At 36.4% G+C, this 72089-nt stretch overlaps 3 pseudogenes; 2 read left to right on the top strand and 1 right to left on the bottom strand.

Annotated features, from left to right (window-relative positions):
- Positions 1–28114: 28114 nt before the first annotated feature.
- LOC149214378 (uncharacterized) lies at positions 28115–29532 on the top strand (annotated as a pseudogene).
- Positions 29533–44101: 14569 nt separating this feature from the next.
- Positions 44102–44716, top strand: LOC149214377 (glucuronoxylan 4-O-methyltransferase 1 pseudogene; annotated as a pseudogene).
- An 18669-nt stretch (positions 44717–63385) lies between these two features.
- Positions 63386–64331, bottom strand: LOC149214376 (arabinogalactan O-methyltransferase 1 pseudogene; annotated as a pseudogene).
- Positions 64332–72089: the final 7758 nt, after the last annotated feature.

The following is a 72089-nucleotide window of genomic DNA, read 5'->3' as shown; positions in this document are numbered from 1 at the left end:
CCAAATATGGGATGCTGTTATCAAGATCATGGGGAGCCAAGCTCCAAGGCTCCCTGCAACTAGACATGTCATATGCAACTATCTCTGTCTTTGGGCAACCAAAAAGACTTTATAGGGAAACACTCATGAAGTATATGGTCAGCAGTGAAGAAAAGCCTCAAAATTTTCCAATATATGCTGTTCATTCGGACATAGACTCCTTCATCCTCTTCAATGACAGCGCAGACCTCTCTAACAATGACATTAGGACCGAAACACTCATACAAGAACAAAACATTGATCAAACAAGTAGCACCTGCCAAACATCAATCAGCCCAACAATACGCATTATCCCTCCTCTAGTTGTCAAAGACTGTCAAAAAAGTGATGAAATTGCCCTAGAAAATAAATGGGAAAAGAAACCTCAACTCGTGCTCACACTGCCATCCCATGAACAGAACTTCAAATCTCCTGTCCAGCAAGACATCCTGTGGGTTCTAGAATTTGATGGCTCAGTTAACAAGTTAGGGGCAGGAGCTGGAGTGTGGATACATAACAAAGAGAAAGATTATGCAGAAGGCAGGGCTTACAGATTGAATTTTAGATGCACTAACAACATGGCGGAATATGAAGCCCTATTGCTGGGCCTAAAACTAGCAAAATCACTGCAAGCTCCTAAACTCTCCATCATGGGAGACTCTGATCTAGTAATTCAACAAGTAAAAGGGAATTTTGTCACCAATGACAAAAGATTGAGGTCCTACAGGTCTGCTGTAATTGAAATATTAGAGACCTTCTCTGAGTTTGTTATCACAAAAATTTCAAGGGGCCACAATCTCCATGCACACAGCTTAGCAACATTTGCCAGCACCTTCAAATTCCCACTAGAACCCAATAACTGTTTCACAGCCGAGGTCAAATACAGACCCTCTATTCCAAACAATGTCAAAGAATGGCAAGTATTTGAGGATGACATGCAAATAAACAATTTTTTAACCTTGCAACAAGAGTTCATAGGATTAAATATTGATATTGATGGAGCAAGTCAATCACAAATGCCTGAGTCAGCAAGTCAATCACAAATACTTGATGGAGCAAGTCCATCACAAATACAGTTTCAACAGTCTGCTCACCCAATATCACCTAGAACAGCAAAACAATTACTGAGTCCAACCATTTTCAACAATGAAAACATTCAGCAAATTCACCAAATTGACTGTGAAGAGATGAGCAACGCTGAAGCTGAAATCATACAACTCAAAGACAATTTCCTTCCAGTAGGCCTTACCCCACTAGAGGATATTTTTGACTCAAATGACATCCCTAGGAAGCCAAAGATGCAGCCATTAGATGCAACAATTGAAGAATGCAACATTGGTACTATTCACAAGCCTAAAATAATAAAGCTATCTGCCTCTTTGCCCCCTGATCAAAAGCCCAAATACATTGATCTCTTTAAAGAATTTCAAGATGTTTTTGCTTGGGGTTATGAGGATTTAAAGTCTTATGATACTTCTGTCATCCAGCATACCATTCCCCTCAAGCCTAATCAAAAACCATTCAAACAGAAATTGAGAAGGATCAATCCTGTGCTCCTTCCTTCCATTGAAAAAGAATTACATAAAATGTTCAAAGCTGGTATCATAGCACCAATCAGGTTCTCTGAATGGATTTCAAATTTGGTCCCTACAAGAAAGAAAACTGGTGAGATTAGACTTTGTGTAGACTTAAGGAATTTGAATCAAGTATCACTCAAAGATAACTACCCTTTACCCAAAATGGATCACATTCTTCAAAGAGTAGTAGGGGCTTCAAGGATATCATTGCTTGATGGATTCTCAGGCTTCAATCAAATCCTAGTACACCCTGATGATCAAGACAAAACTGCATTTACTACCCCATGGGGAACTTTCAAGTATGTGAAAATGCCCTTTGGATTGAAAAATGCAGGGGCAACGTTTCAAAGAGCAATGGACATTGCTTTTGCAAAAGAGATTCATGACTTCTTGGTCATTTACTTAGATGATCTAACACCCTTTTCAAAATCTGACCAAGAACACTTGAAACATTTGAGACAGATTTTTATAACGTGCAGGAAATATGGTATTTCCTTAAACCCCAAGAAGTCATTATTTGGCTTGGAAGAAGGGAAACTTTTAGGACACATTATTTCAAAAGATGGCATAAGAATTGATCCAGATAGGATACAAGCTATCCTACAAATGCCTCATCCAAGGAATGTCAAGGAGTTGCAAGGATTCTTAGGGAAAATCAACTTTTTAAGAAGGTTTATCCCGAATTTAGCAGAATTAATCAGATTACTAAACAATATGCTAAAGAAAGATTCAAAGGTCAAATGGACTGTTGAAGCAAAACAAGCCTTTGAAAGTATAAAATTGGCCTTGACTCAAACCCCAGTGTTAACCAATCCTCAGTTTGACAGAGACTTTATCATTTTCTCCTTTGCCTCCCAACATACTATTGCTGCTGTTTTATTACAGAAAGATGACCAAGGGAATGAGAAGCCTATTGCATTTTTCAGCAGAGCTCTTAGAGATGCCCCTCTAAAGTATCAAATTATGGAAAAACAAGCCTATGCTTTGATCAAAGCTATTAAAGACTTTAGGATTTACATCCTTTACTCCCATGTTGTGGCTTATGTACCAAGTCCTATTGTCAAAGACATTCTCACCCAAGAAAACTTAGAGGGTAGGAGAGGAAAATGGATTGCCAACATACTAGAATTTGACATTGAAATAAAACCCACAAAGCTGATAAAAGGGCAAGGTTTGGCCAAATTAATGACAGAAGCAAATTTCCAAGCCTTAGATATCAACCAACTGGACAGTGAAACAGAGCTGGCGACTCCAAAGATCAATGTAGCCTTTGAACAATCTCCTTGGTACTCTGACATCTGTTATGTGTTACAAAACCTGTGTGCTCCCCCAGGACTGTCCAGAACTAAGTGTAGGTTCCTAAAAATGAAAACATCTAGATTTTGTGTGATGGATGGAAATCTACTTTGGAAAAACCATGAAGGTATTTTGCTGCACTGTCTAATAGAGAATGAAACTAACAATATCATGCAAGATTTCCATGCTGGAGACTGTGGTGGACATTTGTACTGGAAGTCCACTGTGGACAAGATATTGAGGGCTGGTTATTACTGGCCCACTATGTTCTCTGATGTTAAGAAATTTACAACCTCATGCCACAAATGCCAACTATTTGAAGGCAAAAGACAGTTGCTGCCACTTCCTTTGAAGCCCATTGCAACAGAGAGACCTTTTCAACAATGGGGCTTGGATTTCATTGGGGAAATTCATCCCTCATCTTCAGGGCAACACAGATGGATTTTAACAGCAACAGACTACTTCACCAAGTGGATTGAAGCTGCCCCATGCAGACAAGCAAATGATTCAATAATTATTCAGTTTTTGGAAAACAATATACTGGCTAGATTTGGCTGTCCGGACAAGATAATAACAGACAATGCTGCTGCCTTCAGATCCAAGAAAATGGTGAATTTCTGCCATAAATTTCACATTATTTTGGGCCATTCTACTGCTTACTATCCTCAAGGAAATGGCCTTGCTGAATCATCAAACAAAAGTTTAATAAACATCATAAAGAAAGTGCTGGAAGAAAACAAAAAGAACTGGCATAAGAAACTAGTAAATGCTTTATGGGCAGATAGACTAACAACTAAAAGATCAATTGGGACCAGCCCATATGAGTTAGTCTATGGATTAGAAGCCAGATTTCCTTCATCACTAGGAGTGCCGGTTATGAAGCTTCTGCAAGAGAGCCAAGCAGAGCCAAATGATATGCAAAGGAGGATCAATCAGATAATCTGTTTACAGCAAACTAGAGAACAAGTTTTCAGCAGAGTGCAGATACTACAAGAGAAACTGAAAAAGGCCTTTGATAGAAGAACCAAAGCAGAAGATTTCAATGTGGGGGACAAAGTCTTAAAGTGGGATGCAAGAAGAGAAGAGAAAGGAAAACATGGAAAGTTTGATTCTTTATGGAGAGGACCATTTGCAGTCCAAGCAGTACAAGGCAACAACACTTACTTCCTTAAAGGTCTGACTGAAACTGACTTGGATGAAGGTCCTGTCAATGGCAGGATGCTGAAGCACTACTTTGACTATTCACCATGAGTAGAATCCAAGGATTCATTGTATATAGGCAGATGTACATATTGTTTTCTGTTTTAGATTGTAAAATACAGTTTTCTAAGTGATTCACCAACCAGCAAGAGGCAAACAGAATCAGAGGTCTTCCAAGAAAGAGGCACACTATTTTGACACATTTTGGCAGCAAATTTCAAAGATTGAGATGGGCAGTCAAAGAACAAGGCAATCTGACCTGCTGTTCTTGGTCTTTCAAAAGAAAAACCATCCCCATGTGGAGCCACTGTTGGACACCTATACCAATAGGTTTCATATTTCATGATTGGCCAAGGAAAGTCCAAATATGCTCTACTTTGGTATCACAAAGATCCCATATTTCCTAGAGAACAAGAGGTGTGTAAAGTGTTTCAAATGTTGATGACCTTATTCCAACTTGGATGGATGATTCAACAGTTTAACCTGGATCATGCCATGTTTCAATTTTGAGTTATAGAATAGAGAAAGAAGTCTGTCCAAACTGCTTAATCTTGGCAGGCAAGTAGTTTAGGTAGAGAAGTAAAGGTTCCCAACAGCTTAATCTGGGACCTTGGAAGAGATAAGGCTAGAAGTAGATAGAAAAGAATAAAGAAAAAGCCAAAGAAAAGAAAAGGCAAGTAAGGGTTTGCAAGTCCAAATGCACCCTCTAAGGAGAAACAAAAATGCTAGGAAAATAGCTGGGTAAGCAGTTGTGGTTGCAGAAAGGGCATTTTTTCACCATTGCACATATGTCAAGAGGTGTTTTGCCAAGGCAAAGATCTATCAATGGACAAAGTGGTTAATTCCATCAAATTACAGCAAGGAGCATGACTAACCTCCCTCTCCCCTTTCATTCCATTACTAACACTCCCTTTCTTTTAGCTGAGATTTATGGAGAGAGATCATGGTGTTATGGTGGTTCTAGTTCATTCAGAATGCCACATTTCTTGTCTAAAATCTTTTCATTTTGATCTACTCTCAAAACTAAATCAATTGCAGATAAACTCAGTAAAATCCCCTTCATTTGCTCCCCTCATTCATATTAACCTCTAATTTTACTATATAGCTCCCTTATCTTACCCTTCCCCTAATAATACTAACACTATGGTGTATAAAGCCCCAAATCTTATAAATACTCCCTCCCTTGGCATTATAGCCATATGTTCTTAAAAAGAAACCAAAATGACCTCTGATCACTTTGGTGAACCTATCACATCCCATTCCCCCTTGCTACAAGCCAACTTGCTCCTCAAACCACCATTTGCATTGAAAAAACCCTTGTAAACCCTCTTTTACCCTTAAAAATCCTTTGCAAAAATTACCCAAAGTCTAAAAGGCCCGCCTCTGGCACATTTCCAAAAGGTTAGCGCGCAGTTTGTTTTAATGGAAAACATTGAAAAACCATTAAAAAACCCACAACCCAAAGTTTCCGCCCGCGCATATAACCCGAGCATGTTGTTGCTCCGCCCACCGTCGGATCAAGTCCCCAGGATCCGACGATCCACGATGATATCGGAGGGGCTCCCATGGTGGTCCTTTACCGCCCGAGAAAGTGACGTTGCGTCACGTCACGGGCAGGCCACGCGTCAAACGATAAGGGCTCTCGGAGCCAGGCCTGACACTTTCAGCGCCGTACCCAAACCGCCCCGAGAGACCGTAGCGGTTAGCCTTAACCATAACCGCTACGGTCCGGACCGCCAGCTGCCCTCCTATGTCATATCGCCACGTCATCTCTGCTCATCCTTTTGCCGTTGATTGGTCCACCTCCCCGCTGACATGGCTGCCACCGCACCATCCCCCATGGACCAACAGTGTACTGACACGTCACCCGATGACGTCAGCTGACGTCACTTGACCTTGACCCACCAATGACGTCATGCTGACGTCATCACTAAAAAGCGCCAAAATCATAAAAAAGCCCATATTAAGCCAAAAAACGTCTATTTTTCCATTGTTTGCGCATTTCTCTACTGTTTTCTCTGCATGAGCGTTTACGTCCTAAAACTCTGCCAACCTGCTCAATTGACCAAGGCGACCTCCACAGCATCAACCGTGCACGCCTATGCGACATCTGTTCGTCAATTAACAGGTATTTACCGTTTGCTGCCCTCCATACACCTATTTTTGAAATTAAAGCTACTCAGAGGGCTAAGGAGACCTTAAAAATTATATTTTCACCGGCCATTTCCCTCTGCACGTCCACATTTGCAACTGTGAAGTCCAAAAACACCAGCCGAGCCTTAATACCTGTAATTTCGCTCAAAAACAACATTCATTGCGTATTCCCGGCAAATTTCTTGCTAAACTCAATTCACCCGCTAAAAGAGGACATAGTGAGACCATAGAGAAGCCCTTCTCCTGAAACAAACAGTATTTCAACTGCTGTTGTGTAAATTCCTCCTCTATCTGAGATACAAACTGTTTTTACAAAAAAGCACTTCTGTTCTGTGCTGGTGCTTTTAAGCCATTTTATTTGAGTTATTAAGCTTAAAAAGCCATGGACACTCCTATTGCTCTGAATATCAAGCCCCTCAATGCTCCTCACCAGGAATTAGCATGGAAAGCCCTGGGAGACATGGATTATCAAATGCTGGACTGGTTCCTTATGGGCTCCAAATACAATATCCAGATGATGAATGAGTTGAAAGCCCAGCACCTGAGTGGGGCAGACATCTTGGGAATTTGGGACTCAAACTTGCCCATCTACAACCTCCCCCAGGTAAATCCTATGCCAGAGTTGGTCTACAGCTGCCAGGAATGCTATGACCCAAACCAAAGAGCTGTCATCAGCCCCACAGGCTCAGTCCTGTTCCATATCACCCCAGAGAGTATAAATGAGATGCTGCACTTCCATACTGCCAAGCAATTGACCCCCCTCTATATGCAGAATTTGATAAACAAAGGGAGCAAGCTGTCAGGTGACCAAATCATTAAGATTAATCAGCTGTTTGTAAGACCAGGCTCTGACACCATCAGAACTCCTCCTATTGGATATCAGTACTTGAATGAATTGGGCAGGATGTTAGTAGATTTGATCAGCTATGCCCTAGGATTCAGGGGGATGGAGGATGTGGATGATAGCATAATGGCAATGCTGTCTATATTCTCTCCTGGTAAACCCCCAGCTGTACATTATGACTATGCTACATACATTGCAGAGAAAATCCATGAGCAGTTTATGAACTTGAAGAGGGAAAGACTATTCAGGTATACCTCATATATATACCACCTATTCTTGTTCTATCAGCCAGCCACCTTCTCTTTTCCTTTGAAGCCACTCAATGCCCAGGGAAGTCCAAGGTCAGTTGTGTTCTGGACCTCTGTTTTTCACTGTTCATCTGTGTCACCTTACACATACAATGAGTTCATTGATTTATTCATTTATCCAGCCATGACAGTATTGCATGGTACTCCTCCTCCTAGACTAACTGATGACATGAGGAGAATTCTCCATTTGAATAAGTCCTACAGCATTGGTAATTGGTACTTCTACCAAAACCACACAGTCATCAGGATATATGGCTGTGAGTTGAACCCTTTTAGGTTGCCAAGGTATGTCCCCATGAGGCTTTTTGCCTTGGAATATTTCAGACAGTTTGGGAACTCAGACTACCTCCATTTTCAGAGCAAGAACAAGAAGTCACAGTTAAAAGTAAGGAGCCAGCTGGGTCCTTTCCTATATAACAGAAAAGAGGAGGGGTGGAAAGAGGCAGACAGTATCCTGGAGGGCCTCAAACTGCAAACCAGCTTTGAATGGATACCCTATGACCCCAATCATTTTGTCTCCCTCAGGAGGATAAAATATAAATTGGGTAGCTATGCACACAAGAGACAACCTGAGATTGAAAAGTATGCCAATGCATCAAGTTGGGAAGAGGGTACCCTAGAGGAGGAAATTACTAATGAAGAGCTACTTGAGAGAGAGGCTAGAAATATGCAAAAGGAAGCTGACTTGGAAACTTGTGGACAGGTGCCCCTCTCCTACAAAAAGCAGCTTGGAGCAGCTACTACATCATCAACAGCACAACAGCAAACTGCCGAGAAAGCACCACAGACAGCCAGCAAAGATAAAGGGAAGCAGGTGGAGCAGCCACCTCCATTGACAGAAGAACAAGTGGATACATTGCTACAGCAGCAAGAAGAGATGGAGCAGCAGGAACAAGGGCAGCAACAAGAAGAGGTACAATATAGTGAACAACAGCCCTTGCAGCAAGAAAAAGTGATTGATGCTCCAAGCTCCACTGAGCAACAGGCTCAGACAATAGTGCCTCCTAGGGCAGATACTACTGTTGATACCTCGATCCTCCAAACCCCACAAAAGGAAGACTTAACCAGGAAAAGAGATAGAGAGACTCCCCTGACTTCATCCATCAATCGGGGAGAGAAAAGACAAAGACTAAATGACTTTCCAGAGGATGACATAGCAGTGAGGCAAGCAATGGGCATGGGCCCACCCAGTGGAGAAGTTTCAGCCAGTTCATTCCAGCATGAACATGATAGAGCTATAGGAGGAGAGGTCAGCTCCTCCAGCCAGCACAGAGAAGGACAGTCAAGCATCAAACAGCAATTTATTGACATTAAGAGGAGGAGTGATCCTATTAAAGTACAGCTGTACAATCATTTGCTGAACCTGGCTCCTACCAATCAGCAAAGACTCATGTCTTCCTTTGATGTAAGTGAAGGCAAGATGATCATGAGTCACTTCATGCCCACAACTCTGCATCCTCAATCTACCTCGGATTACCTAAGAACCAACATGGAGGTTCTGGCTAAAGACATACACCCTATGGATAAAATCGAACTGCATAAACAAACTGGTGAAATGGTGTATGCCTCCTTGGCAGATGAAACATTGGAGAACTACAAGTTGAAGAGCAGCCTTGATAACACAGCCTCTCAGCTGGAATTGGAGAGAGCATCATCACAAGCCAAGGACAACAGGATCAAGTCCTTGGAAGATGTAATTATAGAAATAGGACATGATCCTAAAGATGTTAAAGGTATCCAAGAACTCTTGAAGCTAAGGGATGCAGACATGGCGGCCTTAAGAAAGAAAATCAAGCTCCCAGCTACCATCCATCCGCAAACAGACGAGGTTGCCCAGCAAAGGCAGGAAAAGGATGCCACAGATATAATGATATCCCTGTACAAAGAGCTAGTTCGGACTCAAGATAAACTTGGAGAATCAGAAGCTGCAAAGGCAGCACTACAAACAGCATTAAAGCAAAAAGAAGAGGGCCAACCCTCCCAGCCTCCTCCTGTGATAATCAACCTTGAGGAAGTCCCTCCAACAACTACTCCTCCTCCTCAGCAGACAGGAACTACAGCACCATCTACAGCAACAACTACGCCAACAACAGAGCAGACTCCTACTCTGGATATGCAGAAGCTGCAAGCTGAGATCCAAGTTCTTGAATCCCAAATGAAAGAGCTTGATGAAGTCAAAAGGTCTTTGACTAAGGTGAATGAAAAATTTGACAAAAGCAAGCAGAATGAGGCAGCAAAGGAAAGAGAGGTAAAAGCTCTAAAAAAGAGAATAGCTGAACTAGAAAAAGAGCTTGCACTAGAAAAAGTAACAGCAGAACTAAAAGCAGTCCTCTGGGGTAACATTGGTCGGTCCATCACCAATCAGTGGCAGTACATTGAGACTATGGATGAGCAAATAGTACTCATTACCAAGGCAAACAGGGAAATACAGAGAGCTAGAGCAAGCCTTGGCCACATGCCAGATGCTGCCAGCAGAATGATCAATATTTTGAATAACAAAACTAGCTCTCAACTGGCTACCATGGGAATTACTAACAGGACTGAAACAATTTCAGTAGCTAAAAGAGTCCTGACACTGAGAAACCTAGTTGGAACGCTGGAGAGGAGAACACAGGATATGCAGACCGAGATCAACAAATTCCTGGACAGATTTGTGGCATTACAAAACAGAGGCCTCCCCAGCATATTAAGCAGTGTAGGAAGGCTGCTTACCCTGGAAAATTACATCAAAAGGGTCGATGCCCATGCTGCAGCACAAATAGCAAAACAGCCCAGTACCTCAGCAGAAACAGGGCCAGCATCAGGGCAGAATTTGTATGATAGGGTGGATAACCTGTTTTTTATTATGAATGAAATTGATCACCTGTTTGATACACCACCAAATTTCTTTAAGTATACAGAAGCAGATGAAACTTTGGAGGCAATCATAAGACACCAATTGCCCACACAGGAAGTATGGAGGAATTTGACACAGGTAATCTTATCAGGCCAGAACCTGTAGTGTTAGTTTTCTCCAGTTTATGAACAGTCATGCACAGGCAGAATTTTGGTGGATGAATCCACAAGGAAAAGACAGATGCTGAGCCGACTCAGCAGGGCTATTTACTCTCCACAGCAGCAATCACCATCACAAGGTAGCAGACCCAAAATACAGCGCACAAGCCATAAAGTCGGGCTCTCCAGCATTTAATCAAAGTATCTCAACCGACTCAGCAGCTCTCAAAGGCTAAAATATCTTCTGACAGAACATCAAGACGCCTTTATTTTGTATTCAATGCTGTAATAAATTTCTGATAATAATATCTCAAAAGTTGGTGAGAACATTAAGTCTGAGATAACTTAGAACTCAGATATTTTTGTAAAATCGTATGTATATATTCGCCCCTCACTGAAGCTTAAGGTTTGGTGATTTTCCTTTTGGAAATCTCACTTGCTGTAAAATTCTCAGAGAAATAATACAAAGGGAGAATGGAATTTCCAAAGCTTGGTGTACCTTGATGCGTTGTGATGAATGGTGAATGTTGCAGGATTCCAGAGTGTTTCATAAAACAATAAGTCTTTCTTAAATCTCTGTATTACATGTTTTCGAGTCTTTTGTTCTCTTTTGTTGTTTAAATGTTTTACACTTAATAGCAAAGTAGAAGAATAGTTCCAGGATTTAATCACTGATTACCCTGAACTCAATCTAAGCTATTATCCATGTTTTCTTCAGATACAGTAAAAGAAGTGTAATTCTTAGTTGCTGCACTTTAAAAACTATATCTTTTACAGTGATAGATATTCCCAGGGATTCAGGTTTGCCCCTGAGACATCTATCCATTTCTCATAACTAGTTTGGTGGAAATACTTAAACACTCTGGTGAAAATTCTGAAATGCTTTCACTGCTTGTTTTACCTGTTCCTGTTATAAATCAAAAATTTGTTCTATGAAATATCCAAATGGCCCTGTAAGTTTCACCAATTCACCTCAAGGTTTCTAGACACCTAGTGCTATAGACTCCATTGCCCAATGATCTTTGACTCTTTGAATACTACATCACAAGACCTGAAAGAAACTCTTCAACCAAAACACAAACAAAACCTGTGCATCATACCTAGCCTAAAACCCTATCATAAACAGATACAAATCATAAAGAGAGAGCCCTCTCTGATCACAGTTTGGCTAGAAACAGTGATCAAAAGATTGGTTAGTGGTTACCCCGACCGTATTCCCTTGGGAGTCATAGGGAACAACCTGGGTGATAACAGAAGCCATTGAAATTGAGAGGAGGCCCAATAACCTTAATAGAGACGAGGGTTGGAAAATCAGCAGTTGTTGGATTCCAGCCCTTTCCTCTTAGTCCCTTCCCTTTCTTGTCTCTTTTTCCTCTTTTCCGTTTTTCTCCCCCTGAGGTTTGCTTATTTTTTTTTGTTTTTTTTTTACAAGAACAAAAGAAATGAAAAATAATTAATATTGGAATACATTAATTTATTTAATCAAATTACATTTATAACTACTACCTATGAAATAAAAAATAGACAACTATAATCTATGAAATAATAAAATAAAAAATAATTAAAATACATTCAAATTTAATTCATAATTAATCAATTTTTTTTTAATTTTAATTTTCTTAATTTCATTTATACCAAGATAATTTATTTATAACTAAATAATATATCTATTTAACATTATTTGACTTCAATAATTTAATATTATTTCTATTACATTTAATTCATTTGACTTAATTATTGTTTTATTTAAATAGTAGTTGTTGTTGTTTTTTTTTTACTTATAAGGGTCATGTTGGTTATTTATCTATAATTATAATATATATAATTATAAATAAACTTATGACATAAACAAATCTCATTTATACCAAGATTATTAATTTATAACTAAATAATATATCTATTTAATATTATTCGACTTAAATAATTTAATATTATTTCTATTTCGTTTAGTTCATTTGACTTAATTATTATTTTATTTGAATAATAATTTTTTTTTTACTTATAATGGTCATGTTGATGATTTATAATTATATACTATATTTGATTTATTATTTTATCATTAATTAATAATAAATAATAATAATTTGTCCCATTTTCCTATCGAGTAAAAAATAGCCGTTTTTTAGTTGTTTCCATATAGCTGTTAAAAGTTAGCCGTTTTTTAGCTGTTGCATGGTCCCGACTCCCTATTTAACTTGGAGCTATGATCTGATTGTTCATCTTCTCTTAATGATGAATCACACTAGTTGGTTCGAAACGTGTCGACCTAATTTTACTAATGTGATTTCTTCTGAAAATGTCTTCGAATAATAAATTATGTTTTTATTTCTTCAATTAACTCATTAAAATTTCCTATTATCATTAGATCATCAACATATAAAGAAATCAAAGTAATATGACTATTTTCATCCTTCTTCATATAAAGGTTTGGATCACCTTGACTTTTAATAAAATCTTTTTGAAAGAAGAAGGTATCAATTTTCATGTATGGCTACTTAGGTTCTTGTTTAAGTTCATATAATTCCTTTTTAAACATACAAATAAGGTGTTCTTGGACCTACTTTTCATACCCGATACTACACACACAAACCTCTAACAGTGGGTGGTGGGTGGTAGTAAGGTCATGTGACAGCCATGTGGCCTCCACATCACCCTACAATTCATTAAGGAGGGGGATCACCCCCAAGTCTAGGTCATGCCTCCCAAGGTCATCACTACCACTGTGTTCATATTTAAACAAGGAAAAGAGGCAGTGAGTAGTGTGAGGGCTCCACTTGGCGTGGTACACATTGGGTTCCTCCGTTCAAGTGAGGTAGGCAATGATGACCTCAATCTTCAAGAAATAGTGGAAAGGGAGGGAATCAACCTGCAAAATATGGTAGAACAATGGAGAAAGAAGGGTATGGATGCAATTCTGGTTGAGCAGGTGGATAAGATCCAATACCCTTACGTAATGGGGGAGGATGCAAAACTTCATGGGCTGAAGCGATCACATGGGAAAATTAGGGAGATGGGTATCAAGGTTTCAAAATCCCAAATCCCCTCATTACCGAAGCAAACCAGAAGTAAATGGGGAAGGAAGTCGAACAATGTGGCCCTTGAGGATCTTCGTCCATTGCTAATAAAATTAGGTAAGATGAGAGCTCTAAGCTCTCCCCCTAATCCCCTTAGTCAAATATGAAAATTATAACCTAGAATGCAAGAGGCATGAATAGCCTCAAGAAACAAATACTGTTGAAGAAGAAGATTAAAATGGAAAACTAGATTTGATGTTCTTACAAGAAATGAAGTGTACAATAGATAAGATTAAGGAAGTCGATAGGAAGTTAGGTAGAAGTCTTAGTTACTTAGATGTTGAAGTTCAAAGTAGTGCAGGAGGACTTGTCACATGGTGGAATCAACAAGTAATGCACCTACTAGTTGTAGAAGCCACTAGAATTTTCCTCTCTTTGGAGATGCCAATAATAAGTGTTCATGGGTCCATTATATTTACAAATTTCTATGTATCGCAGAGGACTAATGACTAACTAGGCTTCATTCAGGCCTTGAAGGACCTTAGGGGAAGAAAGCATAATCTCTCTTGGATTATGGGCGGGGGTGGGGGGGGGGGGGGAATTTTAATATGTTCACCTCATTGGAAGAAAAGAAGGGTGGTTTGAGACAAATAGATAGAGGCTCTAAGACCTTTAAGAGTGTTAATGGGGAGGAAATTTTGACAAATATAGAGACAAGTAATGGAATTTTTACCTGGAGTAATAAATGAGGAGGGGGGCATCAAGTAGCCTCTAGATTAGACAAATTCCTAATTTCTGAGGATCTGCTACTGTAAGTGTTGGACATAGAGGCAAATTCCCTCCCCTGTAGGGGGTATGACCATTGGTTGTTGGTGTTAACAATTGAAATGTTAGGAAATCCTAAAAATAGACCATTCAAATTCGAGGCCTTTGGATAGATCATCGGTTCTTTATGGGGAACATAAAGAAATGGTGGAAGGATCCTCCCCCAATCTGGGGCACCAACACGTTTAAAATGAAGGCTAGGCTGATATATATTAAAACCCAACTAAGGCATTGGAATAAAACATATTTCAGTAACATCTTCCAAGCAAAAAAAGAATTGGAGTTTAAGATGGAAGGATTACAAAAATTGTTGATGGAAAAGGGGTATATAGAGGTGAGAAGTAAGGAGGAATTGGAGTTGTCGAATAAATGGGAGGAAAGATGCTTACAAGAGGAAATATTATGGAAACATAAATCGAGAATCTTGTGGCTCCAGGAAGTAGAAAAGAATACTAAATTATTTCATAGGTATACAATCGAGCACAAAAACTCAAATAGAATTCTCATGATTAGGGATGTATCTAGTCAATCTTAAGAAGCTCACCAGGACATCGAGGAGGTGTTGTGCAACACTTTTAGAAGATAACAGAGGAGCCCCTGATTGATAGATCAAAATTCATCCAAAAGATTGTTAGGCATATTCCAAGACTAATTACAAAGGAGCATAATCAAAATCTAAATAAACCTATCTCCACGGAGGAAGTTGCTTAGGATGTCCAAGAGATGCCTAATGGTAAGGCACCTAGCCCAGATGGTTGTACCATTGATTTTTTTAAATCCTTTTGGGAAGTGATAAACAAGTTGTTTTTGAAATTGTGGAAGACTATCATGACTCAACCACTATCCTTAAATCTCTAAACTCCCTAAGTTAGTTAAACTCCCTAAGTTAGTTAAGTGGTTAGTGAATTACTTTAAATGGTTAACTGTTTTGAATTTTATATGGTTTCTATCTCCAAAACAAATGCATTTCAAGCTAATGAAATGTTACATGGTGCTAATTATTATTCTAAAAATGTTTATCCAAATGAATTTTAATTTTTATTCATATCTTTTTCATTTTTTTCTTTTTCCTACTTTTTTAACACCCCATATAATAGGTTTTATAATGCACATTTAAATTTATTTTGAATGAGACTTCTTTTTCTTATTATTGGCTTGATTTATTTCTAAACTCTATCATAGGGAAACATAGGCAAAGTCATCTACCCTATAAGTTGGAGAACCACATTGACCTCTATCAAGGAGGTGCTCTTCCAAATGTGTCATTTCATAAGACTACCATGATTCTCATCTCACATGATATTCATCTAGAATTTGAGATTGAGATGGATTCTTATAAACATGCCATATGGGTGGTATTAATTAAATGTTCAAGATCCATCACCAACATATGTATATATTGGTTTAAGTAGTGAACATTCACTACAATATTTACTCAAGAAATAAACTATTGTTCACAATGATAATAAGCACCTTGAAATTCCACAAACATAGAATAGCATTATGATGTATGTTACGTGAAGTCAATCACTTATTTGTTAGTATAAATTAAACATCATGATTAATTACCAAAAGGAAAGCACAAATAATGACACTGATGTCCTATCATGGTGACTATCAATTGAATTGATGATGGTTTTGCAATTTAACACTATGGTTTAAATGTTTTCAAATAAGCTTAATTGTGTCTATACTTTATATGCATATACAAATTCTATGGAATTTTATGATAACAACAAAACATGAATAACTATAAGACAACCTAGAAAAAAAAAAAACATTTTGTTAAAGTTGAATTCTGTTTGTGCTACTTCAAGATTTCACATATTACCACTATTGCATGAGGAACACCATTCTCAAAAATATCAAACATGGTCAATGGGGTCTAGCATGGGTGGTTAAAGTAGTGTGTGATTTTCCTTTGTATCTAAGTTTGATTACCTATGAAGTACATGCTTGTTTCTCATGGCTAATTTTCCTCCACGAGGAACCACTTCATATGGATGGAGATCAATGCACTTTCTGGTAAATTTGGAAAAATATATCATCCCTAACCATGATCAATTAGATTTTTTTTCTCATTTACAAGTTATATGTTAAATTTACATTCTTGGTGAATAAATTTCAAACAAATAAAATATTAGGAAACTTTGGGGTGGAGAAGAATACCATACTATAAATATATTTCTTATTTTCATAGATGACACAAATTGTAACCACATTTTTCAAATATTGTTTTCCCTGAATAACATTTAATTCAATAATTTAAAAATGGTGAAAATTTCTTGGAGTTTTATTAATGAGAAAACCCTGGGGATTAATTTTAATATATTTATAGGATGTTTGTTGACCATTAATAGGGATAATGACTATCTTATCTTAGTTGTGGATCACTTCAATGAAATTATCATGATGATACCATATAAAAAAAATACTTTTAGTCCATTATGTATAAAAATATACTTTTAATGCATTACGTCAAATACTTATTCTATGATAAGGTGTGGATGTATTTTTGTTTACCATTAATAACTGTAACATGATTATGAGAGTAGATGACACAACTAGATTTCACCAACATTGTTGTCATTAAATAACACCAATAAGAAGAAGTGTATCACATGTGAGAAATACCATTACACCAAATACTAATAATAAAAAATATAAGAAAGAAAAAAAAAATGGTTTGAAGAACTTGCTCCACAAGTAGGAATGACTTAAAAGTCTTAAAAACGTGGACAAATCCATGTTCAAAACGGTATTTAAATGTGTAATTATATTTTATTTTTACTAATAGAAGGATGATACGAGTTAAGGGGAACACCCTATCGATTTAGATGAAAGAGGGATACTAAATCCGTAACTTGTACTCCAAATTGATTCAATGGGTAGTGAGGATTTATTACACTAATTAAAATACTAAACATGGCAATGATCTATTTGAGGTCTTATGTAATAAAAATCTATTTATAAGAAATATCAAATGATTAAAAATAAATATTATTGTTGAAAATATGAATTGATATACAAAATATCTAATCATAAACTTACTTTTATACATCACTCTCCTAATAGATCCTTGCCTCTAAATCTTGAGGGAAAAAGAGTAGCTCATGCTATATGGGGTCCTTTTCCTACCTTTTTCAAATTTTCTTTGTGTATGACCAATTGCACTTAACTTTAATGGATAAGAGGTTTTAAGATGACCATCAGTAACGAGGACAAATAACTCAATATCATATTATATTGAAGATGCTTAATATGGTGATAAGAGTAAATATTTCTCAATGCACATACTAGGAATCATATGATTAGTAATTCCATCCCACATAAATGCAAAATATAGTTGTAACAAAGAAGATAAATTTTCTTATAGAGAATGTTCAAGTTGAAAAAGCTCAAACAATCCGATTCATGGCTTTCCTCAATGATTTCTACTTGCATTTCCACTCACAAATAGTCATGAAAAATGTGGATTTAGATTGTGATATGAAATATATATATAATATACACAATTATAATCCCCTTACTCTTGTTGCCAAAGATTTTTATTAACTATATCTATAAGGTCATCAGAATTATTGTTTCATAGTTAGCATCAACACAACAAATGGAGTGTTATCACCAAAAAATTGATCATCTAGCCCAGTTTCCGTATATGCGCACATCTTCCGTATATGCCCAGTTTCCGTATATGCGCAGTTTTTGTATATGCACACATCTTCCGTATATGCCCAATTTCCGTATATGCACAGTTTCCGTATATGCGCACATCTTCCGTATTTGCCCAGTTTCTGTATATGCACACATCTTCCGTATATGCCCAGTTTCCGTATATGCGCACATCTTCCGTATATGCCCAGTTTCCGTATATGCACACATCTTCCGTATATGCCCAGTTTCCGTATATGCGCACATCTTCCGTATATGCCCAGTTTCCGTATATGCGCACATCTTCCGTATATGCCCAGTTTCCGTATATGCACACATCTTCCATATATGCCCAATTTCCGTATATGCACACATCTTCCGTATATGCCCAGCAAGGATAATTTTAGGGGCGAATGTTCGCCCTTTGGCGAAATTAAGGGGTTTTAAATTTTTAGTAGGCGAATATTTTGTATCATAGTACATTTTTAAAAATCACCTCAAATAGCCCACCTTATTTTAAGGGAGAGGGTAAAAAGGGTAAATTTAGCCCTTGAAATTAAGACTTACAACCTTCCATTCTCCCATTTTCAAGAATAGGTTTTATTTAAGTGAATCCTATGGGCCAAATACCATATTTATAAAAGAGGTATGGTAAATTAATAAAAATATAAATAAATGACAGGTATGGTAAATAAATAAAACATTTTTTATATTTAGTCCATAAGTCACCTTATATACATGTAAGGGTGTAAACAAATAAAAATATAAGTAAAGTGGAGGTATGGTAAATAAATAAAACGTTTTTTATATTTACTCTATAAGTCACCTAATATACATGTAAGGGTGTAAACAAATAAAAATATAAGTAAAGTGGAGGTATGGTAAATAAATAAAACGTCTTTTTATACTTACTCAAAAGGTATGGTAAATAAATAAAAATATAAACTAGACGTATCGTAAATAAATAAAACCTCTTTTTATATTTAGTCCATAACCCTCGTTCTATTTATGAAGGCTCAAGAAAGAGGTCTTATTTAAGTGAATCCTATGGGCCAAATACCATATTTGTAAAAGAGGTATGGTAAATTAATAAAAATATAAATAAAATAGAGGTATGGTAAACAAATAAAACATTTTTTTATATTTACTCCATAAGTCATCTTATATTTAAGAACACTCAAAAAATGGGTTATATTTAGGTGAAACCTATGGCCAAAATACTATGGGACAAATACCATGGACTAGATTGTTATTAATACCATGCAAAAAACCATTATTAACCCTAATATTAGAATTAATAAAAACAAAAATGGCACATGGTATTGACCCATGGTATTCACCAAAATGGCACATGGTATTGACCCATGATATTCACCTGGAATGTAGCCTATTTAAATGGGGAAATTAAACCAGCATGTAGCCTATGCTAAGATTCACTAGGACTTTACAAAGTTTTATTATTTAGTGAAAGACTCGCCAAGATCTTACAAGATTTTATAATTGAGTAAAATATTCGCCATGCCTCGTCAGAGATTCGCCAAAAAATTATATATACATATTATATTATTGATAAAATCGCCTTCCATTTTTCCTATATACCATGGAGATTCGCCCATTTATTATATTTATAAATTTAGGGGGGGTTCTTAAAATTTTCCCTGATGCCCAGTTTCTGTATATGCACAGTTTCCGTATATGCACACATCTTCCGTATATGCCCAGTTTCCGTATATGCGCACATCTTTCGTATATGCCTAGTTTCCGTATATGCCCAGTTTTCGTATATGCACACATCTTCCGTATATACCCAGTTTCCGTATATGCACAGTTTCCGTATATGCGCACATCTTCCTTATATGCCCAGTTTCCGTATATGCACACATCTTCCGTATATGCCCAGTTTCCGTATATGCGCACATCTTCCGTATATGCCCAGTTTCCGTATATGCACACATCTTCCGTATATGCCCAGTTTCCTTATATGCACAGTTTTCGTATATGCACAGTTTCCGTATATGCACACATCTTCCGTATATGCCCAGTTTCCGTATATGCGCACATCTTCCGTATATGCCCAGTTTCCATATATGCGCAGTTTTTGTATATGCGCACATCTTCCGTATATGCCCAGTTTCTGTATATGTGCACATCCTCCGTATATGCCCAGTTTCCGTATATGCACACATCTTCCGTATATGCCCAGTTTTCGTATATGCGCACATCTTCCGTATATGCCCAATTTCCGTATTTGCACACACGTATATGCCCAGTTTCCGCACACATATATATGCCCAGTTTCCGTATATGCGCACATCTTCCGTATATGCCCAGTTTCCGTATATGCGCACATCTTCCGTATATGCTCAGTTTTCGTATATGCGCAGTTTTTGTATATGCACAGTTTCGGTATATGCACACATCTTCCGTATATGCCCAGTTTCCGTAAATGCGCACATCTTCCGTATATGCTCAGTTTCCGTATATGCGCACATCTTCCATATATGCCCAGTTTTCGTATATGCGCACATCTTCCGTATATGCCCAGTTTCCGTATATGCGCACATCTTCCGTATATGCCCAATTTCCATATATGTGCAGTTTTTGTATATGCGCACATCTTCCGTATATGCCCAGTTTCCGTATATGCCCAGTTTCTGTATATGCGCACATCTTCCGTATATGCCCAGTTTCTGTATATGCACACATCTTCCGTATATGCCCAGTTTCCGTATATGCGCACATCTTCCGTATATGCCCAGTTTCCGTATTTGCACACATCTTCCGTATATGCCCAGTTTCCGTATATGCACACATCTTCCGTATATGCCCAGTTTCCGTATATGCCTAGTTTCCGTATATGCGCACATCTTCCGTATATGCCCAGTTTCCGTATATGCACACATCTTCCGTATATGCGCACATCTTCCGTATATGCCCAGTTTCTGTATATGCGCAGTTTTTGTATATGCACACATCTTCCGTATATGCCCAGTTTCTGTATATGCACAGTTTCCGTATATGCACACATCTTCCGTATATGCCCAGTTTCCGTATATGCGCACATCTTTCGTATATGCCTAGTTTTCGTATATGCCCAGTTTCCGTATATGCACACATCTTCCGTATATACCCAGTTTCCGTATATGCACAGTTTCCGTATATGCGCACATCTTCCTTATATGCCCAGTTTCCGTATATGCACACATCTTCCGTATATGCCCAGTTTCCGTATATGCGCACGTCTTCCGTATATGCCCACTTTCCATATATGGACACATCTTCCGTATATGCCCAGTTTCCGTATATGCACAGTTTTTGTATATGCACACATCCTCCGTATATGCCCAGTTTCCGTATATGCGCACATCTTCCGAAGATGTGTACAAATTCCATTTACGGAAACTGGGCATATACGGAAGATGAGTTTCTTCCGTATATGCCCAGTTTCCGTATATGCGCACATCTTCCGTATATGCCCAGTTTCCGTATATGCGCACATCTTCCGGATATGCCTAGTTTTCGTATATGCGCACATCTTCCGTATATGTCCAGTTTCTGTATATGCCCAGTTTCCGTATATGCGCACATCTTCCGTATATGTCCAGTTTCCGTATATGCCCAGTTTCCGTATATGCGCACATCTTCCGTATATGCCCAGTTTCCGTATATGCGCACATCTTCCGTATATGCCCAGTTTCCATATATGCGCAGTTTTTGTATATACACACATCTTCCGTATATGCCCAGTTTTCGTATATGCACAGTTTCCGTATATGCACACATCTTCCGTATATGCCCAGTTTCCGTATATGCGTACATCTTCCGTATATGCCCAGTTTCTGTATATGCACACATCTTCCGTATATACCCAGTTTCCGTATATGCACAGTTTCCGTATATGCGCACATCTTCCTTATATGCCCAGTTTCCGTATATGCACACATCTTCCGTATATGCCCAGTTTCTGTATATGCGCACATCTTCCGTATATGCCCACTTTCCATATATGCACACATCTTCCGTATATGCCCAGTTTCCGTATATGCACAATTTTTGTATATGCACACATCCTCCGTATATGCCCAGTTTCCGTATATGCGCACATCTTCCGAAGATGTGTACAAATTCCATTTACGAAAACTGAGCATATACGGAAGATGTGTGCATATACGGAAACTGGGCATATACGGAAGATGTGCGCATATACGGAAACTGGGCATATACGGAAGATGTGCGCATTTACGGAAAATGGGCATATACGGAAGATGTGCGCATTTACAGAAACTGGGCATATACAGAAACGGTTCAATATGATTGATGCAGGGGGACACAAGGAAGATGAATAGAGAATATGGCAGAGAACAAAATAGATTTTTAATGGCGGGAGTTACATAACATAAAGGAATAAACAAAATTTGTGTTCTACCCCAATCCCAAGAGCCTCACATTGAAGTGGATGTCAGTTGTATAAAAATTATCAATAAGAGAGAGTTAACATTAGGGTTTTTGAAGAATAAGGAACTCAAGTTATTTTTCTATGTATTATGATTTAATCCAATTTGTTTAGTAGCAAGTATGCAATAGTATTCATCAAAATATAAACACCATCAAATTTTCATATGAGTTTTCACTAGTAACTACATACTAATTCTTCATTCTTCTGTGGTAACTAAATTATCTTTTCTCACCATTGGGTTTTCTTTGCTTGACCACATTGGGTTTACGAATCAAGAGAGAAAATGTATATGCTTATATTTTAGTTCAAAGAAAACGTGGAGTTCTCAGGTATTTTGTCAAAGCAATCATGCAACAGGAAAGGTAGGTTTAAGATCTGGATTCTTCCCACAACATGGATAAATAATTTCGATCACTACCACTCCAAAGTACCATAACCCAATACTCCAAAAGACACAACTCCTTTCATCAAATGAGGGGAAAAATACAAGTCTATACAGAAGTGCATAATAGTTTGTTCAGTGTTTGTGCCTTGGTATACAATATTTATATATTGATGAGAGATCGAATGGTGATCCGAGGGCCTTAGCGAGAGCCAGATCTATTTTAAAACGCTATATTTGTTTTTATCTGGTATGTTATCTGAAAGCATTGGGATCACCGTATGTGTTGGGTCTAGTTTTTGCACGCAAGTTCGGTATTATATATATGTATGTATGTATGTATGTATATTCTACCTCCATCAAATATCTGTGAGGGTTTCCATGCTTTCCACCATCAAATTGTTGCATGATATGTTTCGATTATAATCCATTTATGATTCCCATTAGAGTAGTTCTGGAGTTAAGGTTATCTACCTTCACGCGATGTCAAAGATCCCAGGCCCGATCTCCTACTAAGGGTCAATATAAATATACAAGTTACCTCTCATTGACTAGTCTACATAGGTCGGGAGTCAAGCTTGTATCCTTTGGAAAAAGACTATGTCGGTTTTCTTGACTATCGACTACCAATTGGACCCACCGCACGAGGTTGGGTTCATGATCTGTTCCCTCCTAATGATTATGTTTGTACCCAACTTCTCTAAAAACCCGATTACGATGGATGTGACTAGCGAGAGCCCAACTTTCGAATGAACAAATCGATATTCATTTTATAAAATTAATTTTCCGAAATTTAGAATAATATTATGCTATAATTGTTGTATCTCTATGCACCAAACTGGCACAGTTAGTGTATCCTTGGTTAAACTTGAACAATGTAACGAGATTTATAAAAAATTTGGAAACTGTTACAAAAAGCCCAGCTGTTATTATAGCTAAAATATGTCATGTCTTGAGTTATAGTCATGATAATGAATTTAGATCCCTTCAATCCAAGATCCACTCCATCTTTATCCAAACATTTAAAAAAATTGTATATATGTTGTCTGGGCTGTGAAATCCTATGGACTGTGTTTCAGTCCATACAATTTGTAGTGAAATAAGACAAAATACAAGCTTCAACTCAAAAATAATATAAAAAACAATTAAAAAACCATTATAATAATTTAGACAATGTAATTTAGAATAATGTTTTTAAAAATTAAATAGATTTTATTATTTTTTGTCCCTACACTCTAATTAATTAATTGTTGTACCGTAGTGAAATGTTTATTGGTGAACATGATAGGCAAAGTATGTGATCCCATTGTATCACACATGTAGGGTGACGTCCATGCTCGAAACCCGTAGTCGAGGATACAACGGTGGGCTGACGTCTTTTCAGCAAAACTATAATGCTAACTATATAAATCGAAAAAATTTCATCAATACACACAAAATAATAGAGCTCGATTGGTCATATATATCACTAGGCAAGTAGTGACATAATAAAAAAATTCACAAATTTAAATATTATCCTTGTAAATATATGTTTCCCTAACTTCCTTGGTGATATAAAACAATAAGAAAGCACTCCCTTAAATTTAACATAATAACTTTATTTTTACCAATTGAATTTACTATCATTCAAAGTTTTATTTCCATATTATTAATGTCTATTTATATAATGAAATGGTTATAAGTAGAAAATTCATTATTTAAAAACTAAATATATCTATGAAGGCTACGAGTTGACATTGAGTAATGTGAAAAAAAGAGACCTATAACCCAAGTTCCAATGGAAATAAAATATTAGTTTATTTTTAACTCCAGTTTTTCTAATTTTAATTTTATTAATTATATATAGGTATTCTAACATTAAATTTAGTTGATAAGTCATACAATTTTTTATAAAGGTACATAGTGTCTTTTTTTCTATTTTGAAACATAGCTTCTAATATTTTAATTTTATTATCAATAATTATTGAGTAGATAATATTTATTTAGTTTTGACATAATATTTTAGAATATTCTTAGTCATATTTATAGATTAAATATTGAGATTTATCTCTAAAGTAGTTTTGTTCTTTCTTCACTTTTAATTAAATTGATTAGTTGAAATAATGTGTTATGAGCATGTGTCATATAAACTATGGCACATAGTATTGTGGTGCAAAATTTGAGGAAAAATTTACACCTGAAGGAATTCAATACATCTAGAGTTAAGATGGATCTAGGATAGTTTGAAACATATAAGCTCACTAGTTCTAACAGTGTACTATCACCCGTTTAATATCATACAAAACAACATGTAAAAACATAATCTTTGAAGGCAATGCAACAAAGTGAGAAAGATTATTTTTCCCAAGATTTAACTTTGCTCTAAATAAAAGCTTTTCATATAAGATAAGAGCACCTTTGAATAGGCTACATTAGAGAAGAATACCACATGAAAAACCATGGGTTGTGAAAACTTGGAGCCCAAAAACCTTTATCCATAAATTTACTATTTTGTCTCAATTTTATTTTAATTATTAATTATTAATTTATTTTGTTTCTTAATTTTTTATGTAATTTAGTATTTAGAGAATAATACATGAGCTATGAAATTTATTGTTTTATCTCAATTTATTTTAACTATTAATTTTTTTTTTTTTTTTTTTTTATGTAATTTGACCAATTATAACAATGTGAGCTCATGGGGTACAATTTGTGATGTCTATCGGCATTTAAGCTATTTTTCATATTTTTGAGTATTCAAGGAGGTATTTCCATTCAATTTTCATAAATTTCTATTGGCAAGAGACTAAGTTTAAATGATTTATTACCATGGAAACATGCCAAGTTATTGCTATGAAATTATGGGAAAAATATGATTAATTTTAAATGTTTGCGAAAAAAAATATTGATACTTTAATTTACAACTAAAAACCTTTAGAGCCTCAAATCCAATTCATATTGTAGTCATGTAACTGATATCAATTCCTTTATTGTAAATATTGAACAATGATCCAAGAATGTAACACAATATTTACCAGTAATGTAAATTTAAGTGTCACATTATTATTTCTTATGACATATTAGTATAATTGAATATATAGATATAGTTATAGATATTAATTAATTAATTAATTAATAAAACTTAAAATTTATGTCAAATTTCAAATATAACTATGTATTGATGAATAACACAATTACTTTAATATAGTAAAATTTATTAAAAATTCATTAAAAAAATAAAATAATAAAATCTATTAAAATTTTTAAAAATAAAAATAAACTTTTAATTGTTAATTAATGGGTAAAGTTGAAAGCATATTTTCGCTCACACACCAAACAAAAACTAGTAAAATAAAAACACTAGAACATTGTTTTACTTTTCTCAACTATTTTATTATTCATTCATTAATTCTATATATCCCATCACACCAATTACCAAACTCGGAAAAATGGTTAATAATTAATAACATAATCGCGTTGCCAACTTTAACATATCTCTCATTTGATATTATATTAACAAGTACCACATATAAACTTAATAAGAACCTGAAAATTTAAGTATAGGGGTTTAATAGATATCATTTTTGGGATTCAACTGCGTTAAGTAAGTCATTCACGTATGACTTAAAATAAAATGATCACGTTAAAATCGAAATGTATATTTTAATTACAACTATTTCAACTATACTGAAATAAACCACTTAAAAAATAATAATAATGGGTTCGAAATCACAAATGCTATGCAGGGACTACAAATCAGAAACAGTAAATTTTATACGCCCAAGCATGATTCATTTCTGAAGTAAATAAGATATCGGATCACCATTAATACCACTCGCAAAAATTTGATCACGCCACGCTGCAACAGAGGTGATAATGGAAAAACGCCCCTCGACGAAAGCAATAAACTTCGAAAGGTTGTTCTGAGCATCATAATTTTTCACTTGTTCCACATCGATTGCGTACAAATTCTTACCTGTAGAGAAAAATTTCTCACAACATTCTATAGGTATATTTGAAATCCACATGTATTCCAACGTGTTCCAAGTACCCATCTTCGCATCAAAAGCTTCGGCACTTATGTATGCTAGAGGATGTAAATCCTACCCTTGTTGGTTCCACTGATTACCATAAATTTTCTCTGCATGAAAACTCTAGATTTTTCGCGGTTTTGATTCATGGAAGGCAATATTGTCCAGGTGTATTCTTCCACATTGTAAACTGTTGCAGTAGCCAGTGCTTCCACGCTCATCATTGCCCCCATTGACCAAGATAAGTCCTACGCATAAAATAATTGAGCACACACAACACATAGGCTCCACGGTGCCATTCGCTCTGTTGAAAAGCTTCGAGTCTGCTGCACCAGCAGCATCTTCCTGCTGAACGTTGTTATTGCAGACCTTTCCTCCTGTATCGTTTCTCAAGTGTTCGAGGCTTCCCATTACTATTTTTTCAATCAGATAATTGCCATTCCTTGGTGGATCCACCAAACAGTAATGGAAAAAACTGGTTGGTGTCACAGGTGAACCTATTGCGAAAGTGTTCCTTCCAGGGATTGCATTGTCAAAACCAACAATCGATCAATGCAACAACAACATTTAGACCCTGCATCAAAACCAACAGCAGCAGAATAGGTATGCTATTGCAGAAATTCAGTATACATGTAGACAAAAATGAATTTTAAAAATCGAAGGCGTAATCGTCCAGCGAGGCCCATAAGAAACACACCAAGAAGTTAACCTCTCGGGCATGGGCATTCATGCAATGCTTTGTTGAGCGCGCTCAAGTTTCAAATTTGAAACAATGCTTTGTTGGGCCAGCTCAAATTCCAAATTTGAAATAGAGCGGCGGCAGAGTTTACGGATCCCGGCACGTTAATGCGGGGTTGAGTTGGTAAACGGCGGAGGCGGCGGCAGAGTCTAAGTCCATTAATGGACAGGTTGGTGCACTTGCCATTATGTCCTCAAACCGGAGGACGGCAGGAACGGGCATTGCCGGGGCGAGCCGCAGGTGAGTGAATCGATGTGCATCCATGCATCCATGCATGCCATGGGCTCTCCGGGTTACGTGGACTATAGCATTAATGATGCTATAGTCCATGAAATAGCACTCGCCGCATAGAGAAGGCGTCGGGGTAGCAAGGGCAGGATGACGTGGTGTTGTAGCCAGTCTAAGCCAACCAAAAGTTAGGAGTGTTCAGAGGTGAGACCCACCGATCCACGTAGACCTGGAGGTCTGAGGTCTCACCCTAGAGAAACAGAGCACGACAAGGATGTGAGCATCAGGAGGAAGCATGTGGGATGATGTAAATCAAGTAGTGCTGGTAGAGCTTGCACCCTAATGGCGAGTGCTATTTCATGGACCATAGGATCATTAATGCATCAGAGTACCATCACCAGGAGAGCCCATAGCATGTATGGATGTATGGATGCACATCTCACCACTCTGCGGCAATGCCCGTTCCTGCCGGGCGCTGGTGTCCCTGCCCGCCTCCGTTAGGATGCAATATATAATCGTACGCATTTAATGGCATGCGGATTTGAATTTGAATTTTGAGCTTGAATTTAAAATCCCGCCCAATTTTTTTTTTTATTTCTATAACCATAACCGGTAGCTGATGTTCTTTCTTCCATTGTTATGGTGATGCCAGGAGGGTGCAGCGAAAGGCGGCCAGTCCCGCCCTCTGAACAAGTTTGGTATGAAAATCATGGAAGAGGCCACAGATCACTTTGTTTCTGATTCTACACCAACGAAGATCAAGAAAGAAGCGCCTTTTCCTGTTAAACTAGAGGCAGATGAAACGAGAACCATACACAATTTCAAATGAGATTGGAAGATAGAAAGAAGATGGGTAGCAGAATGGTTGAAGAGATTATAAGTGGCAAAATGGAAACACAGCCACACACGCCGAGGGCCATCGATACGAGCTTCGCTGATTTCCTCTCCACTGGACAACTCATGGTGAATTAAGGTTGCTTCTGCATTATTTCATTCTTTCAGAGACAAAAAAAAAAATTGTATTCATTTTTTCCCTGCGAACCTGTTTGCTCCCTACTTCGGCTCTGAATAAGGCCCCACTTATTTTGTCACAGTTCATAAAATCTTAGGAGCTAGCAATGTATTCAAGGTTTTACTGCATATTCCCATGCAAGAATGTTGCCACGCAGTAGTCACCATATCGTATGAGACAGAGGCACGATTTCGACATCCCGTCTATGGCTTTGTTGCACACATTTACGCCTTGCAGCAATAGGTAACTTAAATGTTCACCGCATCTTGAGAATGTTTATACAATGTGTATATGTCGATAGCCTCTGCAGAAGCATTTTTTGTTTTTTATATTTGCAGAAATTTTCTTGCAGATGAATTTTTTGTTCTTTACTTTTGCAGAAATTTTCTTCTTTATAATTTTAAAAATCGATTCTGCAGGTATCTCCGGACTCAAGATATGTGTCATGAATGTATTACAAGTTGCAAGTTTGCAGGCGGAGTTGGTTTTCACGCAAGCACAGCTGGCGAACTGCGTGTCATCCGGATCAGCGTCAGACTCCGCGATTTATCATGTCATGTCTGCTTCATCATACAGTCAGCATCCGCATCAAATCCCTGCACCCTACCATATGATCCCCTAGCCATATAACCCTCGAGTCCTTGGTGTGAAGGAGGAGAACGCCTGTGGTTTCGCTAATTCCATGGACTAAATTTTCCATGCCTCCCAGTGATAATTCGTCGGCACAAATGGAGGTCCTCTAAAGATGCAGAAATCTTGACAAAACTCGAGAAGATAGTGAAGAGTTGGAGGCTCTGGCCCGTGCTCTTCTTCTGAGAGGTTAAGCTTTTCCAAATTTAGCTAATAAAATCAAATTCAATTAGACACTTGAATGTATGATGGAATTCAAATTTGATGTTCATATTGGCATTTTTGGAAGATACAACTTATGTCATTCTCAATATTATAAATATATTTATATGCCATAACTATTTGGATTATGTTTGTCCATGTGCAAATTGTCATGGTGTGTATTGAATTCAAATTATTTTCTAGATTATCATACCATAGTAATTATAAGTTGCATAGTCAACATTACTCGTCTTTCTTCTCAAATCTACATTTGCTTTGTGTTTCCATTAAGTTTTGATCTAACACTAATCCCCTAAAACAATTTGGTTCTCTCTTTCAATAAAATCTACCGTTATCTCTTCTTATAAAACCTACATTTACCTTGTATTTTTAATAAGTTTTTATCTATCACTAAATCCCCCAGGGAAATTGGTTTATCTCCTTGTAAAATTTACATTTTCCCTGTGCTTTTAATGAGTTCATTGTAGTTTCCCTTGAACCTATTAACAAAATTCCAATTCGAGATCACGAGAAGCGAGATAGGAATTCTCACGCACATTTTTTGAATTTTATTGTTTAGAAATGTAAAAATTTATATTTTATAATAAGTTTATAGGAAATATGGTTCAGGAGACTTTTTGAATTTTGGATTTGAATTTAATAATAGAAATATTTAATTGATACTCATTTTATTACACATTATTTTTTTATATAGAATATGTTTTTTTCGGTATATATCTTACTTTTATAAATATCAATTTTTTTTTTTCAAATGGTTTAGTAAATATCATTTGTATTACAATAGATTAATTCAATTTCCTCTTTTTTCTTATAAAATGATGTACTTCCTCAATATACTTTGACATATACTGGGTTTTATGCTACTTTGATTGAATTTTGGTTATCATATTTTATAATTATTTGTACTATGTGCTTTGCTCCCAAATCTTCAAGAATTTGCATCAACCAAACTATCTCATAGGTGGCATTTCATAACGCTTTCTACTCAGCTTCAATGGATGACAAAGAAATAATTGTTTCATTCTTATTTCTCCATGACACAATTTCAGATCCTATTCCAAATGCATAGCCTATGGTTGAATTTCTATCATCAAGATCTCAGATCCTATTCCGAACGCATAGCCTATGGTTGAATTTCTATAATCAAGATCTCCTTCCTAATTTGAATTTGGATGACCTCTCTACTCAACTTTAAAATCATAATATCAAAATTAACAATCTATTTCAATTATAGGACTCACTTTTCTACTTTCCAGTGACTAAAATGAGGCTTGGCTATTAATTGACCAAGCGTACTACCCAATTATGCAATATCTGACCTAGTTGTAGTGAGATAATTCATACTTCCCAACAAATATGAATATAAAGTACCATTCACTTCTTTTGTTTCACCATCACTACTGAGATTAACATTTTGTCCTAATGTAATAAACAATTGTTTACATTCACACATAGTAAACTTCTTACACTCCACTGTATACTTTCTTTTTGTGATTAGTGTTTTGCCATCTTCTTTCTATACATCAAGGCAGTATTTCCACTTTCTTTTGTTTCAAAGGTGAGTTCTATGAAAAAACCTGCAGTGTAGCCATGGGCTCACCCCTATCCCCTATTGCTGTGAACCTGTTCATGGAGGATTTTGAATCTAGAGCTTTGGCCTCAACTATTTTTAAACCTAAGCTTGGAAAATATTTGTAGACGATACCTGCTCTATTTGGTAGCATGGTCTGGATAAGTTAGATCTCTTCTTTCAACACCTTAATAATCAATCTAGCTCCATTAAGTTTACCATGGAGAAATAAATCAATGGTTGCCTCCCTTTCCTTGATGTCCTCATTTCTAAGAAAGAGGATGGCTCGTTTTCCCATCAGGTGTTTCGGAAGAAAATTCATACAGAGAAATTTCCTCATGCGAGGTCCCATCACTTCCCAGCACAAAAATTGGGTGTTCTCTACACTCTTGCTACCCGTGCTATGAAGTTTTCTGATGTTGACCATTTTTCCATAGATAAATCCCATCTCTTGATGGTTTTTGCTAATAATTGTTATAGTAAGAAACAAGGCCTTAAAGCCTTCCTCAAAGCCAGCAAAAGTCCTAAGGTTAAGACAGACCCTAAGGATCGTAGTTCTGGAGTTAACTTCCCTTTCATCCAAGGGACGACTAACAGTATTTCGAGAATCCTAAGAAAGCACAACATTCCCTCGACATTTCGACCCCTTAACACCTTAAAAGTTCCTTGAAATCGACAAAAGACCCTGTGGACCCCAAGGATATGAAGGGTTTTTATGTCATCCCATGCTCATGTGGAACTTCATACATTGGTGAAACGGGCCGTTCTATTAATCAAAGGATTAAGGAACATGCTACCGATATTAATCATGGAAGGACCCACTCTTCGGCCTTAGCAGAGCATGCTGAGAAGACCAAGCATTAGATATGCATTGAAGAGGCTAGGGTCTTTGCTAACATTTCTCAATTTCATCACCGTAAATTTAGGGAAGCCATTGAAATTGAGAGGAGGCCCAATAACCTTAATAGAGACGAGGGTTGGAAAATCAGCAGTTGTTGGATTCCAGCCCTTTCCTCTTAGTCCCTTCCCTTTCTTGTCTCTTTTTCCTCTTTTCCGTTTTTCTCCCCCTGAGGTTTGCTTATTTGTTTTTGTTTTTCTTTACAAGAACAAAAGAAATGAAAAATAATTAATATTGGAATACATTAATTTATTTAATCAAATTACATTTATAACTACTACCTATGAAATAAAAAATAGACAACTATAATCTATGAAATAATAAAATAAAAAATAATTAAAATACATTCAAATTTAATTCATAATTAATCATTTTTTTTTTTAATTTTAATTTTCTTAATTTCATTTATACCAAGATAATTTATTTATAACTAAATAATATATCTATTTAACATTATTTGACTTAAATAATTTAATATTATTTCTATTACATTTAATTCATTTGACTTAATTATTGTTTTATTTAAATAGTAGTTGTTGTTGTTTTTTTTTACTTATAAGGGTCATGTTGGTTATTTATCAATAATTATAATATGTATAATTATAAATAAACTTATGACATAAACAAATCTCATTTATACCAAGATTATTAATTTATAACTAAATAATATATCTATTTAATATTATTCGACTTAAATAATTTAATATTATTTCTATTTCGTTTAGTTCATTTGACTTAATTATTATTTTATTTGAATAATAATTTTTTTTTTACTTATAATGGTCATGTTGATGATTTATAATTATATACTATATTTGATTTATTATTTTATCATTAATTAATAATAAATAATAATAATTTGTCCCATTTTCCTATCGAGTAAAAAATAGCCGTTTTTTAGTTGTTTCCATATAGCTGTTAAAAGTTAGCCGTTTTTTAGCTGTTACATGGTCCCGACTCCCTATTTAACTTGGAGCTATGATCTGATTGTTCATCTTCTCTTAATGATGAATCACACTAGTTGGTTCGAAACGTGTCGACCTAATTTTACTAATGTGATTTCTTCTGAAAATGTCTTCGAATAATCAATTATGTTTTTATTTCTTCAGTTAACTCATTAGAATTTCCTATTATCATTAGATCATCAACATATAAAGAAATCAAAGTAATATGACTATTTTCATCCTTCTTCATATAAAGGTTTGGATCACCTTGACTTTTAATAAAATCTTTTTGAAAGAAGAAGGTATCAATTTTCATGTATGGCTACTTAGGTTCTTGTTTAAGTTCATATAATTCCTTTTTAAACATACAAATAAGGTGTTCTTGGCCCTACTTTTCATACCCGATACTACACACACAAACCTCTAACAGTGGGTGGTGGGTGGTAGTAAGGTCATGTGACACCCATGTGGCCTCCACATCACCCTACAATTCATTAAGGAGGGGGATCACCCCCAAGTCTAGGTCATGCCTCCCAAGGTCATCACTACCACTGTGTTCATATTTAAACAAGGAAAAGAGGCAGTGAGTAGTGTGAGGGCTCCACTTGGCGTGGTACACATTGGGTTCCTCCGTTCAAGTGAGGTAGGCAATGATGACCTCAATCTTCAAGAAATAGTGGAAAGGGAGGGAATCAACCTGCAAAATATGGTAGAACAATGGAGAAAGAAGGGTATGGATGCAATTCCAGTTGAGCAGGTGGATAAGATCCAATACCCTTACGTAATGCGGGAGGATGCAAAACTTCATGGGCTGAAGCGATCACATGGGAAAATTAGGGAGATGGGTATCAAGGTTTCAAAATCCCAAATCCCCTCATTACCGAAGCAAACCAGAAGTAAATGGGGGAGGAAGTCGAACAATGTGGCCCTTGAGGATCTTCATCCATTGCTAATAAAATTAGGTAAGATGAGAGCTCTAAGCTCTCCCCCTAATCCCCTTAGTCAAATATGAAAATTATAACCTAGAATGCAAGAGGCATGAATAGCCTCAAGAAACAAATACTGTTGAAGAAGAAGATTAAAATGGAAAACTAGATTTGATGTTCTTACAAGAAATGAAGTGTACAATAGATAAGATTAAGGAAGTCGATAGGAAGTTAGGTAGAAGTCTTAGTTACTTAGATGTTGAAGTTCAAAGTAGTGCAGGAGGACTTGTCACTTGGTGGAATCAACAAGTAATGCACCTACTAGTTGTAGAAGCCACTAGATTTTTCCTCTCTTTGGAGATGCCAATAATAGGTGTTCATGGGTCCATTATATTTACAAATTTCTATGTATCGCAGAGGATTAATGACTAACTAGGCTTCATTCAGGCCTTGAAGGACCTTAGGGGAAGAAAGCAGAATCTCTCTTGGATTATAGGGGGGGATTTTAATATGCTCACCTCATTGGCAGAAAAGAAGGGTGGTTTGAGACAAATAGATAGAGGCTCTAAGACCTTTAAGAGTTTGAATGGGGAGGAAATTTTGACAAATATAGAGACAAGTAATGGAATTTTTACCTGGAGTAATAAATGAGGAGGGGGGCATCAAGTAGCCTCTAGATTAGACAAATTCCTAATTTCCGAGGATCTGCTACTGTAAGTGTTGGACATAGAGGCAAATTCCCTCCCCTGTAGGGGGTATGACCATTGGTTGTTGGTGTTAATAGTTGAAATGTTAGGAAATCCTAAAAATAGACCATTCAAATTCGAGGCCTTTGGATAGATCATCGGTTCTTTATGGGGAACATAAAGAAATGGTGGAAGGATCCTCCCCCAATCTAGGGCACCAACACGTTTAAAATGAAGGCTAGGCTGATATATTAAAACCCAACTAAGGCATTGGAATAAAACATATTTCAGTAACATCTTCCAAGCAAAAAAAGAATTGGAGTTTAAGATGGAAGGATTACAAAAATCGTTGATGGAAAAGGGGTATATAGAGGTGAGAAGTAAGGAGGAATTGGAGATGTCGAATAAATGGGAGGAAAGATGGTTACAAGAGGAAATATTATGGAAACATAAATAGAGAATCTTGTGGCTCCAGGAAGTAGAAAAGAATACTAAATTATTTCATAGGTATGCACACATCTTCCGTATATGCCCAGTTTCCGTATATGCCCAGTTTTCGTATATGCACACATCTTCTGTATATGCCTAGTTTCCGTATATGCGCACATCTTCCGTATATGCCCAGTTTCCGTATATGCGCACATCTTCCATATATGCGCACATCTTCTGTATATGCCCAGTTTCCGTATATGCCCAGTTTCCGTATATGCGCACATCTTCCGTATATGCCCAGTTTCCGTATATGCACACATCTTCCGTATATGCCCAGTTTCCGTATATGCGCACATCTTCCGTATATGCCCAGTTTCCGTATATGCACACATCTTCCGTATATGCCCAGTTTCCGTATATGCCCAGTTTCCGTATATGCACAGTTTTCGTATATGCACAGTTTCCGTGTATGCACACATCTTCCGTATATGCCCAGTTTCCGTATATGCGCACATCTTCCGTATATGTGCAGTTTCCGTATATGCGCAGTTTTTTTATATGCGCACATCTTCCGTATATGCCCAGTTTCCGTATATGCCCAGTTTCTGTATATGCGCACATCTTCCGTATATGCCCAGTTTCCGTATATGCACACATCTTCCGTATATGCCCAGTTTTCGTATATGCGCACATCTTCCGTATATGCCCAATTTCCGTATTTGCACACATCTTCCGTATATGCCCAGTTTCCGTATATGCACACATATTCCGTATATGCCCAGTTTCTGTATATGCGCACATCTTCCGTATATGCCCAGTTTCCGTATATGCACACATCTTCCGTATATGCTCAGTTTCCGTATATGCGCAGTTTTTGTATATGCACAGTTTCGGTATATGCACACATCTTCCGTATATGCCCAGTTTCCGTAAATGCGCACATCTTCCGTATATGCTCAGTTTCCGTATATGCGCACATCTTCCGTATATGCCCAGTTTTCGTATATGCGCACATCTTCCGTATATGCCCAGTTTCCGTATATGCGCACATCTTCCGTATATGCCCAGTTTCTGTATATGCGCACATCTTCCGTATATGCCCAATTTCCGTATATGTGCAGTTTTTGTATATGCGCACATCTTCCGTATATGCCCAGTTTCCGTATATGCCCAGTTTCTGTATATGCGCACATCTTCCGTATATCCCAAGTTTCCGTATATGCACACATCTTCCGTATATGCCCAGTTTCCGTATATGCGCACATCTTCCGTATATGCCCAGTTTCCGTATTTGCACACATCTTCCATATATGCCCAGTTTCCGTATATGCACACATCTTCTGTATATGCCCAGTTTCTGTATATGCCCAGTTTCTGTATATGCGCACATCTTCCGTATATGCCCAGTTTCCGTATATGCGCACATCTTCCGTATATGCCCAGTTTCCGTATATGCACACATCTTCCGTATATGCGCACATCTTCCGTATATGCCCAGTTTCCGTATATGCGCAGTTTTTGTATATGCACACATCTTCCGTATATGCCCAGTTTTTGTATAGGCACAGTTTCCGTATATGCACACATCTTCCGTATATGCCCAGTTTCCGTATATGCGCACATCTTTCGTATATGCCTAGTTTCCGTATATGCCCAGTTTCCGTATATGCACACATCTTCCGTATATACCCAGTTTCCGTATATGCACAGTTTCCGTATATGCGCACATCTTCCTTATATGCCCAGTTTCCATATATGCACACATCTTCCGTATATGCCCAGTTTCCGTATATGCGCACGTCTTCCGTATATGCCCACTTTCCATATATGCACACATCTTCCGTATATGCCCAGTTTCCGTATATGCACAGTTTTTGTATATGCACACATCCTCCGTATATGCCCAGTTTCCGTATATGCGCACATCTTCCGAAGATGTGTACAAATTCCATTTACGGAAACTGGGCATATACGGAAACTGGGCATATACGGAAGATGAGTTTCCGTATATGCACACATCTTCCGTATATGCCTAGTTTCCGTATATGCCCAGTTTCCGTATATGCGCACATCTTCCGTATATGCCCAGTTTCCGTATATGCGCACATCTTCTGTATATGCCCAGTTTCCATATATGCGCACATCTTCCGTATATGTCCAGTTTCCGTATATGCCCAGTTTCCGTATATGCGCACATCTTCCGTATATGCCCAGTTTCCATATATGCGCACATCTTCCGTATATGCCCAGTTTCCGTATATGCACAGTATTTGTATATACACACATCTTCCGTATATGCCCAGTTTCCGTATATGCACAGTTTCCGTATATGCACACATCTTCCGTATATGCCCAGTTTCCGTATATGCGCACATCTTCCGTATATGCCCAGTGTCCGTATATGCACACATCTTCCGTATATACCCAGTTTCCGTATATGCACAGTTTCCGTATATGCGCACATCTTCCTTATATGCTCAGTTTCCGTATATGCACACATCTTCCGTATATGCCCAGTTTCTGTATATGCGCACATCTTCCGTATATGCCCACTTTCCATATATGCACACATCTTCCGTATATGCCCAGTTTCTGTATATGCACAATTTTTGTATATGCACACATCCTCCGTATATGCCCAGTTTCCGTATATGTGCACATCTTCCGAAGATGTGTACAAATTCCATTTACGGAAACTGGTCATATACGGAAACTAGGCATATACGGAAGATGTGTGCATATACGAAAACTGGGCATATACGGAAGATGTGCGCATATACAGAAACTGGGCATATACGGAAGATGTGCGCATTTACGGAAAATGGGCATATACGGAAGATGTGCACATTTACAGAAACTGGGCATATACAGAAACGGTTCAATATGATTGATGCAGGGGGACACAAGGAAGATGAATAGAGAATATGGCAGAGAACAAAATAGATTTTTAATGGCGGGAGTTACATAACATAAAGGAATAAAAAAAAATTGTGTTCTACCCCAATCCCAAGAGCCTCACATTGAAGTGGATGTCAGTTGTATAAAAATTATCAATAAGAGAGAGTTAACATTAGGGTTTTTGAAGAATAAGGAACTCAAGTTATTTTTCTATGTATTATGATTTAATCCAATTTGTTTAGTAGCAAGTATGCAATAGTATTCATCAAAATATAAACACCGTCAAATTTTCATATGAGTTTTCACTAGTAACTACATACTAATTCTTCATTCTTCTGTGGTAACTAAATTATCTTTTCTCACCATTGGGTTTTCTTTTCTTGACCACATTGGGTTTACGAATCAAGAGAGAAAATGTATATGCTTATATTTTAGTTCAAAGAAAACGTGGAGTTCTCAAGTATTTTGTCAAAGCAATCATGCAACAGGAAAGGTAGGTTTAAGGTCTGGATTCTTCCCACAACATGGATAAATAATTTCGATCACTACCACTCCCAAGAACCATAACCCAATACTCCAAAAGACACAACTCCTTTCAATAAATGAGGGGAAAAAATACAAGTCTATACAGAAGTGCATAATAGTTTGTTTAGTGTTTGTGCCTTGGTATACAATATTTATAGATTGATGAGAGATCGAATGGTGATCTGAGGGCCTTAGCGAGAGCCAGATCTCTTTTAAAACACTATATTTGTTTTTATCTGGTATGTTATCTGAAAGCATTGGGATCACCGTATGTGTTGGGTCTAGTTTTTGCACGCAAGTTCGGTATTATATGTATGTATGTATGTATGTATGTATGTATATTCTACCTCCATCAAATATCTGTGAGGGTTACCATGCTTTCCACCATCAAATTGTTGCATGATATGTTTCGATTATAATCCATTTATGATTCCCATTAGAGTAGTTCTGGAGTTAAGGTTATCTACCTTCACGCGATGTCAAAGATCCCAGGCCCGATCTCCTACTAAGGGTCAATATAAATATACAAGTTACCTCTCATTGACTAGTCTACATAGGTCGGGAGTCAAGCTTGTATCCTTTGGAAAAAGACTATGTCGGTTTTCTTGACTATCGACTACCAATTGGACCCACCGCACGAGGTTGGGTTCATGATCTATTCCCTCCTAATGATTATGTTTGTACTCAACTTCTCTAAAAACCCGATTACGATGGATGTGACTAGCGAGAGCCCAACTTTCGAATGAACAAATCGATATTCATTTTATAAAATTAATTTTCCGAAATTTAGAATAATATTATGCTATAATTGTTGTATCTCTATGCACCAAACTGGCACAATTAGTGCATCCTTGGTTAAACTTGAACAATGTAACGAGATTTATAAAAAATTTGGAAACTGTTACAAAAAGCCCAGCTGTTATTATAGCTAAAATATGTCATGTCTTGAGTTACAGTCATGATAATGAATTTAGATCCCTTCAATCCAAGATCCACTCCATCTTTATCCAAACATTTAAACAAATTGTATATATGTAGTCTGGGCTGTGAAATCCTATGGACTGTGTTTCAGTCCATAAATTTTGTAGTGAAATAAGACAAAATACAAGCTTCAACTCAAAAATAATATAAAAAACAATTAAAGAACCATTAGAATAATTTAGACAATGTAATTTAGAATAATGTTTTTAAAAATTAAATAGATTTTATTATTTTTTGTCCCTACACTCTAATTAATTAATTGTTGTACCGTAGTGAAATGTTTATTGGTGAACATGATAGGCAAAGTATGTGATCCCATTGTATCACACATGTAGGGTGACGTCCATGCTCGAAACCCGTAGTCGAGGATACAGCGGTGGGCTGACGTCTTTTCAGCAAAACTATAATGCTAACTATATAAATCGAAAAAATTTCATCAATACACACAAAATAATAGAGCTCGATTGATCATATATATCACTAGGCAAGTAGTGACATAATAAAACAATTCACAAATTTAAATATTATCCTTGTAAATATATGTTTCCCTAACTTCCTTGGTGATATAAAACAATAAGGAAGCACTCCCTTAAATTTAACATAATAACTTTATTTTTACCAATTGAATTTACTATCATTCAAAGTTTTATTTCCATATTATTAATGTCTATTTATATAATGAAATGGTTATAAGTAGAAAATTCATTATTTAAAAACTAAATATATCTATGAAGGCTACGAGTTGACATTGAGTAATGTGAAAAAAAGAGACCTATAACCCAAGTTCCAATGGAAATAAAATATTAGTTTATTTTTAACTCCAGTTTTTCTAATTTTAATTTTATTAATTATATATAGGTATTCTAACATTAAATTTAGTTGATAACTCATACAAATTTTTATAAAGGTACATAGTGTCTTTTTTTCTATTTTGAAACATAGCTTCTAATATTTTAATTTTATTATCAATAATTATTGAGTAGATAATATTTATTTAGTTTTGACATAATATTCTAGAATATTCTTAGTCATATTTATAGATTAAATATTGAGATTTATCTCTAAAGTAGTTTTGTTCTTTCTTCACTTTTAATTAAATTGATTAGTTGAAATAATGTGTTATGAGCATGTGTCATATAAACTATGGCACATAGTATTGTGGTGCAAAATTTGAGGAAAAAATTACATGGATCTAGGATAGTTTGAAACATATAACCTCACTAGTTCTAACAGAGGCAATGCAACAAAGTGAGAAAGATTATTTTTCCCAAGATTTAACTTTGCTCTAAATAAAAGCTTTTCATATAAGATAAGAGCACCTTTGAATAGGCTACATTAGAGAAGAATACCACATGAAAAACCATGGGTTGTGAAAACTTGGAGCCCAAAAACCTTTATGCATAAATTTACTATTTTATCTCAATTTTATTTTAATTATTAATTATTAATTTATTTTGTTTCTTAATTTTTTATGTAATTTAGTATTTAGAGAATAATACATGAGCTATGAAATTTATTGTTTTATCTCAATTTATTTTAACTATTAATTTTTTATTATTTTTTATGTAATTTGACCATATATGACATCTAATCCTACACATCTCCCCTCTCATGGAATAATTATTATTAATAATAAAATAATTTAAAAGAAAGTTATAATTTGGTTAATTTTTGAAATTTTTGACAATGTGAGCTCATGGGGTACAATTTGTGATGTCTATCGGCATTTAAGCTATTTTTAATATTTTTGAGTATTAAAGGAGGTATTTCCATTCAATTTTCATAAATTTCTATTGGCAAGAGACTAAGCTTAAATGATTTATTACCATGGAAACATGCCAAGTTATTGCTATGAAATTATGGGAAAAATATGATTAATTTTAAATGTTTGCGAAAAAAAATATTGATACTTTAATTTACAACTAAAAACCTTTAGAGCCTCAAATCCAATTCATATTGTAGTCATGTAACTGATATAAATTCCTTTATTGTAAATATTGAACAATGATCCAAGAATGTAACACAATATTTACCAGTAATGTAAATTTAAGTGTCACATTATTATTTCTTATGACATATTAGTATAATTGAATATATAGATATAATTATAGATATTAATTAATTAATTAATTAATAAAACTTAAAATTTATGACAAATTTCAAATATAACTATGTATTGATGAATAACACAATTACTTTAATATAGTAAAATTTATTAAAAATTCATTAAAAAAATAAAATAATAAAATCTATTAAAAATTTTAAAAATAAAAATAAACTTTTAATTGTTAATTAATGGGGAAAGTTGAAAGCATATTTTCGCTCACACACCAAACAAAAACTAGTAAAATAAAAACACTAGAACATTGTTTTACTTTTCTCAACTATTTTATTATTCATTTATTAATTCTATATATCCCATCACACCAATTACCAAACTCGGAAAAATGGTTAATAATTAATAACATAATCGCGTTGCCAACTTTAGCATATCTCTCATTTGATATTATATTAACAAGTACCACATATAAACTTAATAAGAACCTGAAAATTTAAGTATAGGGGTTTAATAGATATCATTTTTGGGATTCAACTGCGTTAAGTAAGTCATTCACGTATGACTTCAAATAAAATGATCACGTTAAAATAGAAATGTATATTTTAATTACAACTATTTCAACTATACTGAAATAAACCACTTAAAAAATAATAATAATAGGTTCGAAATCACAGATGCTATGCAGGGACTACAAATCAGAAACAGTAAATTTTATACGCCCAAGCATGATTCATTTCTGAAGTAAATAAGATATCGGATCACCATTAATACCACTCGCAAAAATTTGATCACGCCACGCTGCAACAGAGGTGATAATGGAAAAACGCCCCTCGACGAAAGCAATAAACTTCGAAAGGTTGTTCTGAGCATCATAATTTTTCACTTGTTCCACATCGATTGCGTACAAATTCTTACCTGTAGAGAAAAATTTCTCACAGCATTCTATAGGTATATTTGAAATCCACATGTATTCCAACGTGTTCCAAGTACCCATCTTCGCATCAAAAGCTTCGGCACTTATGTATGCTAGAGGATGTAAATCCCACCCTTGTTGGTTCCACTGATTACCATAAATTTTCTCTGCATGAAAACTCTAGATTTTTCGCGGTTTTGATTCATGGAAGGCAATATTGTCCAGGTGTATTCTTCCACATTGTAAACTGTTGCAGTAGCCAGTGCTTCCATGCTCATCATTGCCCCCATTGACCAAGATAAGTCCTACGCATAAAATAATTGAGCACACACAACACATAGGCTCCACGGTGCCATTCGCTCTGTTGAAAAGCTTCGAGTCTGCTGCACCAGCAGCATCTTCCTGCTGAACGTTGTTATTGCAGACCTTTCCTCCTGTATCGTTTCTCAAGTGTTCGAGGCTTCCCATTACTATTTTTTCAATCAGATAATTGCCATTCCTTGGTGGATCCACCAAACAGTAATGGAAAAAACTGGTTGGTGTCACAGGTGAACCTATTGCGAAAGTGTTCTTCCAGGGAATTGCAGCTCTACGTCAAAACCAACAATCGATCAATGCAACAACAACATTTAGACCCTGCATCAAAACCAACAGCAGCAGAATAGGTATGCTATTGCAGAAATTCAGTATACATGTAGACAAAAATGAATTTTAAAAATCGAAGGCGTAATCGTCCAGCGAGGCCCATAAGAAACACACCAAGAAGTTAACCTCTCGGGCATGGGCATTCATGCAATGCTTTGTTGAGCGCGCTCAAGTTTCAAATTTGAAACAATGTTTTGTTCGGCCAGCTCAAATTCCAAATTTGAAATAGAGAGGCGGCAGAGTTTATCGATGTGCATCCATGCCGGGCAGGTGAGTGAATCGATGTGCATCCATGCATGTGATGAGCTCTCCGGGTTACGTGAACTATAGCATTAATGATGCTATAGTCCATGAAATAGCACTCGCCCACCCTAATTAATGGTGACGTAGAACAACTTGATAGATCATCCCAATTGAATGACCCCAGAGGTATAAAACGTGTAGGTAGAAGATGTCGTCGGAATGGAATCAATGGGAAGACATGTCCCGACTCCCGAAGCTCCAATCCTGGGAGTGGAAATAAAATTAGTTAATGAACATGCCGACAGAGAAGGGTCAGGATGACGCGATGTCGTAACCATGTGGGCCAATTAGATGCAGTAGTTTGTGGCATGAGTGGCCCACAACCACCACATATCCTAGAAGTTTTATCCTGGAGGTGTGCGAGAGAGTAGTTGAGGAAGCGTTAGGATGACAAGGCGAATAGGCATTGGAGATAGGTCGGAAATTGGTTCCATTTGTGATGTAAGTGTGTGTCATAGAGAAGACCATAAGCGGGTTTGGAAATTGGAACTTGTTGGTTTTGAGGGGTTCCCTTGACGATTTCGGGGAAAGGATTGATCCTATCAGAGTGAATGTGGGTCGTCGATCTTACGATCGTTGGTTTTCCACTTACTGCTCATTCCGAAGGGTGACCCCTTCATAAACGACATGGAATTTACCCTGTCAGGGTTGCATGATTCATTCGTGCATCTGAAGGCATGCTACATATGCATGAAAGCCATACATCTCCATGCATATTCCGGTAACTCGATCACCCTACCTCCGGCAAGCTCCAGTATTCAATGTATCTGCGACCACTGTCAGACCTGTCCCGTCTCCTCCTACAACCTCCGTTGGCTTCCTCCTCTACCACCGTTTTCCAAACTCTGTTTTATTTTGAATTTAGTAAAGGTGCTAAAGGCTGCACCTTTTCTTCTCCGCTTTCATCTGGTCATGGGGTTGAGCGGTACCAGCAATGGCTTCCGGGCGAGGTTGCGAGGACGCTTGTGCACTACGCGACGAGCAGGATCCTGCCCCAGCAGAAGAAAGCTGAAATCAATCTCACCCTGGAAGTACTTTCTGTGAGAAGCCCCTGCAATTTCCTCGTCTTCGGCCTTGGCTACGACAGCCCCCTTTGGAATGCCCTCAATGCCCACGGCAAAACCGTTTTCCTAGAAGAGGACTCCAATTGGATACGGAAAGTCGTGGAGAGCCAACCAGGAATTGAAGCTTATCACGTCCAATACCAAACGAAAATTTCCATGGCGGACACCCTGCTGCACAACTACAGAAGAAATGGATCCTCCTGCAGCCCCACCCGGGCCTTGAGGTCTTCCAAATGCGAACTCGCTCTCACCAATTTGCCCGCGCTCATCTACGAGACGGTGCAACGTCTCGCTAGGTTTCCTATTCAGTGAGCTTTGTCTAAATGGTAAGATCACTTACTGCTTTTCTTGGTTCACAGTTGTTTAGTGTCATTATGGTTTTGCTGAAGTATTTCATTGTAATCATTCTATAACCACAATGGTCGTTCTCGGCAATGGTAACTCAACGATGGTGCAAGTTATTCCTTCCACAAAGGTAAATATTAATTTATTTTTTTATTTGTTATCTTGTAGCTCGGCAAGGTTTTCAATATTTTTCTTGCTTTCAATGGTCTTGAGGGTGTCAGAGTTCAACTTTCCCTGCATAGTTCCTCTCTCAGTCTTTACAGGTATTACTCTTTTAACATTTCCCAAGTTAAGTATTTCAGGTGGACACCCTGAGATTATTTGTAATATGTCTCTTTATTTGTTTGCAGGTTTGGAAGGATTCTTGATTTTCCTTCTTATTTTCCAGTGGTCAGCTCAATCCGTCCTCTATTAATTCCAAAATGTTCCTTGTTCTAGGTTAGGAGCCTGACTTGCATGGTTTACTGGCTCTCTGCATGTAGTCTTAGGTTGATGGGCCATCAAATATATCTCCCAATTACTTAAATGGATTATGTATATCTTTGGTTGAATTTTAACAACCATACAAAAATCCCTCTTGGGGTTTCTTTTACTTTTACTCCCCTTGAATGTTTCTATCACAGTCTAAGTAATTTTTTAGGGTATTTAAATGTGGTACTATTACAGAAGTCAACATATATTTTACTCATGTGGATTCTTAGTATTCAAGTTTTGATTAAAAAAATGTATTTGCAGTAGAGGTTCTCTTTCCTGTTAGTTAAGAAACTATTTGTTTTCTTAAGGAATTATATGGACTGGGATTATCAAGTTCATATCAAGAATATTATTTATGATTCATGTATTTTGTACTCTTTCCATTTTATATTGTTGGCAAATGGTTACGTTGTTTTCCTTCTTAAATAGTTACCATCTTGTTCTGAGTTTGATGGGTTTCCCCTAGACTCGTTCGAGGGTAATATTGTTCGCAGTCTTCTATCTTGGCCTTACTTGGGATTCTTTACCCATCCATGATTCTTCTCTGTGGTAACAACAATTTTTTTTGGTAACTGCATAGGACATTGTTCTCTGTCACTTAGGGTTATATGTTTATATATTGGCTACAAACATTCTCTGTTCCGTATTGTGTGTTTTGCTATCACATATTTTAGGATTTCATTTCTTTTTTTACCCGCAATGTGGGGTGTTGGATCTCTGAGTTTCTTTTGAAATATTCACCTGCATGTTTGTTCTTATTATTGTTATTGTTTTAATCGTCTACTTATATAGATGCTATAGAAAAAAACCACATACATTTCCTCAGTTTGGTTCCACATGACTCTGGTGTAGTTACTTATTAACGTGGAGAGGGACTATTTTCCAAGGAATCCATTGGCTCACCATCGGAAAACTAACCATCGAAACCCTCTATAATTATTTTCAACATATTTTGGAAGTCATGTATTCTGGTACATGCAAGAATTAGTTATTACGATTATTATTTTAACTTTCAGAGATTTGTCTCCCTCGTATTGCATTACTTGAGTCTAAGTTCTTCTTAATACCGACTCTTTCTTTTAATATCCAGAAACTCAACCAACATAGAGAGTTAATTTTACCGAAGAGAGGAAGTATATCTCACAAAATAAGTCTACTCGCCAAATTTTATATGCAAATACAGAAAGGGTTTATGGCATATTCTTTACCCTTGTGAACATTTATTCTCAACAGTCAACTTGGTTTCTTTTTGTTTACCTAATAGTCATAAGAAACAATATACCAATCTGTTTAGACTTCCTTTCTTTTACAAGGAATAACACATAGATTATCATTTGTAGATACAGCTTGAGTGGGCCGAATGGTTAAGAACATGTGTTTCCTCCTAAGAGGTCAGGGTTCAAAACCAGAAGGGGGTAGAGTATGTATGCCTTCGTATACTTAAGCAGTCAAATTGCTACGCGAAGGTGGGTCCCTTGTCCGAAAAAGAAGGGGGTCTCATACACCAATTTGGTGTGGCTTGGCTGTGACCTTAAAAATGGATATTATTATTATTATATAAAGATCATGACAAAATTCAAATCAAAGTAGTTTTGGTTAGCCTCTAAGAGAATAGAACCAAGGTGGGACTTTAGTATCCTCCCAATCATTTGTTTCCGTTAGCCTGTAAGAGAAGAGAACCAAAGTAAGACTATAGTATCCTCCCCACCAATGATACTAGCAATTATGTCCAAGTCTGCCCCTAAATAAAAAACAACAAACGTTTTATGACCTCAAGAACCTAGGTCCAATCCATAAATTCTTATAAGGTTTCCACTAGCTACAATCAATTCAAGAAGACCTCTGTTGTAATACAACTGCAGCTTGAACAACGTATTGTCACAAGCACTTCTTTTTCCTCTTTCCTCAGGCCACTTGTGGCCTCATCCAACTGATATATTTCTTTTAATCCCAGGAAAAAGATAACTGTCTAACTACCTAGAAACTAAAGATTTTCCTTTTAAAATCTTTTCCCCTATAAAATAACAACACAATGAAATAATGATAAATATAATTTTGTTTTCAAGTTCGTTTACCAACCTATAACGAGTTACCATGTCTTTGCATAATAAAAAAAAGTAAATAACTATTATTTACATAATCAGTAGTGTCACACCATCCATTTGACAAATTTACGCGAGCATTCTTCACCATTGTGTTACACCAATAAAAAGATCACATTAAAATTTTCTTTCATCATCCGTTTCAAAGTACATTCTTAGCTCATCCAATTAACAATGCCGGAGGAAATGAAAAGTTTGTTTCCGCAAAGGAGAAAAAGAATGTCGTGGACAAAGATTTTATGCTTAAGAGAGAACTATTTTTGAAGTTAATACACCAGTAAATGACAAGAACCCATTAAGAGTAAAGTTAAATATTGAAATCTCACCTTTTTAATGGAGATATTAATGCAAAAGAATCATTAAGAGTAGAGTTAAATATTGAAATCTCACCTTTTAATGGAGATATTAATGCAAAAGAATTTACCCTTTAATGGAGATATTAATACAAAAGAATTTACAAACAAAATTATAGTCATATTTTTTTAATAAAGAAAAGCTTGTATTATTAATTTAAAATGTGTAAAATTACAATTTGAAAATATAAATATAAAATTTAAAAATGGTAAAATATTCAATTTTAAAATATAATATAAAATTAAGTAAAAGTACATATGTAATATTATTAATTTAAAAATTCATAATTAATTATTCATTTATATATTTTAGAATTATGTGGTTTATTTTGTAAATAATATATATATATATATATATATATATATATATATATATATATAAAGTTTTGAATTTAAAATATCATTGGAAAATCTAAACTCTTTGTATACGATAATTATTCATTGTTAAATTATTTCATAAATCCATATTTGTCTATAGAAAAATTAATGATTGAAAATCAATACTATTTAATTATTTTTAAACCAATATTATAACAAATTAAATTAACTACAAAAATATAATGCTCTATCTTAAGGAGGGAAAAACAAAATTAACACATTTACCCATCTACGAATAATAGAAGTTATATTCTTTTACCCAAAAATATTTTGGTTATTTTACTCAGGTAAAAAGAAGATAATGATTACATTAAATTTCCATGTTAAGCATTATTTAAACCACTTTCTTCAAAAGTTTTTTACAATAAATTTCCATGTACCACATTATTTAAACCATTAAATATTATTTACACTTTCCTTGAGTATTAATAAGTATTGTAGTTATAATTGAAATTATAAGTTTATTTTATTTATATTTTGGGAATATTTTTCAATTATATCTATGTTAAGTATTGTTTGATAAAATTAATAATAATTAAAATTATATTTTTATATTAGATATTTTAATTTATTTATTTTGAAAACTTTAACATATTTTTACTATTTATTTTATGTATAATTATTGTATAACTATTTTACGATGGATTGTATAATCCACAATAAGTGGATGTTGTATTATCACTATCCTACTAGAGACTCAAGAGAGTAGACGTGGAAATGCATCTTTCCAAATGAAACATTTACTACTCCTCCCATGGTTTTATATGGCTTTTAATTGTTTTATGATGGTGGAGGATGCTCATTTCGATGTTGGTTTAATGTGACATTTCACTAAGGGATTTATCATATCTTGGTTGGGATTGCTACGTTTTTTTTGGTCACTAAATGTCCCAGTTTGGCCTAGCCTTCGCATATGTATTAGTCATTTCAGAAGGTGGAAAACACTCATGCTACATGGTGCTATCATCCTACATAGGAGAACTTATTTTCACATGGAAAGAGATTTACAATGAGTTTTATGGTTCCTCATGAAAAGGTTCAGTTCTATATAGTCAGTGCCACATCAAGTAGTTCCTTAAACTTCCTTTATATATCTTATAGTGCTAATAATTTTGAATTTTTGTTTCCCTAGCTCTTTGGGTAAACCAATTAACCCTTTTTCTTTTTCACATCAATTGTCTAGAAAGATTATGTGGCTGGGATCGGGGAATTCTATTGGGAATCACGATTGTCGTTAAACCAAAACCTGCAGGTGTTAGTCAACGATCGCATCGCCAGAGATAAGGATCCACGAGAGGCTGTTAGTCCATGTCACGGAACACTCAAGGAGTGTTGGTTTATCCAATGTCCAACAAATTCCTCTCTGCCCTATGTCACAAACTCATATTTCCCACCACCCTAGTTGCATATTATGAATTTTTCTACTTCTAACTCCTCACACAATCTCACATATTCTAGTATTCCCTATCCCAATAATCACAAATGTGCCTAGTTTGTAAATGCTCCTTCCCCAACCACTCCATGCATTTACTTTATCGATCACTCAGCTCAAACATGGAAAAGTAGTTTCTTCATAAATATGCCCTATCAACAAGTTTGAAGTCGCAAAGGAGTGGATTAGTTCTAAGAGAAAGGTGGCTCTCACACCCAATAATGGGTTGAGTCGTATAATTATGGTGATAGAATTGCAAATGCTTAAGAAATTTTAATCTAAATCAAGATACATAATTCTACTCTACTAATCTGTGGAATTTAATTCACAATTTAGAACAACATTCACAAACATGCAATAAGAAAAAACACACATGCACGGTATTTTTTTCTAGGGGAACCGAACTGGGAAAAAATCCTCAAGACTCTTTGCATTAATCAGAGGAATAGAGATGTATTACAATTCCTTGCCCTCTCTAAGCACAACCTGCAAGTGAATAACCTCTCTCTCTACTCAATGAGAAGCTCTAACCCAGACTTAGTCAATTTCTTCCTCTTCTTGAGCCCTTATTTCCTTGCGCAAATCTTGAGGGATTAGCACCTATTTTTAGGAGTTTTCCTCCAATTGATTGTGAAATTCCCAAGGATTGATCATTTGGCTACATGCAACACCTGTACACTCAAACTAGTTTATAAATGCTTGTTACATTTCCTTGGAATCTCCACCACAACTGGGGAACTTGAATTCCTAGCATACACTAGCTATTTTGAGATGATTGATTAGCTAACTAGATGATCATTGAGTTAGACTACTATCCCACTACACAACTGACCTTCCACTATTTCCAATAACTATTAGAACTAGTTTAAATGAATACAATGGGATATAATTGAACTAGATTACTAAAATTTAGCAATCACGCATGCTTAACTGAACTCCAAGACCTCCTACTCGAATTTACTAAGCTAACTAAGTGACAAGAGCCATGTCACACAAGTTAACTACCTCCAAGTTGTTTGTCGATGTGGAAATTCAAATTTTCTCAATTTGACAAAGGAAAAGTCAAATTGATACTTTCTTGCTACACTTCTCAACACTTTCTCTTAGCAAGAAAGGGATTATCAGCCACCCCCATCTTGCACCTATGGAATTCAAACTTCCATCTTGACAAAGCCTTTGTCAAGATGTTAGCATCTTATTCCTCTATCACAATCTATTGTAGCAACATTTTCCGCCTCTACACACAATCCTGTATATGATGATATTGGATATCTATATGCTTGTCTCGATCATGAAATACCAAGTTCTCAGAGAACTGAATGAAACTTTGATTATCACAATAGATCATAGTTGGATCCAACATATGACAAAACAATCTCGCAAGTATCTTTCTCATCTAGATCGCCTCATATATTGCTTGAATGACAACCATGTATTCAGCTTCTATCGAGCAGAGTACCACAGATCTTTGCTTCCTGTTGTACTAGGAAATTATTGTTGACCCAAAATTGAAAATTCCACCTGATGTACTCTTTTAGTTGGATGGATTCTCTACCCAATCTACATTTGTGAATCCACACAACTTCACTCCCTTTGTCCATCTGTACCATAATCCATATTGGGTAGTGCCTCTGAGGTACCGTAAAACATGCTTTGCTGCCTTCCAATAAAATTTGGCTGGCCTAACCATAGCTTAGCTCAAATGGTTGACTGCATAGCACATATTTGGTCGTGTTTTCACAAGATACATCAGTGAGCCCAATAGTTATCAATGGTAGCATCAACCCCTTCACCTAAAGTGACTTCCTCCTTCCTCCAATTGGTCATTAGATGTGTCTCCATGGATTTATAAATATCCATGTCAAATCTCTCCAGTATATCGTTGGCATACTTGCCTTAAGACACAAAAAATTCCCTATCGCCTTGCCATACTTCCAACCCGAGGAAGCAGTGCATGAGACCCATGTCCTTCATTTCAAATTCCCTTGCAAGATCCACCTTGTAAGAGATTATAAGTTGCTCATCACCTCTTAATATTAAATCATCAACATATAAACAATAATAAGAAATTTACCTTCTAGAAAAATAGAGTTTCGCATCCTCTTCACTTTTGGTGGAGTCCAAACCAATGAGATAACTGTCGATCCTAGTGTACCTAGGTAAGGGTTCCTATTTGAGACCATACAATGCTTTCCTGAGTCTACACACACAAGTCTCCCATTCATATGTCTCAAAACCTTCGAGTTTCTTGATATACACCTCCTCCTCAATAACACCATTGAGAAATGTTGTTTTTACATCCATTCGCTGGATCTTCCACCCTATCTATGCAACCAGTGTAAGAATTGATCTAATGGATGAATACTTTGATACAAGAGAAAAGGTTTACTCATAGTCAATTCCCTCAACTTGATAGAATCCTTTGGTTACAAATCTGGCCTTATACTTCTCCATGCTTCTATATGATGCATGCTTAACCTTGAAGATCCATCTCGAACCCACAACTGATTTAACTGCTGATCTTGAGACCACTTTCCAAACACAGTTCTTCAAGATGGATTTGTATTCTTCCTGCCATTACATCAACCCAAACATGTTTCTCTACTGCTTCCTCCAAGGTGGATGGCTCAATCTCTACAAGCTCAGTCATTAGAGCCATTTAGCTAGTGTATCTCTTAGGTGACCTCATTTTCCTGCGCAAATTTGGAGCTCTCAAATTCTCCCTCACATCATGCACTAATTTCTCGACTTCCTTGGTTCTTTTTCTTCCTTCTGTTGGGTGTGGGATCACCCAAGGGAAGTTTTGGGGCTTAGAGCCTAGATTTTGGTCAATTTTGTAATTCCAATGTAAAGTCTCTACATTTTCTGGGCGCGGAGCGCGCAGTTTGTTAAAGAGTCATAGGGTTGTGTGCCCTTATTTTGATAATGTAATGTCAGCTATAGAAGATCTATCCATGGTTCAAAAACCATGGGATTGTATAAATAGAGCGAAGATCTAAGTAGTCAAGGCATCAATCATAGAATTTCTAAGGAAGAATGATTTATGCGAGATAGATCTGTGAAGTGTAAAGTCTAGTTTTGCATAGTAGCATAGGAAGAGGCTCCGCAGTTGAGTGCACAGAGGCCTAGTAGTCCGCAGCTGAGTGCACGAACCCTTGCAACTAAGTGCGCAGGGCAAGTCGAGTCTATAAACAGTGGAAGTATTAATAAAGAGAAATTTCTATCAATTCCACATCTTTATTTCATGTTTTATGCTTCTGCTATATTGGGTATGAATTTCACTTTTAATTCTTATATGATGCGCGAATGTGTATAACTGTATTAGCTAAGTGAATGCAAGATAGAATATATGTTTATGCGAAGATAATCAAGACTTGTTAATAAGATAAGTAAGATACTTGGCGTAGTTTAGGAGATATTTCAGTTTGCTACCTTAGTAGCACGAAGGACTTCATCCCCTGGTTAGGTTTGTGCGAAAGTCGATTATAATAAATCATGCAGGTACTGAAGGGTAGAACGGTGCACAAAGCGACCTGTGAGATGGCAAGTTTAGTTGGACTAAACGTGGCCTAAACTGGCATCACATCCATCTCAAGGGTGTGGAAACTTGGTTCTAGCATCCCCCCATACTGCTTCGGGTGAGACTTCAGTCCACGCTCCATGGGTTAATGCTGAAAGGGCCAGTAGTGTAGGTATTTGTTTGGCTAAATAAATATGAACCTGGGTCAAGCCCCCATAAGCTAAAAAATGGTTCTGTTGTTGGGACCAGAATCTGCATGAGAGATGTGTGATCTCGTATCATTGGAATCCAAATAAGAAAGAAATTGAAGGCTGGTTGGATAGAAGAATTCATGAGTTCGCGGCACAGGAGAACAAAAACCCATGTCTATCAAAAGAAGAGTGGCCAGACAACTACCTATATACAGATATCCATAAAATATTTTTTGCATCCTTCCCTACTGAGCTATACGAGTGGACCACTAAGCTAGAAGATAGCCAAAGAAGGTGGAAACTTGACAGTCATATTGTGTGAACCCCAGAGCTAGTGCGGAGATTGGAAGCATCGGAGGATAAGATCGTACACATCGTCGATCATTGTCTCGATGGTATTATAGGAGGATTCGTTACTAAGTTCACGGTTGACACCTCAGTCAGCTATAGCGAGGCAGAGCGACGCTTTCTCAAAGGACCGCGAGGTAAGTACGTAAAGTCTTTGAATAGTTGGATTAAAATATTGTTCTGTGAAAAGCGGGTTATTTAGTTACCTTGATGTTCGAGGCTATGCAAAGCAGAAAGGTTTATAGGAACGAAGGAAATAAGGGTCCAAAAATATCCCCTTGATTTCACCTCCGCGAGGAGACGAGGAAGAGCTCGCGAAGGTCTCTCCGCGAAGTGCTATTCATCTGATAAGACAAAGAATTCCGCGAACACCACCTCCACCCACACCACCACCAGCTTCACCTCCATCTTCACCCTCACCAACTCGACCACCACCACAATTCAATATGGCAATCACAGTGAATTTTCCTATGTTCAAAGTTTTGGGAAATGAAGATGCAGATACATGAACGACGTGCATATACCGAAGATATGCACGTACAAGAAAGTTAGAAATATACGGAAGACATGCGCACATCTTCCCTATATGCCCAATTTCTGTATATGCGCACATCTTCCATATATGCACAGTTTCCGTATATGTGCAATTTTTGTATATGGAATTTGTGCATCTACGATGCAGATACATGAACGACATGCATATACAGAAGATATGCACATACAAGAATGTTAGGGATATACGGAAAACATGCATATATCTTCCGTATATGCCCAATTTCCGTATATGCACACATCTTCCGTATCTGCACAGTTTCCGTATATGCACAATTTCTGTATATGGAATTTGTACATATACGATGCAGATACATAAACGACGTGCATATAGAGAAGATATGTACAAATTCCATATACAGAAATTGCGTATATATGGAAATTGTGCATATACGGAAGATGTGCGCATATACGGAAACTGGGCATATATGGAAGATATGCCCATATCCGGGCATATCTTCCATATATCCCTAACTTTCCTGTATGTGCATATCTTCCATATATGCACGTCGTTCATGTATCTGCATCGCAGATGCGCAAATTCCATATATAGAAATTGCACATATACGGAAACTGTGCATATCTTCCGTATATGCACAGTTTCCGTATATGCGAAATTTTTGTATATGGAATTTGGGCATCTGCGATGCAGATACATGAACGACGTACATATACGGAAGATATGCACATACAGGAAAGTTAGGGATATACAGAAGATATGCGCATATCTTCCGTATATGCCCAGTTTCTGTATATGCGCACATCTTCCGTATATGCGCAGTTTCCGTATATGCGCAATTTTTGTATATTGAATTTGTGCATATACGATGCAGATACATAAACGAAGATATGTACAAATTCCATATACAGAAATTGCGCATATACGGAAACTGTGCATATACGAAAGATGTGTGCATATACGGAAACTTGGCATATACGGAAGATATGCGCATATCTTCTGTATATCCCTAACTTTCATGTATGTGCATATCTTCCGTATATGCACATCGTTCATGTATCTGCATCGCAGATGTGCAAATTCCATATACAGAAATTGCGCATATACGGAAACTATGCATATACGGAAGATATGTGCATCTACGGAAATTGCGCATATACAGAAGATATGCGCATGTCTTCCGTATATCCCTAACTTTCCTCTATGTGCATATATTCTGTATATGCATGTTGTTCATGTATCTGCATCGTAGATGCGTAAATTCCATATACAGAAATTGCGCATATACAGAAACTGTGCATATACGGAAATTGGGCATATACAGAAGATATGCGCATATCTTCTGTATATCCCTAACTTTCTTGTATGTGCATATCCTCCGTATATGCACGTCGTTTATGTATCTACATCGTATATGCACAAATTCAATATACAAAAATTGTGCATATACGAAAACTGTGCATATACGGAAGATATGCGCATATACGAAAATTGGGCATACACGGAAGATATGCGCATGTCTTCCGTATATCTCTAACTTTCATGTATGTGCATATCTTCCATATATGCAAGTCGTTCATGTATCTGCATCGCAGATGCGCACATTCCATATACAGAAACTGCGCATATACGGAAGATTGGACATATACGGAAGATATGCGCATATACGGCAACTAGGCATATACAAAAGATATGCGCATGTCTTCCATATATCCTTAACTTTCCTGTATGTGCATATATTCCGTATATGCATATCATTCATGTATCTTCATCGCAGATGCGCAAATTCCATATACATAAATTGCGCATATACGGAAATTGTGCATATACGGAAGATATGCGCATATACGGGAATTGCACATATACGGAAGATATGCGCATGTCTTCCGTATATCCCTTACTTTCATGTATGTGCATATCTTCTGTATATGCACGTCGTTCATGTATCTGCATCGTAGATGCGCAAATTCCATATACGGAAATTGTGCATATACGGAAACTGTGCATATACGGAAAATATGCGCATATACGGAAATTAGGCATATACGGAAGATATGCGCATATCTTCTGTATATTCCTAACTTTCCTGTATGTCCATATCTTTTGTATATACACGTCGTTTATGTATCTTCATCGTATATGCGCAAATTCAATATACAGAAATTGTGCATATATGGAAACTGTGCATATATGGAAGATATGCGCATATACGAAAATTGCGCATATACGGAAGATATGCACATATATTCCGTATATCCCTAACTTTTTGTATGTACATATCTTCCATATATGCATGTCGTTCATGTATCTGATGCGCAAATTCCATATACAAAAGTTGCGCATATACGAAAACTGGGCATATACGGAAGATATGCGCATATCTTCCATATATGCACAGTTTACGTATATGCGCAATTTCTGTATATGGAATTTACGCATCTTCGATGCAGATACATGAACAATGTGCATATATGAAATATATGCACATATAGGAAATTTAGGGATATAAGGAAGACATGCACATATCTTCCGTATATGCCCAATTTCCGTATATGCACACATCTTCCACATGATTTTCCTTTTAGGTAATCATCAACATCGACAAAGAGGAGATTGATCTTGGAAGCGAGATAATCAAGGACGACACCAACATATTTTAGCATCAGAGTGTGGTAGGTCATCTATCCTCCTTTGTGTTTTCTGCTATAAATTAGGAACGTTTGCAAATATTTGTCTAGTTTGTTGCTAGATCCTCCCATAGGACTAGAGGGATCACTTTTTTCCACAAAAAGGATTGCATGCACAACAATATGTTATATTTTCCACTAGGGTTTCATACAAATCCTAGATCTCATACAAGAGAATCAATCAAAACCAATCACAGCTTAGTCATTAACATGACCAGCTTCCACTAGGGTTAGTTTCAAACCCCAGATTTTTCAATCAATCATAAATCCAAAATAAAACTAGGATTTCATCAAGCTTACACAAATCTCAAATCATTAGATATTTTTACTTCTACAAAGGTTTAACTTCAAAACCCTAAAATTTCACTAATACTATCATCCTAGAAATACAAACTTTGACTAGAGCTTAGTTCCAAACTCTAGGATTCATGACCATCGACAAATAGGTCAACTCATACATCTAGGACTTCATAATCATGCATAGGAATTTCATGTCATTTGTTAGTCAAACCCAACTTCACAAAGATCAATAAGAGTTAGACATACAACAAACTTGATTAGACTAGGGTTTGATAAGAAAAACACACACATACTAAGGAAATCATTTCTAAGAAATTATAAGGGCCTTGCTTACACATTTCACCAAACCCTAATGAGTTAGGGTTTCAATATAGGAACATAGCAAACCCATTATTACCAAAACTTTCAAAGGTTCGAGATTTTAGACTTTATGATTCAATCCTAATAAGTTAGGTTTTCATGATCATACCAAAATCCAAACATGACATCATCAATAAAAACTTCAAATAACATTCCTCAATAACCCTAAGCAGTTTAGAGTTTTAGACATTTCCATAAGCATACCCTTAGGACCTATCCAAGGTTCTATAAAATCAATTAAGAATAGGAGTGGGGTAGATTTATCAAGTGATAAATCACCGAAAATAAGAATAAATATGATTCACTATAGCTAGACACAACGATGTTAGTAATGGATTGTCAAATGAATAAACATTTATTATAAAGAAATCAATGTTTTAAAGCATACCTTTGTTCCTTGTCAAACATTGTCTTGAGAAGTCCGCTTTCATACTCCTTAAGAATATAGCAGATGTTTTCCTAATCAAGAAAATAGAGGGAGAATTGTGATTAGTATTAATATAAATAAAACAAAAATATGAAAGGAAATGAGATACTTATCTTTGGGATTTGTTGGGGGCTCCCTCCAAATCTCGAGGGATACCTATAAAACTACAAAAAAAAACAATGTATTTTTCCAAAAACATGTTAAAAACCTATAAATTCTAAAAAACAATAAACAATAAACAAAAAATAAAAAATAGAATATCTTGGACCAGACACAAAGGACTTAATAATGTGGGTCCCTTGTGTCAAATTCTTCAGGTTTGACTTTCTTTGGATCTTCTTCTTCGTTAGCACAATCTATATCTTTCTTATTCTTTGGATTGTCAAGATGGTCACTCCTATAGTGACCCTTCTTATGACATTGATAGCATTCTACTTTGGACATGTCTACTTTATTCCTTGGTTCTTTCGATTTCTTTCATTTGTATTGAGTAGTGTAAGCATTATATACTTCTTCAGGATTGGAAACTAGAGAGATCCTCAATTATTCTTGGCTACAGTCAGTCCATAGTTCTTCAAAAGTGGGAGCTTCCTTCCAATTGTTAAGTCCTGCATCAAATGCACCCCAAGTAGGTGGAAATCCTAATAGAGTGGTGGTCACGAGTTCTTTGTCTGGAAAAATTTCACCAATGGCCAAAAAAACCATCTTTGATTCTTGTTATATTCATAAGGAAGGATGCCACTGTATCTTCTTTAGTCATAATTTTGGTCCTTAGTTCATTCTTCAAGCTTGCCACATGACCAATGTTCTTAATAGTGAATAACTTTGACAAGGCTTCATACATTTCTTGAGTATGATTGATGTTGGGTATAAATGGGACAAGATTGTCCTTTATTCCTTCTACCGTTAGAGTCATGGCCACCAATTCTAATTCTATGAATTTTACTTTGTCAACATCACTAGAGTCATCTGTAGGCTTCTTTACTTTTCCTTTGACCAAGCCTATTACCTTGTTCTTTTCAAGGATCAGGTCAATCATTTTCTTCCAAGGCCTGTAGTTTGAGGCTCCTTCAAGTCTGTTCTCTCCATTGATTGTGTTATACATATTCCTTGAATATAGTAGACTTCTTCCCTGAGATAATACTTTTGAATGGTTCCTTGATCAAGTGCTTGAGACTTCCTTTTTATTCTTTCTTCACCAAAGCTCTGACATCATGTTAGAAAATCAGAAAGGGAAAAAGATTTTCTTATACTTGATAATTACTTGTGATCTTCTTGACTTCTTATTAAGTTTTATATCTTATTTCCTTTAGTTCATCAAGAAATTACCAAAGAAAAAGCACATAAAAATAATGGACACCAAATATAGGCACCATGCCAAGGAAAAACCCCCCCTTGAGGGGAAAAATTGTCGAAATTCTCTTCAACCTAGACAAGACCAAACCTTCCCTCCACACCAAGTCAGCATCCCAAAACTTCAACCTCTCTTCCAGCAACTTCGACTATGTGGCAGCTTCTGGCCTGAAGTAGCTTCTGACATCAAGCAACTTTCGGCATCAGGAAAGCTTGGAAGACTTCAATATCCCAAACTAGGGCACGAAACAAAGAAGTGAGGCACTGATTTTTTTTTTTCTTCTTCTCCTTAGAAGCCACCCAACTCGCACTTCCTTCGGCTTCCTTAGACCCACTTCACACTTTTTTGGGTTCCTTAGAGATATCAAACTTGCTTGAGATGAGATGCTCCAAATGAATTCGACTTGCTTCTATTTATAGGCTTCAAGGGAGGTTTAATTGATGTCCTTAGGCTAACTTGATCTCTTCTAGTCCAACTTGAATATCCTTAGGCTGACTTGATGTGGATGATACATAAATTATATTTGACTCAATACGAAACCTTTTTACATGATTCAAAAGCCCAAGAAGGGTCTCTTTAAAAGTAAAATGACTCTATTGACTCAGAATAAATCCTAGAAGTCCTCAATGTGGACTTTGACCTAAAACATGGTAACCGAAGCATGAAACCCATGCTTTAATAAGTCACGATAATAATAATAATAATTGTTTTCTTTATTCTTTTGACAATATGACTCAAATACATTTAATGAAGACCGAACCTAGTTACATTTTCCAACAATGTGATCTCTCCAGCAACATCAATGTGTGGCCAATATCCAAATATCCAAGAAACACTAAGAAACAAAAAAAACATCAAAAGATTTGACACTATAACACCATCAACAACATAGATTCATCATCTCCTCAATCTCAAGCCATCAACACATTCTCTCTCCCCATTAGAGAAAAGACAAGCAACAACATCCATCATACCAAAACATCAAGAGAAACAAAAATTCTCTCCCATATATCTAACTACCCCATGATGATTCCTCTCCATGATGCTTAATACCTCCTTATCCTCTCTCTTCTAAAACATCACTATTGTCTCCAAAAACACCATCAATGTGTGTTTCTAAGTCATCTCCTCACTATTTTTTTATATGTCTACAACCAATTTGTTGCTATAATCATCTTCAAATCATTACTTTTTTCTACATCTTCATTTCCTTGCAACAATATCTATTGATATTACAACTACTTCTCGATCATGAACATAATTTGTTCCTTCATCTTCTTAATTCTCAAGATTTATCTTCTATTCTATTGAACTACTACTATAAATCATCACTTCAACATATTATTTACTTTGGCAACATCCTTGTTGAGTATTTGCTTTGGTATATTCCACTTGTTTTTTACTTGTGGCACATTCCATTCTACCAACAACAAAATCAATATGTAAAACATTATGTGAATCAACTATTCTCATTTGCATCTCATGTAATGGCATTTCTCATTCCTTTCCATTCTTGTTTAGACACCATCTTATGCTGCAATATCACTCACTTTTGCAACCTCCCTGCTTGCAACTTTATACTACAATACCACTTATTGTTGTAACACTTTTTTCCACAAGATCATCCACTATTGCAACAACATCTCTAATCTACCTATACATTCTCTTGGTAAAGTTGTTACTCTAATACTTCTTCATTTGTTGCACAAACTCCTTCATGTTATTCTTTTCAATGTAGATTTCTATTACACATCCTTCTTCACTCTCTTTTGGCATAATATCAACAAAATGAACTACACTAAAACATTACTAATTCTCCATAAAAAATGGAGATCATTTCCTTCATTGCTACACTCACCTTTTCCCACTTAATATGTTTGTTCTTCTCCGAGCATTTTTCCCATGGGCATGCTTTCAAATTCATGCACCCCATTCTCACTTCCATCATTCTTGTCCACAATTGAAATAATTTATTTTTTCTTTTGCTCTATCTACCTACTCTCTTTCTTTTCTTCTTCTACTTCTCCTACACTTTCAATGCAAAATAACAAGCCTCTTCTAATAAATTCATCTCCTTCACACAATCTTCTTGCTAATTGGTAACTTTAAATAATGCACAAATTTCATAAGTTCTTCCTTAATCTCTATTATAACATTAGCTCTCATGGACATTTCACAAATCTATTCAAATTTTTTCTCTATACCCATTATTGTACTTCAATTAATCTTATCTTCTAGGCATGTTCAAAACATAGTCAAAATCTATAAACTTACCTCTTAACTTGGTGACCATATCCTCCCAATTTTGGATCTTGTATTTTCATTTATTTTCATCTAACTTTAGATACTATAGTCAATCATATGTATAGCTCCTTAATCTACCTATAGCAATATTTACTCACATGGAGTATTCAACTACATGGAATTCAAAATAATGTCGAGTGTCTTCAATCCACTCCATTAATTCTTCTTGATCGGCATGGCTAGAATATGCATGCAACTTCTTCATTTTGTGTTGTTACATCTTCTACACTTCATCTAGTTCTTCTATAGGAACTTGCCTTTTCATATTTACTCTTTTTTAAATGAAATATTTCACTTTTTATGCTAACTCAATGGTATTCAATCTTTCCATAATCACCTTCATCATGACTACAAGGTCATCAACAACAACTTCATATTTTCCTTTGTTGTCTCTCCCTATATCCAGCATAAAAAATTCATGTCTTCTCATCATGTGGTATAAAATTCATTTCTTCTCATCATGTTGTCTTCTTCAGCATGCCCAATTTTAACAATACTATTTTTTTTTACCTCATGCCTCTCTTAATGTTCATCATCCTTTCTTTTGTTGTCTCTCCTTATATCCATCATAAGAAGTCAAAGAAAATTTTAAGGATGGAAATTTATCTTAAAGTTTAGTGACTTAGGGAAATCTTAGAACTCCCTAATATGCAAACCATAAAATGTTTCTTGATAGTTTTGTAAACTTATTCAAATTTATAATGGTTTTATATATAGTCTCTATAAATTTTGACGATTTTTAAGGTAAACCAATTTTATACTATAAAATTTGGGCGAATCATTTTTAAGAAAAATGATAGTTGGCCATTTTTTTTAAAATGATGAAAAATTAACCCACCTACAAATATTAAACTCTAAAAGTTTCCTTCTAAGGATCATATTATCTTCTTCAACATACCCAATTTTAACAATATTATTTTTTAACCACATGCAAAATACCTCTCTTAGTATTCTATCTGCATCATTTCCCTTTACACAATAATAATATTTTAATTTTTTACCACGTTTCTACACAATCAACTACAACTCAAGCTCAACATCCTCTCACTCTTCTTAAAAAATTATACTTAACACTTTATTCTTGTTTGAAAACATTTGCCACATTCAAGAGTTTCCACACTCTCAGGATTCACTTAATCAGTTAATCTGATACCACTTCATGCACTGCCAATGGCCCTGAAATCAAATTCACAGAGCAAAAACACTCACACTATACATAAAATCTACAAACAAACATTCCACACAGAATCTATCGTCAAAGCAAAGATATTCAACATCAACCTATTTAAAGTATATCAAATCAATGGGTAATTCTCTTGAGATTTGTTTCATTCACAAAACCAATCGCAGTGTCTATAAATCACAAACAACCACCAATTATAAGAATCTCAAATCTTGGAGAGCCTCTAAAATCTCAAATATTTGGACTATGAAGTGATAACTACTCAATTCCCAAGTCTAGGGGTAATTCCAACATTTACTGAATTGGTATTGATTACACACAGTTAATAATCATCTCATGAACTTCCATTTATTGGGGTAATTCAAACATTTATTCAATTGTTGTGCAGGAACTACTAGTTGTCCCACACACCTACAAAAACCATTTATAATTTAAACATAAGTAGATAATATTAAATACCCTTCCCTATGCGAAATCCAATCTGGATTTTCTCCTCTAATGAGCTCTGTGTAAGGCTTAGGACTGGTCATAAACAGATGCACTCGTGCTTATGTACTAAATTTGCCATACATTTTGTCTACAGGGAAAGTCTACATGGAGAATAAGAAGTGCAGTTGCATATTGTTGAAAACAGAGATGAAGGGCTAAGCCTTATTGTTCTCCATCCCCAATTGTCGGTCGGAAATACCATGATGAGTAAACAATGCAACCATTATTCCTTATTTCTCATAGGTGACGGACAGAAGAAGCCGCTAGTGCTACCGTTGGTGGGCTTCATCCTGGAAAATGGGGGAACCCTGAAATGCCAAAGCCTCCCCAAAGATCCCACCAAATTGTTGTTGTACAGGAACTCCCCGGCATACATTTGCTCCACTCTCCTATCAACATCATGAAGGAAAATATCTATGGATCCTTCCTTCTTCCTATTACTGGCCATCAGGGCTGCCGTGAAAATGGCGGACATTCTCCCGGGCACGGCATCGAAGTAACCACGGGGGGCGTCAATCATGATCATATCCCACTCCGTCTCATAGATGAGCGGGGGCAAATTGGTGAGAGCGAGCTCGCATTTGGAGGACCTCAAGGCCCGAGTGGGGCTGCAGGAGTATCCATTTCTTCTGTACTTGTGCAGCAGGGCATCCGCCATGGACATTTTCATTTGGTATTGGACGTGATAAGCTTCAATTCCTGGTTGGCTCTCCACGAATTTCCGTATCCAATTGGAGTCCTCTTCCAGGAAAATGGTTTTGCCGTGGGCATTGAGGGCATTCCAAAGGGGGCTGTCATAGCCGAGGCCGAAGACGAGGAAATTGCAGGGGCTTCTCACAGAAAGTACTTCCAGGGTGAGATTGATTTCAGCTTTCTTCTGTTGGGGTAGGATCCTGCTCGTCACGTAGTGCACAAGCGTCCTCGTAACCTCGCTCGGAAGCCACTATTGGTCCCGCTCTAACCCATGACCGGATGAAAGCGGAGAAGAAAAGATGCAACCTTTAGCGCCTTTACTAAATTCAAAAAAAAACGGAATTTGGAAAATGGTGGTAGACGAGGAAGCCAACGGAGGTTGCAGGAGGAGACGGGACAGGTCTGATAGTGGTTGCAGATACATTGAATACTGAAGCTTGCTGGAGGTAGGGTGATCGAGTTGCCGGAAAATTCATGGAGATGTATGGCTTTCATGCATATGTAGCATGCCTTCAGATGCACGAATGTCCTGTCACAGGTACTTAGCGCTCATTTATGTTTCTATAGGGTCTGAAATAGGAACTGCCCCAATTTAGTGTGTAGGTTCGCCTAGGATCTGCATGATCTCTATGTGACAACACAACGAGATGAAGTGGTAGCTAGGACCGAGCGATAGACAATAGCGCAATAACGTGTGTTCCAGTGGATTTAAAAGGGTCATATGGGAGCCATGCGCTGTGGGCGTGTGACAGACCTTATATTATAAATATACTTGTATGTTTATGTATTGAATTATTAAAAATGGGCACTATTTTACCCTTAAAATATTTATATGCAAATACTTATGAAGGGGGGGAAGCTTGCGAAGTGAGAATTAACATGGATAATTTTTTTTTATATAATCCAATTTCTCTAACTGTACAAGAGGAGTCAGATTAGCAAGTGACACCTACCCCACTAAGGTAAGTAAGATGTGGTGGGTTGTTACACATGGAAAATACATAAAGATAACATTGGAATACAATGAAATGTGTGCTTCAATATTTTAAAAGGATAAGTGATTATTGCGTCATCTTAAATGATAGTAGTGATTTTGTATGTAGTTATGTTGATTCAAATTTTGTAGGTGATTTGGACAAGGGAATATCTACTTTAGGTTGTCTTTACTCTTATAGGAGGTTCTATTAGTTGGATGTAAAATGTTCAAGAAATAGTTGATTTATCCACTATAGAGGCAAAATATATCACTATCTCACATGCTGGAAAGGAGGAAATTTAGTTGAAGGGTCCTCTTGATGAGCTTGGAAGAAGTCAAGATAGTGTAACAATATTATGTGATAGTCAAAGTTCTATCCATTGGGCTTCAAATCTAGTGTATCATAGTAATACTAAGCATATTGATATCAATTAACATTTTGTGAACATGTAATTGAGAGAATTAGAGTAAATCTTAGAAAGATCCACACTTAAGAAAACTATACAGAGATGATTACTAAACTAGTATTTTTAGAGAAGCTACAATGGTTTCTGGATTTTCTTCACTTACCAAAAGAATAATGAATAGTCTTGCGCAAGATATTAAATATATTGTTGACAAAGTTAAAATTGTTAAAATATGAAAATAATTAATTAAAACAAAATGTAAAAAATAAAAATGTATTTAGATAAATTTATGATGGTTCTTTTTAATGGTGCGGGTTAGTATAAAGAATGTAACAATGTCAAAATAGATACATTATGAAAACCTGAGAGAATGGAGGTGGTTGTAAGCCTCATTGTAATTATTCATATTTAATAATAAAATACTTACCTTCCCTGATATTTCCTTAATAAATTGTCAAAACATTACAACATAAATTTCATGTGTTGTAGATCTAATCTTCTGCCTTATTTCTTTGCGGCTGGGTTCTAGCCTTATTTCTCTGTGGCTGGGTTCTAGATCTAAAGGTTTTACCACACCTTTGTTCTAGATGAACAATCTGGTTTTTCCACACCTTTGACTTTTTAGAGCAGGCTAGCTTGTTCTCTTCAACCTTCGCAGTTATCAACAACTAGGCTTCGGCATGATTTAGTGCAGATTAGAATCTAGCCTGGAATATATCGTTTTACTGATCCAGATTAAACATGGAATTTGGGATTCATTCTCCTTTTAGTTAAGGGCTACATTTGGAACTTTTCAAAGCTGGGCGGACTTCGAGATTACAATACTGCCAAGATCGGTAATATCTGGACTAATTTAAGGTTTTTTTATTACCAATTTAGGGTCGAAGTAGGGTTTTGGCCAGTGACACTTTGAATGCAGAGATCTTGTTTTTGATTCATTGTTATTTTACGTGGGCATCTCCGGATCAAGTGGTTCATTGTTGTCTTACGCGGGCAGCCTGAGATTGAGTGATATTTTCTTTTTGTTTGAAGCGAAAGTCGGTGATTTATTTTTATCTGGAGCAGGATTTGACTCTCAGTACTAAAAGCAAGGTTTTTCCTATTAGGGTTTCTTGCAGATTAAAAGGCTTACTGAGACTTTGTGGCTGGGTTCTAGATCTAATCTTCTGCGGCTAGATCTAGATCTAATCTTCTCCCTTATTTCTCTGTGGCTGGGTCTCGGATCCCATGCTGTGTTTCAGCACTCTCTGCTGTCTCATGTTGTGGGGTTATTAAAGACCTTATTTCTCTACGGCTGGGTTCTATGGGCAAGTAAAATATGGCTCCTAGCATCGCGAAAATAGTTTCTGGCTCAGTTCCGTCTGCTTCTGGAGGGAAAGCTCCTACCCATATCGTCAGTGAATTTCCGAAATTGCCCTAATCTGTTGGTTCAGTGCTTTTTGGCCGCGGCTGACAGCTCTCCACAATTGGATCTCAGAGGTATGGAAACCTGTCATTTCTGATGAAATTAATATCTACCCGTATGTTATGGGTTTCTTTATAGTAGATTTTGAAAATCCTAAAAGTAGACAATGAATTCTAGATTCTGGCCCTTGGTTTTGGGAAAACTTAGGCCTATTCATGAAGCCATGGAACCCATCATTCGATCCCTCAACAGCAGTCATAACCTCAACACCAGTTTGGGTGAGGTTGCCAAGACTACCCTTGCATCTTTGGAATCTCTCCTCGCTAAAAGCCATTGGAAATGCAATTGGGAAATTTTACTGCAGGTGCCCAGATACAGAGGAATATGTTAGAACCACCTATGCACGCATATGTGTGTAAATGGAATTCAACGCCAGATTCCCAGCTGAAATAAACCTAACAAGTAAAGACTATGTGTGGAACCAAAAAATCGATTATGAAAGTGTCCTCTTTAGATGTTGATCCTGCTTTGAGACAGGTTATCTAGCCAAAAATTGCCCAAAAACCTCCCAGAAAAATTCTGCTAGAAAAAAACACCACAGATCTACATGGTGGGAAGGAGCATAAAAACAACACTACATTGTCATCAAAGAAGAATACTCTAGAGAAATCTCTGAATCACAAGAAATTGGGCAAGAAAGAAACAACTCTCAAGACAAGCAAGGAGAAAGCCTTGCCCAACAACAAAAAAGTGAACTCGACAACCCCTCAAGCATCAACACTTATGAGGATTCGAATACCACACAAAATAAATCTTCATTTAACAGCAGAGCAGATTTCCTAGACCAAAATTCCTCTCTGAACACCTTCAAAAGGACGAACACAATAGATCGCGAAGCTAAGACACCAATGTCTCAAGAACCAGAAGAGATGAAGGAGATGCAAGATAAAGAAAGTTGGAAGACTGTAGAGAGAAAAAAGAAAGCTACAACACCAATCTCGCCAAGAAAGACGAGGACCCAGACAATTAAAAATTAAGAAAATTATAGGTTCGATAGACCAATTTTCTCTCAGTGGATGTTAACCACTATCATCATTATCATCATCATTATTTTCATTCTTATCATTATTTCACTACTAAGTATATTTCCATTCAAATTTTCAAATACAATTAAAATATAAAACCAATGCAATTAACCAAATTAGTGTTTGTGTTTAGCCCACTAAAATTATTACTCAAATTTTATTCACATTTTCACACTTTTTTGAACTAAGAGATGACGAGAGAGCTTTATATATCTTTATATAAAAAAACTAATGAATTGATTTTACTTACAATTTTTACATATATTTAAAATTTTATATAATGTTAAACTTTATTATATTAATTTTAAAATTATTAAATTAATTTTTTTATAAAAAAAAATATATTTTAATAATTATAAATAGTGTTTATTTTATGTATGTTTTATTAGGTAAGATGATTTTTGCATTAGAATTTCGAATATTTATACCATATCTAAAAAACTCTTTGTTTCTAGCTTTTCATTTTGGAAACTAGAGTAGAGACGAAAGAGTATGAAGTCCAAAATAGCAAAACAAATCTGAAAATACTAAGATTAGTTTGAAGTATTAAAGGAAGGACTACTGCCCATAATTGGGGAAACCAATAGTGAAATTTAGTGATAAAAGGGGCATTAAGAGTTTGCAAATTCTAAGATATCTATCTAAATAAACTAAAAATATTAATAGATTTGGGGTGGACACATCCCAAGAGAACAAACATAATAATCCAAAAAACAAACATCATAATATGAAAACAACTTGTGTCTCAGAAGAATAATTTTCCAGGTTAATAGGTTATTCCTCGACCTTACACGGTGATGGAATTAGAGAACTAGGTGGTGATCCCATCTCCAATCTGGCCAACTGACTTTTGAATTCTAGCATGAGGATTTTCATCTCATCCACTTGTGCATGAGATTGACCTAAGTTTGACCTAGTTTACTAGAACCTTTCCAAGTAGTAGCTTGACATGACAATATAGGTCAACTGTATGAAGATAGTGATTTTTTATACCCATGAGAATTCTTGTATCTGGTACTCTCAGAGCTACTCCTGCAATAACATTTGAGTCCAAGATCTCATGTTTCTTTTGTTAAATTTCCTCTTCAACAAGCCAAATTTCTTCTTGAATGTCAGGAGGAGTGAGTTCCTCATATCCACGAGTTGAATATTAAGCCTGGAATAACACCCTAGAGCTACCCAGTTTTCCACGTCCCCTTCTTCCTCTATGAAAGAATGTATGAAGTGTAGAATTTTCCAGTAGATTCACAAGCTCATGTAATTTAGTAAAGCACAAGACAAGAATCTACTTCTACTTTCAACCGGCAGAAGCCAATAGGTCGATGAAAACAATATGAATAAGAAGAAGATAAATCAATGGCACATAACATAATAAGTTTTTCTGGTGAAAGCCACAGCTCAAAACCCTGCCTATCTGTATTGCATTAATCAGAAATGTGAGTGAAGATAAAAAGCTTGTTTTCACTAGAACAATTCTGCACAAGTATGCTCAACTCTTTGCCTCAAAAGTCCATTCTTAGCCAACACTTAGCCAATTTCCACTACCTTCCAAGCCCCTATTTCCTTGCACAATTCCTAGGATGAATAACCCATATTTAAAGGGAATTCATGCTTCCAAAACTGCGCAATCCTAATTAGGTCCTCTTCCTGATTGCATGCATTATATTTACAGCTCAGTAAATCATACAACTGATAGTACATTGTCCCTACAATCTAGTCTCAACTGGGTCTTTATCAGAACTAATATGCATGTGTTTCTGATGAGTGAATATTCAGTGATCTAGAGTAACACTTGTGGATGCACCAATTCACTAACTCACTATTATTCCTCTACTAGTTCAACAAAGAGTTAAAACTAGTTTAATTGACTATAACTCAGTAAACTAAGTTATCTAATTACAACTCAATCTAAACTCATACCAGACCCCTAAAATTTAGGGAGAATACTTACATGACTTCCAAAATACTTCCAACTCAAAATTCCTAAGTTAATTAAACTTAATTAACTATTTACAAGTTGTTATGAGAATAGAATTTGATTTTAATTCACAGTTTAAATTCAAGGACAAATTTAAACTAGAATTTCTTGTTTCCATTTTCCAACACTCCCTCTCAACAAGAAAGGGATTATCTGCTACCTTGATCCTGTCTTTTTGAAACTCGAATTTACATCTTGACAATGCCTTTGTCCAAATGTCAACATCTTGTTCCTCCGTGGGAATGCAATTTAACAACATGATCCACCTCAATACACAATCTCTAAGACGATGATATTAGATATCAATGTGCTTGGACCTATCATGAAAAACTAAATTTTCAGAGAGTTTGATACAACTTCAATTATCGTAGTAAATCATTTTTAGATCCATTTGTTGACTAAACAGACCAACCAAGATCTTCCTCATCCAGATGGCCTCACATGCTTCCTGACTTGTAGCCATGTACTCTACCTCTGCCGAACTGAGTGCAACTGATCTCTGTTTCCTATTGTACAAAGAAACTACTGCTAACCCAATATTTAAAATCTCTCCTAATGTGATTTTTTGATTGGATGGACTCCCCACCCAATCTACATCCGCGAGGCCTTGAAGCTTCACTCCCTATGTCCGTCTATGCCATCTGTACTAAGTATTTTCCCTGAGGTATCTCAATACATGCTTTGTCACCTTCCACTACAGCTTGGTAGGCCTAACCATCGCTTGACTTAGCTGGTTAACTGCATAGCATAAATCTGGTCGTGTGTTCACCAAGTACATGAGTGAACCCATAAGCTACCTATAAACAATAGCTTCCACTACCTCTCCCGAAGTAGCATCCTCTTTCCTCCAGTTACTAGCTAGAGGAGTTTCCATAGCCTTGCAGCTCTCGATGCAGAACCTCATGAGTATCTCATTAGAATACTTGCCTTGAGACACAAACAACTCCCCATCACCCTGCCATACTTCCATGCCCATAAGGTAATGCATGAGCCCCAATTCCTTCATCTCAAACTCTCTTGCAAGGCCCTCATTGCAAGATTTGATCAGCTGACCATCACATATCAGTATGAGATCATCAACATAAAGTACATTGATCAACATTTTACCTTCCACCACTATGTGGTACAGGTTCGAATCCACTTCACTCTTCATGAAGCCCAACTTGATGAAGTAGCTGTCTATCCTGGTGTACTAAGTAGGAGGTGCTTGCTTCAGCCCATATAACACTCTCTTGAGCTGGCACACATGCGACTCACGGTCAAAGGTTTCGAAACCTTTAGGCTGCTCTATGTACACCTCTTACTCAATCGTGCCATTAAGGAAGGTTGTATTTACATCCATATGATGTATCTTCCAACCCATCTATGATGCTAGTGTCAATTTAGATCTAATCTACGAGTACCTTGCAACATGAGAAAAGGTCTCATCATTGTCAATCCCCTCTACCTCTGAAAATCCACGGGCCACAAATCTAGCCTTATGCTTCTCCACACTACCATATACATATTTCTTTACCTTGTAAAGCCAACGGGAGCTCACCATAGACTTATCCTTTGGTCTCGGGACCACATCCCAAACACTCTTATGAACTATGGAGTCATACACATCCACCATTGCATCAACCCAAATCGATTGTTGCACTACTTCCTCAAAGGAAGATGGATCTGTCACAACACATTCGCTCATAAGAGCCATGTATCTAGTGTACCTATCAAGTGACCTCCTCTATCTGTGCTATGATGTGGGTGCTCCCACATTCTCTCTAGCATCCGAAAATAATCTATCTGCCTCTTTGGTGCACTTTCTCCCATCTCTAGAAGACTCTGCCCAAGTGGATGTCTCCACTCGTGGATCCTCTGCATGTGGCTGCTCCACATCAATCTGAGGCTCCTCAACCGCATGTAGCTAAATCTCCCTCTCAAAGGAAACATGCATGGCCTTCTCATCAAATCTGACATCCATGTGAACCACTATCATCCTGTTGGTTGACAAGTACACCCGATAGTTGCCAGGTGTATCAGTGTACCACACAAATATCCCCAACTCTGCTATTGGCTCAAGATTCTTCCATGAGTCTTTAGTCACATGGAAATATACTGATGACCCAAAAATCCTGAAGTGACCAACATCTGGCCTCTTACCGGAATAAGCCTCCTATGGTGTCTTCATCCCAAGAATCCGATGCAAGCTACAGTTCTGAAGATGAACTGTTGCATTGCATGCTTCAACCCACAAGTGTAGTGGGAGACACTGAACATGCAACATCGCTATCACTACCCCTACTATGCTTCTGTTTTTCCTCTCAGCCACCCCATTCTACCGAGGGTTATGGGCTGATGTCAACTCTCGTTTAATCCCTTCTGCTGCACAAAATTTCTTAAA

This window comes from Pinus tabuliformis, chromosome 1_1 (assembly GCF_031772625.1).
Source record: "Pinus tabuliformis cultivar Carrire ecotype Pingquan chromosome 1_1, CPIR1, whole genome shotgun sequence".
NCBI lineage: Eukaryota > Viridiplantae > Streptophyta > Pinopsida > Pinales > Pinaceae > Pinus > Pinus tabuliformis.
This window is presented reverse-complemented; position numbering and strand designations above follow the sequence as displayed.